The sequence below is a fragment of the Hevea brasiliensis genome, chromosome 11 (assembly GCF_030052815.1).
Source record: "Hevea brasiliensis isolate MT/VB/25A 57/8 chromosome 11, ASM3005281v1, whole genome shotgun sequence".
In the NCBI taxonomy this organism is placed as follows: domain Eukaryota; kingdom Viridiplantae; phylum Streptophyta; class Magnoliopsida; order Malpighiales; family Euphorbiaceae; genus Hevea; species Hevea brasiliensis.
Window position 1 is genome coordinate 80,118,232 of NC_079503.1, and position 72,089 is coordinate 80,190,320.

General features: G+C 33.2%; 3 protein-coding genes and 3 non-coding genes across 10 annotated transcripts; 5 read left to right on the forward strand and 1 right to left on the reverse strand.

Annotated features, from left to right (window-relative positions):
* Nucleotides 1-8,467: 8,467 nt before the first annotated feature.
* Nucleotides 8,468-8,574, reverse strand: LOC131170939 (small nucleolar RNA R71). Its single transcript, XR_009141702.1, has one exon. It is a non-coding gene; the product is annotated as a small nucleolar RNA R71 (small nucleolar RNA).
* A 19,348-nt stretch (nucleotides 8,575-27,922) lies between these two features.
* Nucleotides 27,923-32,003, forward strand: LOC110634743 (transcription factor bHLH30). The gene is made up of 2 exons (XM_021783879.2): nucleotides 27,923-28,748; nucleotides 31,117-32,003. The coding sequence occupies exons 1-2, from the start codon at nucleotides 28,431-28,433 to the stop codon at nucleotides 31,597-31,599; spliced, it is 801 nt and encodes a 266-aa protein (XP_021639571.2). The 5' UTR covers nucleotides 27,923-28,430; the 3' UTR covers nucleotides 31,600-32,003.
* Nucleotides 32,004-32,170: 167 nt separating this feature from the next.
* Nucleotides 32,171-37,391, forward strand: LOC110634744 (ubiquitin-like modifier-activating enzyme atg7). 5 transcript variants are annotated; one of them, XM_021783880.2, is made up of 14 exons: nucleotides 32,171-32,432; nucleotides 32,579-32,796; nucleotides 33,101-33,292; nucleotides 33,386-33,440; nucleotides 33,573-33,667; nucleotides 33,830-34,034; nucleotides 34,126-34,231; nucleotides 34,313-34,457; nucleotides 34,533-34,691; nucleotides 34,790-34,978; nucleotides 35,485-35,682; nucleotides 35,756-35,889; nucleotides 36,000-36,156; nucleotides 37,084-37,391. In XM_021783880.2, the coding sequence occupies exons 1-14, from the start codon at nucleotides 32,291-32,293 to the stop codon at nucleotides 37,231-37,233; spliced, it is 2,145 nt and encodes a 714-aa protein (XP_021639572.2). In that variant the 5' UTR covers nucleotides 32,171-32,290; the 3' UTR covers nucleotides 37,234-37,391. The 5 variants fall into 5 exon arrangements, with proteins under 5 accessions (XP_021639572.2, XP_021639573.2, XP_021639574.2 ...); XM_021783881.2 differs by having other exon boundaries at nucleotides 33,830-34,019; XM_021783882.2 differs by having other exon boundaries at nucleotides 32,172-32,432; nucleotides 35,774-35,889.
* Nucleotides 37,392-37,546: 155 nt separating this feature from the next.
* TRNAG-GCC (transfer RNA glycine (anticodon GCC)) lies at nucleotides 37,547-37,617 on the forward strand. The gene has a single exon. It is a non-coding gene; the product is annotated as a tRNA-Gly (tRNA).
* Nucleotides 37,618-41,502: 3,885 nt separating this feature from the next.
* TRNAG-GCC (transfer RNA glycine (anticodon GCC)) lies at nucleotides 41,503-41,573 on the forward strand. The gene has a single exon. It is a non-coding gene; the product is annotated as a tRNA-Gly (tRNA).
* Nucleotides 41,574-55,167: 13,594 nt separating this feature from the next.
* On the forward strand, nucleotides 55,168-58,354 carry LOC110634742 (U-box domain-containing protein 7). The gene is made up of 2 exons (XM_021783878.2): nucleotides 55,168-55,865; nucleotides 57,216-58,354. The coding sequence occupies exons 1-2, from the start codon at nucleotides 55,438-55,440 to the stop codon at nucleotides 58,060-58,062; spliced, it is 1,275 nt and encodes a 424-aa protein (XP_021639570.2). The 5' UTR covers nucleotides 55,168-55,437; the 3' UTR covers nucleotides 58,063-58,354.
* Nucleotides 58,355-72,089: the final 13,735 nt, after the last annotated feature.

Sequence of the window (72,089 nt, forward strand, 5' to 3'; positions counted from 1 at the left end):
CCAAAATATAAGCGAAAAATATCAAATAATAATAAAATAAAATAACTTATATATATATATATATATATAATTATTCTGCGGTTCTGCGTCCACCGAAGTTGGCTTCCATGCGTCCCTGGGACGAAGCGTCCCTGTTCATCCTTGTATATATACATGGAAGCCAACTTCGGTGGACGCAGAACCACAGAACAGTTATATATATATAATCTAAATTCAAAGTTATAGTTTCATAGTAATTATGATCAACCCAACTCAATAATAATTAAAAAAAAAATGAATTTCTATAATAGTTGTAACAAATCAAAGAAAGAAATAAAATCAGATTTACCCATTATTGAACAAAGAACGAGAATTTTTACCTTTAAAATAGAATCGAATGTGATGAATTGAGAAATAAAATTTTAAGAATTCTCTGCGCACATCAGATTATAAATCGTAAATATATATATATATATATATATATATATATATATATATATATATATATATATATATATATATAACAATAAATAAAAGATGATGAAAATACCTATTGAGAGTATTTGGTAGAAAAAGGAGGTGACAAATAGGTTTTGAGAGCAAAGTTTAGCAGAATAGATGATCGGGGTATATATATTTTAAGAGTTCTATTAGGTCTAGAATGTCATAAGAGTTATTATTAAACTGGGTTATTCAGATTGCAGATATATATTTAATTTCAAAAATAATATATATATCTAAAAATAAATAAGCAGGTCATCCAATAAAATATTTTTTTTTATAAATATATTAAATTATTGTTAGCTAATTAAAATAAAATAATAATAATAAATAATAAATATATATGGGTTTCCACATACTTCCCCTCTTAAAAAAAATTCGGTCCCTGATTTTCAATAGACAAAATTCTAACCTGAAGAATCAAATAAGTGGGGATATTTAGCTTGCATTTCAGGTTCTGCCTCCCATGTGGCCTCACTACTTGAGTGATTATGCCACAAGACTTTGACCAAAGCCACTTTCTTAAACCAGAGTTTCCTAATTTGTGGATCTAAAATTTTTACTGGTTGCTCCTCTTATGACATATCATCCCTAAATTGCATGGTTTGAGGTTGTAAAACATGAGATGGATCTGCTACATACTTTTTAAGCATAGAAATATTAAAAACTGGATGTACATGTGCAAAACTAGGTGGAAAGCCTAAACGGTAAGCAGCTGCTCCAATTCTCTCCAAAATTTCAAATGGACCAACAAAATGAGGGCTAAGTGTCACACCCCGGCTTAGGGGGCCCCAGCTCAAGCCCCTCTATGGGTGGCCTTCTTCTCAATTGGTAAGAGGCGAGTAAAACCGTGAGGTGATATGGGTTCGAATCCTAGCTCTGCAGGGCCAAGGGATTAACTCCACCAAAGCGGACAAGATCGATTTGAGTTGCGTGCCCTACTCTAGAAGGGCACGGCAAGAAGGCCACCCATAGAGGGGCTTGAGTCGGGCCCCTGCCGGGTGTGACAATAAAAGGCGCTTTATTGTCACACTCGGCAGTTAGCCTCAGGGTTCTTTCTACAGCATTTCCAGAGGCCTGACTGCGACTCACATCGTCCGCTTAGGAATTAAATCCTTCGCTGCAGTTAGGATTCGAACTTATCACTCACGCGAGCTGCTTTCACCACCAATTGAGCTGAGCTCAATTGGTAAGAGGCGAGTAAAACCGTGAGGTGATATGGGTTCGAATCCTAGCTCTGCAGGGCCAAGGAATTAACTCCACCAAAGCGGACAGTACTGATTTGAGTTGCAGGCCCGGCCTCTAGAAGGGTACGCTGGCAAGAAGGCCACCCATAGAGGGGCTTGAGCTGGGGCCCCCTAAGCCGGGGTGTGACACTAAGCTTCCCTTTCTTCCCAAACCTCTTGATTCCTTTCATAGGTGAAACTCTCATAAATACATTATCACCAACCATAAACTCTACATCTTTACGCTTAGGGTCAGCATAACTTTTCTGTCGACTGTGAGCAGTCAAAAGTCTATCACGAATTAGCCGAACCTTCTCTGAAGTTAATTGTATCAACTCTGGTCTAGTAAGCCTTCTTTCTCCAACTTCATCCTAACAAATCAGTGACCTACACTTTCGACCATATAATGCCTCATATGGAGCCATATCTATACTTGTCTGATAATTATTATTATAAGCAAACTCCATTAAGGGCAAATGATGATCCCAACAGCCACCAAAATCCATAAAGCATGCACGAAGCATGTCCTCTAATGTCTGTATGATCCTTTCTGACTGTCCATCCGTCTGAGGGTGAAAAGCAGTACTAAAGTCTACTCATGTTCCTAAAGCTTCTTGGAATTTCTTCCAAAATCGAGAAGTAAACTGAGTACCACGATCAGAGACAATGGAAACTGGAACTCCATGAAGACTAACAATCTTATTTATATACAACTGTGCAAGTTCAGCAAAGTCATATGTAGTCTTCATAGGAAGGAAATTAGCAGATTTTGTCAATCTGTCCACTATCACCCAGATTGCATTGTAACCACCTCGTGTACTAGGTAAACCCATAACAAAGTCCATAGTAATATGCTCCCACTTCCACTCGGGAATAGGCAATGGCTGAAGTAACTCAGATAGTCTTTGATATTCTACCTTAACCTGTTGACAAGTTAAACATTTAGCAATAAAGTCTGCAACATCCCTCTTCATGCCACCCCATTAATAATGCTCCCTTAAATCACGGTACATCTTAGTTGAACTTGGGTGTATTGTATAAGCAGAATGGTGTGCCTCCTCCATGATTTCTCTTCTTAACTCATCAACATTGGGGATACAAAGTCTAGTGCCACAACGAAGAACTCCATCATCATTTAACATGAACCCTTGAGCTTGGCCTTGATGGATACTATCTATAATCTTATACAACTGAGAATCCCTCTTCTGAGCAGCTTGAATTCGATCAATCAAGATAGGCCTAACTTGAAAATGTGCTAAGAATGATCCAGATAAGATTTCAAACTCTACTCCCTGATCTAGTAACTCATGTAATTCACCAATCAGAGGCCTCCACTTGGTAGATATATAGGCTAAACTACCAGAAGACTTTATGCTTAGAGTATCAGCCACCATATTAGCTTTTTTTAGGGTGATACTGTATGATGCAATCACAATCTTTCAGCAATTCTACCCATCTCCTTTGCCTAAGATTAAGTTCACGTTGGTCAAAGATGTATATGAGACTTTTGTGGTCAGTGAAGATTTTACAAGTCTCGCCATACAGATAGTGCCTCCAGATTTTCAAAGCAAAAATTACTGTAACCATTTCCAAATCGTGAGTTGGATAATTCTGCTCGCTCCTTTTCAACTGACGAGAAGCATATGCAATAACCCATCCATGTTGCATCAAAACACATCCTAAACCAATCCTAGAAGCATTACAATACACTATATAACCCCCTGATCCAAACGGAAGGGCTAACACTGGTGCTGTAGTTGGACGAGTCTTAAGCTCCTGAAAACTTTTTTCACAAGCCTCAGACCACTAAAATTTCACATTCTTCTGTGTCAACTTAGTTAAAGGTATTGTAATATGAGAGAAGTCTTGAACAAACCATCTATAATACCCTGCTAAACCCAAGAAACTACGAATCTCTGACATAGTTGTGGGTCTAGGCCAATGAAGCACTGCCTCAACTTTCTTCTTATTAATGCACACCCCATCCTTAGATACTGTATGGCCTAAGAAAGCCACACTATCTAACCAGAACTCACATTTTGAGAACTTGGCATATAGCTTATGTTCCCGTAAGGTCTGAAGGATAATTCCCAAATGCTGCTCATGCTCCTCTTTACTCTTTGAGTGCATTAGAATGTCATCGATGAACACTATAACAAATTGATCTAAGAAAGGCTTGAAAACTCTATTCATGAGATCCATAAAAGCAGCTGAAGCATTGGTAAGACCAAAAGACATTACAAAAAATTCATTGTATCCATACCTAGTCCTAAATGCCGTCTTGAGTATGTCTTCTTTCTTGACGATGACACCCAAATCGAAGATCAATCTTGGAAAAATACTTTGCACCTTGAAGTTAGTCAAACAAGTCATCTATGCGTGGAAGAGGATACTTATTACGCACAGTCACCTTATTCAATTGCCTATAATCAATGCACATTCTTAAAGACCATCCTTCTTCCGTACAAATAACATAGGAGCACCCCATGGAGAAACACTAGAGCGAATAAACCCCTTATCTAGTAGGTCCTGTAGCTTCTCCTTCAACTCCTTAAGTTCTACGGGTGCCATACGATAAGGTGGCATAGATATAGGCTCAGTTCCAAGAACTAAGTCTATACCAAACTCTACCGCTCCTGGGGTAAACCTAATAAATCTTCTGGAAACACATCAGGAAACTCCTTAACCACTGCAACATTCTCCAAACCTGCACCCTCTACCTGAACATCTCTAACATAAGCTAGATACCCCTTACACCTCTTTCGCAATAATCGTCTAGCACTCGCTACTGAGATAAGATTACTAGAGGCTATACTGCGATCTCCCTGAAATTTTAAAAGTACAACTTTATTATGACAATCCAATGAAACGTGATAAGTGGCTAACCAATCCATGCCTAAAATCACATCAAACTCATGGAAAAGTATACAGATAAAGGATACTCTAACAAAGTAAGTGGTGTACTAAATCTCATGGAAAAGTATAGAGAAATAAAGGAATGACTGGAACCAGGATCAAATAGTACTCTAGCATCAAATGAGCAAATAGGAAGTGTACCTGTCACTACTGCATTAGATGCCTGAGCATCCTGCTGAATCAAAGCAAAAACTAGATGTCTGTCCCTGAGTTTGAGTAGATCCTCTACCACCAGAACCTCTACCACCCTAACCACGACCACCAAAACCCTGACTTCTACCACTATATTATGAGACTGGCTGAACCTGAGAGGGAGCAGAATGTGCTGCCTGACCAGCACCCTGAGTTATCTCACTAGTAGGACAGCCTGTCTACGGTGTCCCAGCTGTCCACAACCAAAGCATGCTCCAGTGACCCAATGATAAGTGCCCTTATGTGGCTCACCACAATGCTAACAAGGAGTGGTAATAGGCTCAGTGCTAATCTGGTTATATCGAGCATTCCCTGCATGAGTCCTCTGCTCACTTCCCTGACCAATTCCAGATTGATGTGCCCTATTGCCAACTGTAGACTGAGAACCCTACTATTATCCTGATAAGAACCCTGATGACTCCATCCTCGGCTAAATTGATTACCTTGACTATCTTTCTTAAACCGCTTGCGCTGCTCACGAGCCCAACGTTCATCATCATACATCTTCATCTGTCTAGCCCAATCAACCACCTCCTCATATTTAGGTAGTCGTAAAGGAGCCACACAATCAATTAGCCTGTCTCGTAAGCCCCTTTCAAACCTGCGATCCTTCTTCTCCTCATTTGGAATCAAGTGTTTACCAAAACGGGATAATTTGGTAAACTTCATCTCATACTCTGTAACTGTCATTTTACCTTGCTTCAAGGTTTCAAACTCCAAAGCCTTAGCCTCTTAAACACTAGGAGGGAGAAATCGCTCTAAGAAGAGAGAGTGAAACTCGGGCCAGAGGATAGAACCTTTGGGTTGCCCATTCTTCTTAGAGATATACCACTCACGAGTAACTCCCTTAAGCTGATTTCCTTCCAACATCACCATCCTAGCACTACTGCAACCCATAGTGTCATAACACCTCTCCATGTCATCTAGAAAATCTAAAGGATCAACTAATGCATCCTCTCCAGTGAACTCCTTTGGTTTTAGCTTGAGAAAGTCTGTACAGTCAAGGAATCGAGCCCTATCCTGAGCTGGTGCTGAAATAGAGCTAACCACTGGTTATTGTGGTTGAGTTGTAAGGTAATCAGTTATAGTATAAACAACACGATTCACTGCATGCAATCCCGCAGCCAGATCTGGCACAGTAACTTGGCCAGCTCTAGGTGCTTGAGCTGCAGTAGCTAATTGGAATGGTTGTGCCCCAGTCTTAGTCATAGGCATTTGTTTAGATGTCTGATTAATAGTTTGAGGTGGTACCTCCCCTGTTGGATTAAGGTTTGCACCATTAAGACCTTGGCCCTCGTTCTCCTCTTACGTCTAATAGACCCAGGCACTTATTCATTTTAATAAACAAGCATTAAATTTGAAAATGTGAGCCAAATTAAGACAGGTGAAAAGGTAGGAAGGTGATATGCTTGAATTATATAGATGTTTTTAAGCACATTTGCATAATATTTCATAGCATTTAGGTAAGCATTTTCATGCATAATAGTTGATTTCATTAGTTTTTGTAATTTCTATTGTAAAGCCCTTAATTCCATATTTTCTGCATCATTTCAGGTGTTTGGGTGAAGCCCCAGAAGTATAGGAGTACAAAGGAAAGCTCAGAGGAGTCAAGAGACAGAGAATTACTACTGATACAAAGTACACGGGTCATGTAAACCAAGCCCCAGACCCGTGTAACTCTCTGCCAGAAGAAAGCCAAGAGAATCGATGAGAAACACAAGTACACGGGTCGTGTAAGTAGACCCGTGTAATCTGCAGGGACCCATGTAAGTCTCTACCGGGCGCAAGCTTGAAGAACCTTATAGGAACAATAGTACACGGCCCATGTAACCAGGCTTGTGTAGTTGGCGCAGACCCGTGTAACTTTCTATGCCAAAACAAGATTTTGCAATTCTCCTCCAGCAAGTTACACGGCCTTACATTACGGGACCCGTGTAATGACACACGGGCCGTGTACTATGCTGCAGCCAGTTTTATAACTCGAATTCCCCTCCTGTTTTTGGATAAAAATGAGACTCCTAAGGCCCTTTGGACTCAAAGTGACCTAACCCTAGAGCAACCAATATAAATAGAAAAGAAAACATCAGAAGAGACAACGGTCGGAGGGAGTGCTACTGTCAGGCTCTGCATCAATACCCAAAGAAGTTTTCCAGCTGAAGCTCCACAAGATCAAAGCTGCAAACTATCTTCGGTTCCTTCGTTTCATCTTCCAAGACAGATTTCTATTGCTTTATTTCTTTTGCATGATTTTCTTTTTACTGTTTTTTACCTTTTATCATGATGTTTGCTGAACTCACCATGAGTGAGTAGTTTCCTTATTTTGGATTTGGGAGAGTAATACTTTTAATTATTATTATGGATGAACATTAAGTTTAATTTATTGGATTTGAGATTCGTTTCTTGATTTAATTTCTTGTGATCCTAATGCATGCTATGTGATGGTACCCACTTAGACATGATTGTAAATGTTGATTGAAGGACTGAAAGGTGAAGATTAACATTAGAAAATCAAGATCTTGAACCTAAGAATTCTGACCTAGACATAGGCTAATACCTTTGTGGAACCTAAAAATTGGTCAAAGGTCTTAAAGGATTTTAAATAATTTGATCACTATGAAAGTAGGGTTTGAGTTAATTAAAATACACCCTAAATGCCTTGAGAGAGGATTTAGGATAACTTAGAGCTAATTTCCACCAAGGAAAACAATCCTTATTATAGTAAATAAATGAGATAACATCCCTAATAAGATTCAAGTGTGAAATCTTAACTCTAAAATTGTTCCAAAAATAGATTACTTCATTTTAAGTTTACTATTCTAGTGTTTAAAGTTAACAAACTTCATTCCCTAAATATTTGATAGCCTAGACAATCAAAATTACTGTGTAGATTAGTACTTGCTAAACAAAGGTCCTCGTGGGAATGATACTCTACTTATCACTTTATCACTTATTAGCGATTCGTGCACTTGCGGTGGTTGTAAAATCGGCAAACAAGTTTTTGGCGCCGTTGCCGGGGATCTTTGGATTTAGTAATATCAAGCGATAGGCAATTTAGCTGATTTAGGCAATTATATTTATTATCTGATTTTATTTTACTAGATGTATTTTTCTTCTTTTCTCTCAGGCGCTCAATCTGGTATATGACCAGAACAAGGCCAGAAGAAGAAATTTTAGATTGTATTCCAGAGATAGATAGAACTCTGAAAGCCATCAAGAGTGAAAGGAAACATCAATTGCCCGGTTAAAGAGATCCTGAAATTCCAACCATGGTCGATAATAATGATAGACCAAGACTCTTAAGAGATTATGGAGCTCCATCTGTCCAAGAATTTCAGCCCAGTGTCACTAGACCCACAGTGGAAGCCAACAACTTTGAATTAAAACCAGCATGGCTCTAAATGATTCAACAAACCCAGTTTGCAGGTTCACCCACAGAAGACCCACACTATCACCTCCAGTGCTTTCTTGCCCTATGTGATACATTCAAGATGAATGGAGTGTCTGATCAAGCAATAAGACTCAGAGCATTCCCATTCTCCCTTTGGGACAGAGCAAGGAAGTGGTTACTTTCTCAACTAGCTGGAACGTTCACAACTTGGGAGAACCTCTCTCAAGCTTTTCTAGCAAGGTATTTTCCACCTGCAAAGACTGCAAAACTAAGGCTTGAGCTCAAAACCTTCAGACAAAAGGAAGGAGAATCACTCTATGATGCATGGGAAAGATATAAAAACCTACAGAGGAAATGTCCACACCATGGTATAGAAGACTAGCTATTAGTGCAAAATTTCTATAATGGATTACTACCCTCTACAAGGACCACAATTGATTCAGCTGTAGAGGGTGATCTAATGGAGAAAACAGTGCCACAAGCACTTGAACTTCTAGAAAGGGTTGCATACCATAATTATGAGTGATCAAATGAAAGAGAAAATGCAAGGAAAACTGCAGGGGTACTGGAAGTAGACGCCTTAAGCATGATAAATGTTCAGTTTGATCAGCTCATAAGGAAACTCAAAAGAATGCAAGCCAATGCAGTTGGTATAAATAGTCAACATGAAGACAGCTATGGAGGAGGATACATGAATTTAGAATACAGCAATTTCAATGAACCCTCCTTAGAATAGATGAACTATGTGAATAATAGAGGAAACTTCAACTAGAGGCAGCCCAACAATCCATATTCAAATACTTACAACCCTAGATGGAGGAACCACCCAAATATCTCATGGTCCAATCAGCAGAACCAGCCAATAAATAAGCAATAAGGGTACAAACCACCAGCACCCCCTGGATTTCAGAACAGAGGTCAAAACTTTGCACAGTCATCACTACCTCTCCAACCTCAATAACCTAAACTGAAAATGACTATGGAAACCATGATGGAAGGATTCCTAGCAGCTCAACAACAACAAACTGAATTGATTAAACAGCTGACTTCCAGAGTGGACTAACTTGATACTCACAACAAGATGCTAGAGAATCAAATCGCTCAACAAGCAAGCTCTTCAAGTAAAGCTGCTGGCAAACTGCCTAGCCAAGCAGAAATGAACCCAAGAGAGCATTGTAAGGCAGTTACACTGAGGAATGGGAGAACTCTAGTACAACCAGAGATAGAACCGATAAAGGAATCCATAGAAAAATCTAAAGACCAAGCAGAGAAAAAGGAGGAAGAAGCTAGGAAAGATCAGGAAGAGGAAGCAAGGAAGACGAAGAAATTACTAGAGCCATACCAACCTCCCCTACCTTTTCCTCAGAGATTTTAGAAAGCCAAATTGGACAAGCAGTTTGAGAAGTCTTTGGAGGTTTTACAGAAACTTTACATCAACATCCCCTTCACTGAAGCACTTTCTCAGATGCCATCCTATGCCAAATTTCTTAAGGAAATTCTATCAAAGAAAAAAAAAGCTAGAAGACTATGAAACAGTAGCTCTAACAGAGGAGTGCAGTGCCATACTGCAAAACAAACTACCTCTAAAGTTGAAAGATCCAGGAAGCTTCTCCATACCTTACCTCATTGGTGACAAGAAAATAGACAATGCCCTCTACGATCTTAGAGCAAGTGTCAGTTTAATACCTCTATCAATATGCAAAAAGCTAGAGATAGGGGAACTGAAACCCCACAACAATCTCATTGCAATTGGCTGATCGATCTGTTAAATATCCTGTAGGAATACTGGAGAACATTCCGATCAAAGTGGGCAAATTCTTCATTCCAGTGGACTTTGTTGTCCCTGAGATGGAAGAAGATGTTAAAATTTCTATCATCTTGGGAAGACCATTCTTGGCAATCACCGGAGCTATCATAGACGCTAAAAATGGGCAACTAACTCTGAAGGTAGAAGAAGAAGAAGTGGAGTTTAACTTATTCGACACAATGAAACACAAATTTGAACTTGATGAATGCTTCAAGGTTGACATAATTGACAAATAAGTTGAAAAGGAATTTCATAAGATCCATCCTAAAGATCCTCTTGAAGCATGTATTATGCACAGCCATACAGTGGATGATGAAAATACAGAAATATTAGCCTGCGCACAATAGTTAGCAGCTCATCCACCCCTACCCTTAGCTAAAGCTTTCGAGGTGGAGAAGTTGAAGGAGGAACAAACCAAAGGTAAGCTTTAGGAAAATGCCAAACAGGTAGAGCTTAAACCTCTCCCATCCTCGCTAAGGTATGCATTTCTAGAGTCAAATTCTAAATATCTTATTATAATCAATGATGGCCTGTTTAAGTTAGAAGAGGAAAAATTGCTAAGAGAACTTAAGATCCATAGCAAGGCCATAGGGTATAAAATAGAAGACCTGAAGGGAATCAACCCGTCGATTTGCATGCATAGGATACCTGTGGAAGAAAACAGTAAACCCACAATCGAACATCAAAGAAGACTTAACCCAAACATGAAAGAAGTAGCCAAGAAAGAAATCTTAAAACTATTAGATGCAAGTATCATATACCCAATCTCTGATAGTAAATGGGTTAGTCCTGTACATGTAGTTTCTAAGAAAGGTGGGACAACTGTTATCCAAAATGCAAGCAATGAACTGATCCCTACTAAAGTAGTCATTGGTTGGCGAATATGCATAGACTATAGGAAATTGAACAGTGCTACCAGAAAAGACCATTTTCCTCTCCCCTTCATTGACCAAATGTTAGAAAGATTAGTGAAACACTCTTATTTCTATTATCTAGATGGGTATTCAGGATTTTTTCAAATTCCTATTCACCCAGAAGACCAAGAAAAGACAACATTCACTTGTCCCTATGGAACATTTGCATATAGGAGAATGCCTTTTGGTCTTTGTAATGCCGCTGTTACCTTTTAAAGATGCATGATGGCTATCTTATCTGATTATATTGAAGATATCATGGAAGTTTTTATGGATGATTTTTCTGTCTATGGAACTACTTTTGATGATTGCCTAGCTAATTTATCTAAGGTATTGCAATGATGTGAAGAATCAAACCTGGTCCTAAATTGGGAAAAATGCCACTTCATGGTAAAGAAAGGCATAGTTCTGGGACATTTGATATCAGAAAGAGGAATTGAAGTTGATAAGGAAAAAATTGAGATCATTAAAAACAGGCCACCCCCAACATCAATCAAGGGAGTTCGAAGCTTTTTGGGACATGCAGGATTCTACAGGAGATTCATCAATGACTTTTCCAAAATAGCTAAGCCACTTACTAACTTGTTAAGTCAAGATTTTCCCTTTGATTTTAATGAAAATTGCCTTGTATCCTTTAATAGGATCAAAGAAGCCCTGATATCAGTACCAATAATGCAGCCACCAAATTGGGAGCTACCATTCGAGGTGATGTGGATGCGAGTGACTATGCAGTTGGAGCAGTGCTCAGGCAAAGAAAGGATAAAAAGCTCCATGCTATTTATTATGTTAGCAAGACATTAGATGATGCGCAAATCAATTATGCCACCATAGAGAAGGAATTCCTAGTAGTGGTGTTTGCAATGGACAAGTTCAGATCTTACCTCATTGGGTCAAAAGTCATTGTACTCACAGATCATGCTGCAATCCAGCACCTTTTGAACAAGAAGGAAGCAAAACCAAGGCTGATTCGATGGATCCTACTGCTACAAGAATTTGACCTTGAAATAAAGGATAAAAAGGGATCCGAAAATGTAGTAGCTGACCATTTTTCCAGACTAAAGTTGGAGTACATGGAGGACTTTGAAGATTTGCCAATTGATGATTCATTTCCTGATAAACAATTACTTGCATTCTCCAAGGCTCCATGGTATGCTAACTTTGTTAATTTTCTTGTATGCAGGGTACTGCCTCCAAACATGACTTATCACCAAAGGAAGAAATTCCTACATGATGTGAGATATTACTTATGGGAGGAACCTCTACTATACAAGAGATGTAATGATGGGCTGATAAGAAGATGCATACCAGAGGAAGATATAGAAAATATCATTTATCACTGCCATTCATCACTATATGGAGGACATTTCAGCACCTCAAAAACCGCAACAAAAATTTTACAAGTAGGGTTTTACTGGCCACATTTGTTTAAGGATGTAAGAACCTTTGTGCTAGGTTGTGATCAATGCCAAAGAACAAGTAACAGTTCAAGAAGGAATGAAATGCCACTGCATGGTATATTTGAGATAGAATGCTTGATGTATGGGGAATAGACTTCATGGGCCCATTTCCCTCTTCCCGTGGAAACAAGTATATTCTAGTTGGAGTTGATTATGTGTCAAAATGGGTAGAAGCAATTGCAACACCGACCAATGATGCTAGAGTGGTCACAAGGTTCCTTAAAAAGAACATCTTCACAAGATTTGGCACACCACAAGCAATAATCAGTGATGGAGGAAGTCACTTCTGCAACCAACAATTCGAAACACTATTGAAAAAGTATGGAATGACTCACAAGGTGGCCACACCTTATCATCCTCAAACCAGCGGTCAAGTAGAAATATCAAATAGGGAATTGAAGCAGATTCTGGAGAAAACTGTAAACAGATCCAGGAAGGACTGGTGCATGAAGTTAGATGATACACTATGGGCATACCGCACTGCATATAAAACTCCAATTGGCACAACACCCTTCCGACTGGTTTATGGAAAATCATGCCATCTCCCTGTTAAACTTGAGCATAAAGCCTACTGGGCAATTCAGATCCTAAACTTTAACCTAAAAGCTGCTGGTGAGAAAAAAATCTTACAACTGAATGAGTTGGAAGAAATCCAACAGGATGCATACGAAAATGCTAAAATCTTCAAGGATAAAACCAAAAGATAGCATGACAGGCGCATAGCAAGGAAAGAGATAAAATAAGGAGATCTTGTCCTCTTATTCAACTCTAGATTGAAACTCTTTTCGGGGAAGCTAAAATCATGATGGTCCGGACCTTTCAAGGTCTCTCAAGTCTTCCCATGTGGAGCAGTAGAAGTATGGAGCGAAACCTCAGGTGCATTTAAGGTCAATGGGCAGAGGCTGAAGCCTTACTTTCCAGGAGAACCCATAGAAACGGGAGTCAATTGCACCCTCGATCCTTCTACTGATAGACTATAAACAAGCAAAGTCCAGCTAAAGACTATAAACAAGCGTTTTTTGGGAGGCAACACAAAAATATTTTTTTATGAATTTTTCTTTTTCTTTTTCATATTGATTTTTGTTTCGTACTCATTAGCATTTCATTTTGTAGCATTTTTGGAAAAGGGGAGTAGAGATCAAAAGAGGAAAGGAATCACCAAGTCCAAACCACAAAAGGGAAATTGGAAAAAACCAGGGAAGTAGCCCTATTGCTAAATTTTACATCCATTTCATGTGTTATGATGATAAAATTTTTCATTTGCCAAAAATTTTAAAAAATCAGAAAATTACACAGGTCGTGTACTGGTTTTACACGCCCCGTGTAACTTTCTGGAAGTCCGTAGGTTCCATACATTTTCAACTCCTTGAGAGACAGAAAGTTACATGGGTCCATAGCCCAAATTACATGGGCTGTGTAATGTCTCTAGTAGAATAACTTAAAGCCAGAAATTTACACGGGCCTCCTAGTATTTGACACGGGCCATGTAACATATCCAATAAAGAAATTCGAGAGACAGAAAGTTACATGGGTCCCAAAGCTTAATTACACGGGCCGTGTACCATGACTGATTTTGAAAATTTTGGGTGGAAATTTACATAGCCCTACATGTCGGGACCCGTGTAGTGATACATGACCCATGTACTTCGTCGCAAACGCTACTCCTGGGGCACGAAATGCACGAAACGAAGAGTCCTAACGGCTCTTTAAATGCACCCCTAGCATTAAAACCCTTCATAAACACAAAACCCTTCATCTCCTCCCTTCCTAGCCTATAAAAACCTCTCAAATCTCATCTCCCTTTATCAAAATCCTACTTTTCTCCTTCCCAAAAAACTCATCCATGGCTCCTGCAAAGAGATCTGCAAGAAGGATCGGCTCTTCTTCGAGGCAAAGAGGAGAATCCTCACCTTCTCCACCCCAGCCTCCAACCCAACGCCCAAGAATGATGGTAGCCACTCCCCAACCATCTCAACAAGCCCTTACTCCACCGTAACCACAGCCACAACCCGCTCCACAACCCGAAATCTCCATTCCTTGGGAATTTTGTAATGATGCCCACAAGGCAATGTGCACCCGACTCCATGCTTGAAAAATAAGCTCCACCAAGTACATGGATTTTCCACTTTTAGAGCAAATCAGGTTACAAAATGAAATCAATGGGCTACTGGACGGCATTGGGTGGATAAGGTTTGCCCAACTCCAATTCCCAGCCAACAAAGACACCACGCTGGAATTTTTGGGTAGCTTCAAGGCCACCTTATGGCCTACCGATAGGGAGGACAGGGGTAGGATTGAGTTTTGCCTCTTTGGTATCGACCGGGTAATGAACATGGATGAGTTCAATGCCATCTTTGGCTTGACAGTGCTGGCCACCAAGAGATTCCAAGGAACCACATGCTGTACAACATCATCAACTTCTAGAGTTCCATTGTCCCAAACACAGAGCCGTACAACTCTAGCAAATCTAAATTCATGGGCATCACTAGCCCAGCACTGCAATATATGCATCGGTTCACCGCCCGCACCATCATGGGCCGTGGCGATAGCCTTGGCATTGTCAACGCCAACGAGCTATTCTTTTTATGGTGCACCATCATGGCCGTGAAGATGCTATTTCAACATGCATTGGATATTGGAGTGAAACTGACAAATTCTTCATTGGCTTTGTTATTGGGATGTTGTTTGCAATGCATTTGTCCAAGTATTAGATTGTTGAAATATTTTTGGTTTGATGATATTGAATTTAGCTACTTTTGAAGATTTTATAAGCGTTCTTGTTAAAAGTAAACCATGGTTAAAGAACTTTATTTAGCACAAGAGTAGTTTTTTATTAAAGAATTTTATTTCATTTTTCTTTACTTATTAAGATTAGTAGAAATAGATCTTACAACAATGGTTTTAGTGTTACTTTATATTAGCATAAAGATGTAATTTAGTTAATTGATATACATAAAACAAATACTATGGACTTTAATTGATCCCAGTGCCAGTCGGGCTATTAGCCCTCATCCAATAATTTTTGCATGAAATATATATATATATATCTTGCCACAAGAGTAATTCAAAATTAACACATATTGATTTATACATTTCTATATATTTCTCTCCACATTTTTATCTTTCTCTCCCTCTATTTATCTTTATATATATGATAATCTTAATATCGATAGTCTATAACTCTTTTTATTTATATCCGTCTTTAAATATCTTTGACTAGCTCCCTCTATACTTAAATTAAAAACAATGATTTAATGATGATAATGGTGGTAATATTGTACATGTGGTGATTATAACGGTGGTACTGATTTAACTATTGGTCATTGTATAGGTGATTATTCTAATAATAATGAAGTGATGTTAATACTATAAAACTAAGTGTATATAAGTAAATGATTTATATATATCTTACAATTTTAAATCTAAACATTTGTTATATTATAATTTTAAGGAAAAGTGTTAATTAGGGTTTAAAAATACTTCTAATAAAAAATACTTTCAATCATCACAATTTAATATTATATTTTTTAATGAAAAGAATTATAAAAAATTATAAAGAATCATAAAGAAAAAAAGAAGGGCAAAAGGAGGATTCGAACCCTAAACCCTCTACCTTATGCTTGAGAGCATGTGCCAATCGAGCTATTAGCCCTCATTCAAAACTTTTTTACATTGAAATATACACACACACATACACACATAAGAGTTATTAAAAAATCAACACATATATTGATTTATACATTTATATATATATCTCTCTTCACATCTTTATCTCTCTCTCCCTCTATTTATCTTTATATATATGATAATCTTAATATCGATAGTCTATAACTATTTTTATTTATATCCTTCTCTAAATATCTTTGACTAGCTCCCTCTATACTTAAATTAAAAACAATGATTTAATGATGATAATGGTAGTAATATTGTACATGTAATGATTATAGCGGTGGTGCTAATTTAACTATTGGTCGTTGTATAGGTGATTATCCTAATAGTAGTGAAGTGGCGTTAATACTATAAAACTAAGTGTATACAAGTAAATGATTTATATATATCTTATAATTTTAAATCTAAACATTTGTTATATTATAATTTTAAGGAAAAGTATTAATTAGGGTTTAAAAATACTTCCAATAAAAAAAACTTTCAATCATCACAATTTAATATTATATTTTTGAATGAAAAGAATTATAAAGAATCATAAAGGAAAAAAAAAGGCAAAATGAGGATTCAAACCTTGAACCCTCTACCTTATGCTTAGGAGCATGTGCCAATCGGGCTATTAGCCCTCATCCGATAATTTTTTAAATTGAAATACACACACACACACACACACACACACGAGTTATTAAAAAATTAACACATATATTGATTTATACATTTCTATATATCTCTCTCCACATCTTTATCTATCTCTCCCTCTATTTATCTTTATATATATGATAATCTTAATATCGATAGTCTATAACTCTTTTTATTTATATCCTTCTCTAAATATCTTTGACTAGCTCCCTCTATGCTTAAATTAAAAACAATGATTTAATGATGATAATGGTGGTAATATTGTACACGTGATGATTATAGCAGTGGTGCTGATTTAACTATTGATTGTTGTATAGGTGATTATTCTAATAGTAGTAAAGTGGCGTTAATACTATAATACTAAGTGTATATAAGTAAATGATATATATATATATATATATATATATATATATATATATATATATATATATATATATATCTTATAATTTTAAATCTAAATATTTGTTATATTATAATTTTAAGGAAAAGTATTAATTAGGGTTTAAAAATACTTCCAATCATCACAATTTAATATTATATTTTTTAATGAAAAAAATTATAAATAATCATAGAGAAAAAAAATAAGAGCAAAGGGAGGATTCGAACCCTGAACCCTCTACCTTATGCTTAAGAGCATGTGTCAATCAAGCTATTAGCCCTCATCCATTTTTTAAATCAACAAAATATATATAAAGAATATATTGTGTTAAGTGCGCTTATAAATGGGAAAAAATGACATCTGACATAGGGAGGGCTCAAACTCTGAACCACGCTGGGATTCGTGCTTCTATACCAGTCGAGCTACTTGCTCTCATCCGACATTTTCTTGCATGAAAATATATAACAAATGTTCAAATTATTATTTTTTTAGTAGTTGCATTTGAGATTATTTCATTCTGATATGTTGCTTTCATTGTAATATTAATTAAACTTCTTTCATTTAATACAAAATGGCAGTGGCTTCATTAATTATTCTTTTGAAACTATCATAAGCAATATTTATGAGTTAGTTGATAGATTATTTTATTTTAATGAACAATAATGACACCAAGTTTGATTCACCATTTTTCCTCCCAATATTTCCTCCATTCATATGAAGAGTGAGTTAGACAATTTACATCAATTTGTGCAATTTGTGACATTTTTTTTATGTCAAAAAGCATTTCCGTTTTAGAAATTGCCCCCGAGGGTCAGTGATGGACTGTGGGCATATAGAATTAAATTTTTTTAGAATTTAGAAAAAAGATTAGTGGGACAGGAACTTACTAGTTTGCAGAATAGCAGAGGAGCCATTTCAGCGCGTGGAGCAGGGAATGACAATAGTCACTGGAAATAGGTATGGTCCTTGCTACCCCCCAATCGAATTGAAAACATTTATGTGGAGATCTCCTCTTAGTTTACAGGTGAGTTCCTTCTTGCACAAGAGATTCCCTCACATTCCATTGGCTTGCAAATTTTGTGGAGAGGAAGAAAGAAGAGAACACAAGCCTTTTATTGAACTCTCTTCAAATCACTTGATACAATTGGTTTTTGCTTACATATCTATTTAATAGCACCAAATGAAACTCCTCAATTAATAACATCAAGTGAAACTCGTCAAACCATAAACAGGTCTAGCTTTCCAATAAGTCATAACTCACCTTATTTGGATCAGTATAACCCATTCAAAACGACCTTCAAATTGACAGATCATTATCCAACATTCTTTGCTTTTGGGTGTTTTTGTGAAGGAGTGTTGGGATTATTTTATGAGGAGAATTTCTCAACAGGGGTGTACTGAGGCCTATTCTCTGTTGCAGTGCATCTTCTTTGCCAATTATGGTAGGCTAGAAATGTCTTGTTGTTTCATAATTAAACTGTTTCAAAAGAACAAATTTGGTCACTATTCATTAGAATGAAGAACTAATTCTTGCTGAATTTCCCAGAGAAAATGAGACCGATACCTTACAAAATTCTGCTGTCCAAGAGCCCACATAAAAGTGTTGCATTGGCAACCCCACCTCCACAAAATGTGATAAAACTGAATTTTGATGCTGCTGTGGACAAGCACCAAAATATTACGAGCTCTTGCATGCAAGGAAGTGGTGTATTAAATTATGTGAGTGTGTTTGAGTGATTTTGAGGGTGAGAAAAATAATTAGTAATTGTAATTATTTTTTCTTGAAAATGGATTTATTAGTGGAGTAGGTTTACATTAAATCACATTAAATTTTGTATTTTTAAATTTATGTAAATAAAATATTCACAACAAACAACTTGAAGTAAGCTTCTTACTGTTAATAATATTTTATTTTATTTTATTTTATAACGAGTCTTATGAAATAATACACTAGTGAGACACTACATTTAATAAATCCACTTGCTCAACACGACCAAGACGTAAATGGTATCAGATCCGATGATTCTCTTGCTTTTGATCATTATTCTATTTAATTGGCTTCATTTGCTTCTTAATTGCAAGTTTATGGCATTAGTAATGTGAGAATGAGGATAAATTAGTAGGATATAGATTTTTTTTTTCCCCTTTCGTTAACACAATGTAAAAGCTTAAATATTTCTTCAGACTAATTGGACTAACAAAATTTAAATTTTTGTGTTTATTGATAATTTTATTCAAATATCTTAATTTTGATCAATTTACTTAAACTTTAAAATTAAAAAAAAATAATCAAAATTAAAAATTAATTGACCAAATTGATAACATCACACTCGAGGAATGTGTTTGTGAATACTTTAAAAAATATTTTTAGATTTTATTTTACAAAATCCTCACAAATAAAATCAAATTCTCTCGAAAATGATTTTTTATTTTGATTGAAATTATTTTAAATTAAAATGCTTAATCAATTGGTCCAAAATTAAAACATTTGAATAAAAACAAAAATTAACTATTAATTTTTGCAATAATGATATTGAAATCATTTCTAAATTTATAAAGTTTTTTTAATTGAAGTCAAATAAAAAAAAATCTTTAATTATTTAATTTAATTTTATATTTGACTCCCACTATCATTATTAATAAATGAATTTTATTTTTTTATTAAAAAAATAAATCCTTCAACAAGTTAGGTTAAGATGTTCAAATCAATTAGAGTTTGACTTTGGATTTTTAAAACAAGTTAGGATGTTTCGTGGAAGCTCAACCAAAAAGTGCAATATATAGTTGGAGTTGGGGGATGTTGTTTTCGTGTTTGTTTTATTAATTAATTTGATTACGTTGGTGCTACAATACTAATTAATTTTGTGAAATTTGATTATCATTTTAGCTTTCTATTACAAGAAATAAAGTTGACAAATCATAACATAAACAAATCATGAAAAACAAAAAATTCCAATTAATTTTTGTTTTATTGAGAAGTCCAAAAGGGAGAAGAGAATTATCGTCCAAAAGATTATGCACCCATCGTTGTAATCGCATTTTAATACTAAGATGTATCTTGGTTTTTAGATCTGGCTCGGTCTAAAAATCGGTAAAAACAGAGGATTAAAGGATTAAGGTTCAACTAAAATTAAACCGAGGTCGAACTAGATGACGGTATAAAATTTTATATAATAATGTTATCAATCTAATATAAATTATCATTTCAATATAAATGTCTACAAATCATGTTTTACATCATATTTAATTAAAAAAAATAAATATAACATAATTATTCATAAGAATTATGTTTAAAATAAGTTACTATAATATAATAACTGACTTAAAAATTAAAAAACAAAATGATTAAACGCTTAACCTGTATTTTTTAATTTTTCGAAAACAACTTCATTTTAATTAAATTAGCTAAATAAAAAAATAATAATAAAAATTTATCTGACCCGTTAAATTCACAACGGTCAATGGGTACCAGACCGATCAATCGGATTTTTTTTATTATTATTTTGGTGATATGTGAGTTTTGATGTTGAAATGAACCATTTGATAAATTAGTTCACGGTTTTAACTATTAGATCGGTTGGATCGATCCGAGTTTCAAAACCAGAAGATATATATGCACGCTTTATTTTTTCTTATACGTATATGATTAGCCCTTGTCAAAACTCGTTAATATGCACACCCTCCATTGTGAAATCCATTTTTAAATGCAGTTAAAAAAATAAAAATAAATATATTTTTAAAAAATTAAAGAAAAGAGATTATTGGAGCTCTTTCTATAAATATAAAGAAATAAATAAACAATATGCATAATTGTTTGGAAGTAGACAAATCCTATCAATTGAATCACTTAGCTCAAAATGAAATGTTTAACTTTGTAAAAAAAAAAAAAAAAAAATTATTTTGAAGAGACATAGTTGAAGCTTAATAGGGGTTAGGTAATACATAAACAAAATGCTACCTCATAATTTAATTTATTCCAATCTTATCTCAAATCAGCTGAACCTGGACATTAGACAAACACCTTAATTACTAAAAAATATATATATTTTTTTTATTTTATTTATATAAAAAAATACTAATACGTTGGAAAACAATGCCCTTGTCAATGGTACATTATGACAAAGACAGGACCCATATAGAGCATCCTTGAAGTAGGTCTACCATTAATTTTTTTTTTCTTTTATTGTTTTAATTAATTGTTGGAATCTACATGTCAATGGGATCTTGAGGGCAATCCATGGCCTTTGTAAAGCTATGAGGTCGCTCTTCTATCATCTCCAATTAATTGGCTTAAAGTTTAATTTCGTTCATTTTTATTTTTTATTTAAATTAATTTAATATAAAATAAAAAAATAACTTATTAATATTTAAATTTAAGTCAAAAATTAAAAAAATTAAAAATTAAATTTATTGATTTTTTATTTAAATAAAAAATAAAAATTTAGTCCATAAATTTTATTTTTTTTAAGTTAAATTAAATTTAAAATGAAAATTTTTATTAAAAAGGGTTAAATTAAATTTTTCTAATAAATATTTTGCCCCAATTAATTTGTCTTTTGACCTCACTCGAGGAGGACCATCTTAAAGAAGAGAATAGTATATTAAATTAGAAAAAAAAAAATTTGTCAACTAGATGCCAAAACAATTTTTTATGGCCTAAATTAGATTGTGGGCTTAAAGTGGAATGGTGTGAATTTCCATCAATAAAAAAATTGAGTGTTATCAAAAATTAATTATAACGAAAATAATAATATTGTGATTTTAGTATTAAATAATTATTTTTATCATTATTATAAAAAATTTATTATAATATTTAGATCTAAGTATGATTAACTTTAAAAAAGAATTTTTTTATCTTAAAAAATTGTAGTATAAATCAAAATATTTATTTATTATACTTCAAAAATTCTAAACTTATATATTATAACACATGCATTTTGGCAAATTTTTTTTGTTTACATCTAGTTTATTATGAATCTAAAACATATGATATATGATGAGATCTACATATTAAATACATGAATTTCACATATTTATATCTTAAGTTCATGATAAATCGAGTTTAGATAAAAATTTTCTGCAACCATTAAGATATTGGCTAAATACATTTCCAGACACCTGTATTATTTAGTTTTTGCCTAATAGACACCTGAACTATTTTTTTTTTTTTTTTTTTGCCTATCTCATATCTTAACTAAGAAAAAATGTATCACTTAAACATAAATTTGCATAAACTTGGTGCGTGTTTTACACCCACGCTGACCTGTTAATGGCCTTTTAAAAATATTAAAAGTGGGCATAATTCTTGCTCATTGTGCTTTATTAAAAAATCAAAGTTACTCCTCACATTATCCTTGTCTTTCTTGACTTTTGAACCCAGACTTGCTTCTCGTGGAATCATAACCAGAAGGAACACCTTTCTTTGAAGGCTACCCTTCTCTAAAAGCAGATGCAACAAGTTTTTCCTTTTGTGCATCCTTTCACTCAGTTTTGATTTTGTGTAATCTGAAGAAGGGAAGATTCTTCTAGGCAAATAGGTTTATTATGTGATTTGTGAAAGAAAAGACAAAAGATCAATCATTTACTAATTCATTGTGAAGCTGCCTCCAAATCATGGGCCTTCCTTTTTGCTTACATTCGGATCTCACATGTGCTTCTAAGGATAGTAAAGAAGATAATTGAAGATTTGCATTGCAAACTTATTTAAAAACAAAAGAAGTAAATTTGGGCTCAAGCCTTACTTTGGTATTTGGGACATGAGGGAAGGCAGCAAAAGGACTTTCACATTATAGGGGAGGCCACCGCATTCTCAAAATCAGAAAACGATCCTTGCAAGTGTTTATAGTCTCAGAACATGCAAAATGTCCCATACAACTTCATGTCTTTTCAAGAGTTGATAGATAAAAAATAAAAGAACTCCACTGATATTATAGTAAGATGTTTCAATTAAGAAAATTAAATCAACAATTGTGAGGCATGCATAAAATCAGTCATTATAATCATTCAGTAAGCAATTTTTATGAATTGAAGGCTACTCTTTTTTCTTTTTAAGGAGCTTACTTACTATATGCCACAACTTCAATTATATTTATATAACACCAAACCACTCTGTTAGGTATTAACAAATAACATTCACAAAAACCACTCATTATATCTCTACAAAATTTCCTATATTTTGTCTTAACTAAAGGAACTTATTAGACAATGCCACTGTAGAGGCCAAAAATGTCCTAATGCTACAAAACTACTCTTAGGGAGTCATATATAAGTAACTTTTACCTCTTGATTTGCGGCCTACGAAGGCCAGAGCCACCCATAGGAGGCTTACCAACAAGGAAACTAAGTGGATGCAACTTCATTTAAGCAATTGTATTTTCGACATTATGGCATTGACATTGATAGTGTAACGCCTCTGCTCCAATCACTAGAGGAATTGTTTGCTTTGGCCCACCCCATCCTGAGCCTCACAGTTTTGTCCCATAGGTAAAATGGAGAACTTCCCAAGAGGTCACCCATCCTAGCATTTCTTTTAAGCGAGCAAGCTTAACCCCGGAGTTTTTTCATTCCATCAAAAGGAGCCTTTAGTGATTAGTTTCTCCTGTTTCAATGTATGATTCGATTTATTTCTGTGCCCCGCATTCCACTACCCTAGATAGCTTCGCCATCCTAGAAGCCTGCTAGAAGTTTACTCTCTTATGTCACTCCTCGCCCTCATTGGACCACTTTCTCTGGTCGGGTCGTCACAGACAAGAAGAAGAAGATTGTTGCTAAGAAGAGCAACCGTGTCCAAAGGAGTTGAGAAATGCTAGAAAGATTGAAAGCTTGATCCCCATATAGAAGATTAGTTTGGTGCGAGTAGATTGTTGGCCTGCATATCATCTCATCCTTGTCAATGTGCAAAGCTAATGGATACATATTAGAGGATAAGAAACTGGAGTTCTATGTGAAGAATATTCAAAGAAAGAAGGGCAAGGGTGTTGGTTCAGCATAAACATTAAGTATGTCAAGTTCTAACTATCTACTATTTGGGCTCTCTTTGTGTATCACTACAAACTCAAATGCTTGCCTCTGGATGAAGAAGTGAGTAGGAAAATGAAGAAATAATCACAAGAATAGACTTTCTTTACTCTTTCATTTGTTGGTTTCAAGTTATTAGAGAGAGAACATGAAAGTTTGCACACTTCATAGGGTGTATTACTTGCAAGTGCCACGTCTGACAATAGAAAACCTCTTCACTCTCTTCTCATCGTGTAAAATCACACGCAATGTTGATTGTGTAAATTTATGTCTAAACATTAAGTTTTTTTTTTTTTTTTTGAAATTCAAGCATCTGATAGGTTTAAAATTTAGTTCAAGTGTATGATAGCTAAATAGTATAGATATGTAATGATGTATTTACCTTAAGATATTAATTCAATAGCTATTAGTATGGAAAAAAAAAAAAGTCTAAACGGGTGTATCAATTTAACAATAAAAAGCAAAATTATTCAGCGTGTTTGTTAAAATTTAAAATTTATTAATAATGATTACTTTATATATATTAAAAAAATATTATATAAAAAGAGTTCTTAATCCAAAGTAAACTATTAGTAAAGAAAGAATTCCAAACAAATGGTTTGCTTCCAGGGTAGCTCTGGCTCATAATAACTCATTTAAAAAAAAAGTTGGTTTTATGCTGATGAAATGAAATGAAGATTAATTCTCAATTTCTACTGCTTTCAGCCCACAAATTTTGAAAATTGCTGCCGCCCACATGACTATCAAACCTATAGGTGATTGCATAAAATTGCGGCTACTTAATTCAATGGAAAAAGAGAACTACATGATATTTTGGTATCAATCATGTTGAAATTAATATTTCAAAAATTTTCACTGTCTTCATGAAAAAGTAATATAAAGTCTGCAATCTCTCATGACAGTGGATATAGAAAAATGGGTCTGTAGAGACAAATTGCATGTGTCTATCTTTCATTAAGAATAAAAATTAAAAAAAAAAAACTAAACTTAATCTGACTTAATCCAACCATTAAAAATATATTATTTATTTAGCATGTGTTAGATTTAAATTTTATTAACTAATTTTTAATAAAAAAAAATAAATTACTTTTAAATTTTTATGTATAATTATTAATTTTATATATTTATTTAAATAGAAGTAAAATAAAATTTTAATTTAAATAATATAAAATAGAATTTTTTTTAAATCATATTATACCTATAGGAAGAGAGATAGAAAGAGAAAGAGTGCAAATCTAAATTGAAAAGTTCATACTGTGTGCTTAGAAAATTATTAGATTAACTTATATTTAATTTTAAAATAATAAATATTAATGAAATTTTAATTATAAAAATTTAAATATATAACTAATTTTTAATTAAAATTTCATATTTATTTAATGAAAAAAAAGGTAATTTTAATATTTGTACTTAAATTATAAATTATTAACAGAATAAAAAAAATTGAGATAAATGTTCGGTCAAAACTTTTTATTATTCCACTTTTCTTTAATTTTATATATCTATTCAATTTTTAGTTTTACAAATCCTTAGGGCGTCAAGCTATATTTCAATTATTCGGTTATGATAGGATAATCAAATTGAATTAATAAAATTTAATTATTTTAATAAAAATAAATTTAATTTAATTTAATTTAATTTTTTATTAATAATTATTAAAATTTTTAATTTTCTGTTATTAGTTAAGTTACCTTTGATTTGGTAATCAAATTAATTGGAATAATTGAATTTCTATTAATTAATATATTAATTATAATTTTATTAATAATATATTATTTATAATCATTATTTTTATAATTTCATAATAATATTCAACTTGTAATTATTCTTTTATAAATATTATTTTTTATTTTTATAAAAAAATTATAAATATATTTTTATTAATATTTTCTTAATTAATTAATAATATAAAATTTATTTTTTATTTTTTTTAATTTGATTAAAACTGACAATCAAATATTCTCGATTTTAGTTAATTTTAATTTTTTTAATTTTAAAATTAATTAATAATTTAATTAATTGAAATTCAGTTTGGTTAACCAAATGTTCAACCCTATTATTAGGCAATGTTAAATGTCAGCTATTAGTTGGCAAATGGATCTCACTATATCATCTAGAGATTTTAATTGTGCAGTTAGATCATAAGTAAATACCTTTTTTTTTTTTTAAATAAAATTTTGTTGAATAAAAAATTTAAAACCTTTATAATTTTTAATTTTAATTATTTTTTTTAATTTTATCAGTTTAATATGAAATATTTCATATTATTTTTAATTTTATCAAAAAATAATTAAAATAAATAAATTCATTAATCAACAAAAATATTCAAATATTTTTACTAATAAACATTTTTATCCAATGCTTTTAATTTTATGAATTTGTTTAATAATTTTTAATACTTTCATTAATTTTAGCAAATTTTATATTGATAAAAAAATATTTAATAATTAAATAATATATCTCATATTGATATCTTAATTTCTAAAATTTCTCTATCTATTTATACTTCTAATTAATAACTTTCTTGCTGTTTGATCTTGAATTTAAAACCTAACAAGTAAAAAACCTCAATTATATATATAGAGAGAAAAACTAAAATAATTAGCTAATATTAATAATTTAGAAAAATATTTAAATTATTTTTTTCAATTGAATTATTTAATTATACCAATTACTAAAATTAAAATCAATGTGAAAATTTAAGGATTAAAGTAATAAATATTTGGCCTTTCGATTATTAATTTAAGTTTAATTTCACCAATTGTGCTTCAATTTTGAAGTTACTTTATCATTATCTTTTTAATCATTTAAAATTACTCTGATTTGATTCTATTACATACTTTGACCAGAAACACTAATTTAGACATTAAATATAATTAAAAAAAATACATTTTTCTTCCTGTCACCTAAAGAGAAGTATCTCTGATACTTAAGAAACAAAGGTGATAAGCTAAAAAAATGAGAATTAAGTGATTTCAATTGCTAGAGATTAAGGAAAGAGACTATTTTCTTTAGATAGCAAAGAGTGAAATATTTTTTTTATTATATTTAAAGCATGTTCAGATTAATTTTAATTAGAATACTCGATAAAAATTGATTGGGCGTGTGGAGTAAAGATCTTACATCGCTTGAATACCTAACGTTACCCTAATTTATGTATTAACCGAGTACTTCTAACTCACAAGTTGATTTTTAAATTAAGCTTTAAGGATTAAGTGGTATTAGAGTCTAAGTTCTTTCTGGAAGGAGGATAAAAGGTGTGTGAAGTAAAGATTTCACATCATTTGAATGTCTGACAGTAATCTGACTTATATACTAATTGAGTACTTCTAATTTATTAGTCGACTTTTAAATTAAACACAAAGATTTAAGTGGCAAACAGTAATAAAATAACCCTAAATTTTGAGGGAAGGGAGTAAAATTGAGCCATTAATTTTTAATAACAAATAAAGAGTGAAATTATGCAAATTGGCATTGGCTAAATCCTAGATGGATATATTATATATTATTTATGCTGTTGTGTGTCTTTCAATCACACCAAATAGCAACGGTTGCATTGACTCCTGACCCGTCCTATTAGACAAATCATAAACCACTTGGCTGCTGTGGAGTGCTTCACACCAGATAACCATTCCGAACCCGCCAAAAGCCAACAAATTTTTAAATGATTTGGATTAAGAATTTCTTTTTTTTTTTTTTTTTTTAAATAAGCATGAAGGGGTTAATTTAGTCATTTGACCTTCCAACTTATTAATTAAATTATTTTTGTCCGTTGAAAAATCAAAATTCAGAATTTTTTACAGGTCTTTATATATTCGCTCTTTTGCTTGATATTCTGCAAGTCTTGATCGTCTTTCCGCTTTAAACGTTTCTCTGCTCCCAAACAAACTAATTTTCTTTCCTTGTGAATCCAATTTTCTTTGAATCTTTGTCCCTTTCTTCTCTAAGATTCATCGAAATTCCAGCAGAAAGATTCAAAGTTTTGATAACTACTACTCTTTTTCATTTCTTTAAAGATAAACTAGATCTCCACTCTCCAAAGAATCTCACACTTACCAAAGAAAGAATGCTCTTCAAGACTATCAAGAAGAAAATGTGGATGTTTTCTCACTAAATTATCTCCATGTCCCTTGAACCCAAAATTTGTCCTTTTTGCGGTATGGAAGTCATGTTCATAGTCTCAAGAATCACTAACAAGGCTGTTAAACAACAAAATTTTCCTCTTCAAAAGCTTTCCTTCTGGTTCGCTCCCACCACTCGTCCTCCAGGCTAACGCTGCTCCACTTTCGGCTCATAAAACTGACAAGATAACATATACAGCCTCTCTTCTTCTTATAATTCTTCTTGCAATGGCTGCCTACTATTATAAGTCTAACTCTTCATCATCTGGGTACGGTTATTTTAGCTCGTTGGATCCATTTTCGCGTAGTTTAGAAGGTTTTAATGGGGTTCTACAAGATGGGTCGATGGTCTCGCAGGCTTTGGTGTTGGATAATGAGAAGGGAGAACTCGTAAAAGCACCGGCTACGAGAGTCGGGAAGAAAGGGATGTCTGAGGCCAAGGCTCTGGCAGCTCTGAAGAGCCATAGTGAGGCAGAGAGGAGAAGGAGAGAGAGGATCAATGCTCATCTGGCTTCCCTACGAGGTCTTGTTCCCTGCACCGAAAAGGTTATTATGCGTTCCCTGTTTCGCTTTTATCACTTTTCATATTAGCATTACAAGTCAATTTATCTTCTCTGTTCGGTCGCTTTTAAGGCATGCCTATTCATTTTTTGAACAGTTTTTTGGAACTGTTTATATTAAAGGTGCTTGATGTTTGGTTTATGAGAGAATCTGCAAAAATTTGAAACCTAATGATTGGATATGAATTTATTATCTTAAGCCTTAAGGGGTGGATTATGACTTCATTTTGCCAGACTGTAAAAGAACTATAACAGGGTAGGAGCAATCATAGTTAATAAATGCTATTCTTGAACTGTAGATCTCATATATAGTTAAGCATGAATTGAAAAATTAAAAAGTTCAACTCTTGAAAAGATTACATGTTCTTATAAATTTAACATGTATTATGTACCATGTGCTAATGAATTCAGCAAATCCATACATGGGATTTGATCCCTATGTCATTATATCTTGAGGATACATGCTTCAATTGTTCAATAGGAGATAACCCTATGAGGTGATGCTGAACTTTTCTTCATATTAGAAACAATTACGAGCTTATCTAAGTTTATATTTATAGCAAATCTTCTAGATAACTTTATTAGTTAATTTGGTGAGTCAAATTTGGATTTTTGGGTAAATAAAGTTAACTAGGTTATATTTCATCTTCCGATCATATGAAGTATTCCTAAATTTAAAAATTAAAAATTGGTGAGAATTTTTCTGATGAATTTGAACAAATTGTGTAGTCTTAGGTTGAAAATCTATTCATTGGTTACTATGAGTAAAATGTTGCCATGTCACCATTTTTCTTGTCTCTGTAGTCAGCTGGATATTCCTCATTATAGTAGTTGCATGAATTAGGCTGTGTTTCCAACCAATAGCTCAGGCTTGCCCTTGGGAATGTTTGGATTGGAACTTGCAAGTTGATGACAGTTTATTTTACCAAAGAGTTTATTGGGGAAATTATACTTTCTAGTTCTTTTATATTTTTACTTATGTGTATTTAGAATACAAGTGGTTGGTCATTTATTTAAGGAAAGACCCAGATTTTTATAGGAGTCTTTATTTAAAATCCTTGTTAGTTAAGGATTACTTTTTGAGATTACTTAAATTTTAAGATTAACTTGTATGATACAATTCTATTAGCCTAAACTAATCTATTGTTCACTTTGGCTAGTTGGGTCATGCAAACAGCCTTCTTGTATTAAATTTACTCCCCAAACCTACACCTTTCCAAACCTTAACTTTCCAACTAGATTCATGCCCACTTTAAACTTAAACAGCACCTCAAATTTCAGCCTCAATTCTTAGACCTGCAGGCTGCCTATTACAAGTTTTCAATGGAAGCAAACAAGAGGGCTGCTTTGTTTTGGTGCAATATATGCAATTGGATCAAGGGAATAGTTCATTAATGGCCTGGAAGAGGTTTTCTGAAATCATTGTACTTCGTCAAAGACACACATCGCTATAAGTTCAAGCTACAAATGCTATTTGATGATCTGGTGCTTGGTTATCAAGAAATAAAACCCATATGATGATTTAGATAATACATTAATATTTCACATAGTCAGCTATTGTCCGTAGGAAACCATATAATATATTCTTATAAAAAAAAATACTAGTATTTATATAACTATGGGTGGTGGACTAATGATTTTTATTGGATGGTGGGTGCACTATGCCAGCTGCTGTGTTAACAATCTCACCATATAAATATAAATATATATATATATATATATATATATATATATATATATATATATATATATATTGATATTGTGATGGCTTTGGACATATGTTTGTTGGCTGATAAATACGATAAATTATCATAGTTGGATCAGCAAGTCTGAGAAAGACGTGTGGGACAAGAAAAACCACTCCTATGCATTTTTAAATCCTCAAATTTTCAATCATGACAATATTTTATAAGATAAGAATTGTCATGTCTTTTGTTGTTTTATTTCAATGTTATTTTCATCTGCTGAGGTTGTAAAGTGTCAACAATTAACAAAGTCAAACAAAATCTCATCAGTTTTATTTACTTGTTAATAGTATGTTTTTGACCATTTCTTCTAAATTCTCTGGTGGTCCTGTCTTACTCTTCGAGCTATATGCAAAGCTTTTGTGATAAAAGTAATAGCTGAATGAGTCACTCTTTCCTTAATTAACCAAATTACTTTTGCAGGTAGCAATGATATGTGGAGACATATCTTTCTGGTATGTCACTGTTAGTGTGAAGCATACTATTGACAGCAATCACAATTTAATTTACATATTTTCTTTAATCAGCCTATGGAATTTGATAATTGTTTATGGGTATTCTCCTATTGATCTTTACTTGAATTCTTCTTTGTTTTCTTGTAATTTCTAGATGGACAAAGCCACATTGCTTGCTGAAGTTATTAACCAAGTAAAAGAACTGAAAAAGAATGCACTAGAAGCCAGTAAAGGTCTTCTAATTCCAATGGATGATGATGAAGTGAAAGTTGAAACATATGACAATGGATCAGGAGATGAAACTTTATCCTTTAAAGCATTCATATGTTGTGATTATCGACCTGACCTTCTGTCTGACATTAGACAAGCAGTTGATTCCCTTCAATTGAAAATGGTGGATGCAGAAATATCTACCTTAGGAGGCCGGCTAAAGGTTCTGCTTTTTCTAACCAGCTGCAGAAATAAGAATGCTGTTGATGATCATGAGGCATCACAGCTTCTCACAAATTCTATTCACCAGTCCCTGAAATCTGTCCTGGAGAAAGGCTCTATCTCACCTGAATATTCACCAAGAACAACACTTCCAAGCAAGAGAAGGAGGGTGACTTTCTTTGACTCCTCCAGCTCTTCTTCTTAAGAGCCAAAATCTTGTTGCTGTTGGTGGTGATGTGCATATTCCCATAAGGAGATTAATGTCTCAGTTTGTGTAAAAATGTTTGAAAAGACTTGTGATGCTACATACAAGTAATATTTGCAGGAGTGATTAATGACAAAGCTGCAGCCGCCTTGAGTATTAAGATTGGTGGTTTCATCTTTGTAGTTGTAGGCATATGGTTGTACTGTAACTTTATTAAAAGGTTAATTAAACTCCTAACATTATGATATAACATAGTTTTATTGTAATCTTTATTATGGTGGATCCTATATAGTTTCTATCATAATTAATGATTATAATTAAATCGTTGTATTGTATTAAATAAAAATTCACTTTGCTCTCTTATATAAAATTGGATTATAATAAAAATTTTACTTAAATAAAAATTTTAAATTTATAAAACTTCTAAAATTAATTTAAATAGTAAAAATTTAAAGTAATCCATATTTAATTTAGCAATGTAATATCATAATAGTAAATTATCACAAAATATTTTTATAGTAGAGTTTGTGTTTGTTACAAGTATCTTTTGTAATTCTATCTAAATTCTAATCCAACTAAAACTCTCCCACGAGTTAAATAATTAAATAAAAAGCCCTTTTTTTTTTTAAGTTGAAAAATTACTTGAAGAGCAGCAGAGGTCGGATTTGTGAAAGATTGGCAGCAAGTAACAATGGCTAAACAAGACCAGAGTGGTGGATATATACTCCAATTCGCACCGTTTCAGAGCTTCGTTGATGAGGGTTTCTGGCACAGGTTGTCTTCTTTGAAGCTCAACAAGTTGGGCATTGATGATTCTCCTATCCCAGTCACCGGTACAATTCACATCTTTTTATTTAATTATTCAAATTATCTCTTTGTTAATTGGAATTAATCTTTTAATTTTAAATACGAACCCTTGTAAAATGCTAGTTCTCTGTTGAATTTTGTATCTAATGCTTTTATCATTGAATTGTTTCAGGTTTCTATGCTCCTTGTTCGCATTCACAGGTATCGAACCACTTCACTCTTCTTTCGGAATCCCTTCCTAGTAATGAAAGTGAGCAATGTTCAGTTCCAGCAATCCCTCGAAGCAACAGGAACAGATGCTCTGTTCCTGGAATTCTTTACAACACTAATACGTTGGAGGCCTACCATGCTCTTGATAAGAAAAGCTTGCTCAAGGAGGAAGCCAAGAAGGTATTTTGCCATAATAGGTCCCGTCATTACAATTGTTTGGGTGGGAGTAGTTTAAAAGATGTGTGATTTTGGTCGCTGGCTAACAGAATTTTGGGGAATTAATTATCAAGAATGAGTAAATTGTTATAATATAGTGTGAAATTTAGGATTAAATAATTAGTTTTTAAAAATTTAGAGTTTAAAATATAAAATAATTAATTTTTTAAAATTGACTAAAATATAATATAGGCTAAATTTAAGGATCACATTGTAAATTTTCCTAGAAAAATTGAGAATTTAAATTTTTTTTTGGGGGGTAATTTAGATTTGGGAAGACATTCACACCGGAAAAGCTGTGGAGGACAGTGCAGTATTGTCGAGGTTCCTTCTCATTTCATTTGCAGACCTGAAAAAATGGAGCTTCCAATACTGGTTTGCTTTCCCTGCCCTCGTATTTGATCCTCCTGCAACAGTTGTTGGGTTGAAGCCTGCTTCACAATGGTTTACTTTAGAAGAGGTGATTGAAGTATAATTGTGGTTGAAAATTTTTAGATACTCACTTTTATAGCCATCACTTTGTTGATGTTAATATATTATTTGGAATGTGCAGGCAGATTCTGTGTCAGCAGCTTGTAATGATTGGCGTAACTCAAACTTAACTGCTGGTAAATTTATCCCCATGATTTCAGTTTTCGTATTATCTATATTCATTTTCCATTTATTTCTTTGTTTTTGTGTCATTATGCGTTATTTTAATGGCACAAGCTAAATTTCCTTATCTTACAAAAATGCTGCAGACATTCCATTCTTTCTGGTTTGTATTGCTTCAAATTCCCATGCTACTATTAGGCATCTAAAGGACTGGGAAACTTGCCAGGGTTATGGGCAAAAGGTCTGTTTTCATGGATCTTCTTACTCTTTGTAAATGGAATGGCTTGTGCCAATAAATAAATCTGTTCTCGTAAATTTGGTACAATATACCAATGAGATTAATTAGAAAAAGATATAATTACGGACTCCTCCTTCTCAAAGCTACTATGCTTGTTCTTATCAGGTGTTGTTTGGTTTTTATGACCCATGTCATTTTCCAAATAATCCTGGTTGGCCTCTACGCAACTTCCTGGCGTTGATTTGTTCAAGATGGAATCTCAAAACTGTCCACTTTTTATGTTACAGAGAGAATCGTGGTTTTGCTGACCTGGGGTTGTCCCTTGTTGGTGAAGCCGTAATCACAGTTCCACAAGGTAGAGTGACAGAGGGTAACAGATCTGTTCTTTTTGTTGGTTTTGACTTCCTACAGCCTTGTCTTTCTTTCTCTACTGGATTTTTAGCTTGTTAATATGTGTACAGGATGGAGAGATCTGCTGCGTGTGCCAAACGCAGTAGGATGGGAACTTAACAAAGGCAGACACATATCCAGGGTTATTAACCTTGCTAAATCTATGGATCCAACAATGTATGTTGTTTGCAATGCCATTTCTTGGTCCATAATGCTATGATCCTATTTTATCTTAGCTTGTTGAGACATATCGTGCAGGTTGGCCATATCTGCAGCAGATTTGAATTTAAAACTAATGAGATGGCGTGCTTTGCCTTCACTTAAATTGGATAAGGTGTCTTCTACAAAGTGTCTTCTCTTAGGAGCAGGTACACTTGGATGCCAGGTTGCCCGCATGCTTATGGTACGCTCTTAAAGGATTAAATCTGTAACTTTGCATTGCATATGCTGGGTTTCTGGAAGATTATGTATATTGCAGGCTTGGGGCGTACGGAAAATTACGCTACTTGATCATGGCAGGGTGGCAATGTCTAACCCAGTAAGGCAGTCTCTGTATACATTGGACAACTGTCTCAATGGAGGCGATTTTAAAGCCATGGCAGCAGTTAAAAGCCTCAAGGAAATATTTCCTGCCATGGTAATTGATTTTAACTCCTAAATATTAGTAAGAAAGGCTTAGCTGAAGAAAATGATGAACTTTTCTTATGTTTATTTGTTTTATATTTCATTTCTCAGGAAGCAGAAGGTGTTGTAATGGCTATACCAATGCCTGGTCATCCAGTGAGCAGCCAGGAAGAGGAGAGCATGCTTGAAGATTGTAGACGTCTGCATGAGTTGGTTGATTCCCATGATGCAGTTTTCATCTTGACTGATACAAAAGAAAGCAGATGGCTTCCTGCCCTCCTTTGTGCCAATGCTAACAAGGTTACATTTCTTAATCTAATTGGTTCATTTTGTACCATTCTTGTGATTTTGGCACTGTGTTCTTGTTAAGATTCCACATTGGTTTGGGATAGGGGTAATATGCCTCTTATACGGCCTTAAACACTCTTCCCTCCTTGAATTAGCTTTTGGGAGTGAGTTAGACTCGGTTTATTTTCTTAAGATGGTATCAGAGTCTCCCCAACTAATGTTTGGGCCTCCCATGAGTATTTCACGCTTCAGGCATGAAAGGGGTGTGTTAAGATTTCATATTAGTTTGAGATAAGAGTAATGTGCCTCTTATATGGCCTTGGGCACTACTTCCTCCTTGAGCTAGCTTTTGGGGGTGAGTTAGGCTTGGCCTATTTTCTTAAGAGTTCTTTCATCAAGCTCAGACCACATTGATTAGGAGGGGATCTGTTTTCAGCCTATTTCATATAGTTAGATTGAGCACCATCTATTGTTTCATATTGATATTTGCCTTCATGTTTTCATTTGTCTTTCTACAGATTACTATAACTGCAGCTCTAGGGTTTGATAGTTTCCTGGTTATGCGGCATGGCCCACGTCCTCTTAACTCAACCCATGACTTAAAAGCTGAACCTGAAAATGCTTTATCTGCTGATATGGACAGCCTTGCAATGGCTGATAGTGGGGCAGAGAGATTGGGTTGTTACTTCTGCAGTGATGTGGTTGCACCAACCGATGTAAATTATTAGAAATGCAATGAATTTGGAAATCCTTTAGCTGTTTTTCTTTTCTTATCAAGTCTGCCAATAGTTCATTTACTCTGTGCAGTCGACTGCCGATCGTACTTTGGACCAGCAATGCACTGTTACACGTCCAGGGCTTGCTCCTATTGCCTCGTCTCTTGCAGTTGAACTTTTTGTTGACATCTTGCATCATCCTAATGGGTAATCATAGACTAATTGCCATTGGAAACAATATGTAGTCATTGTGGTCAAGAATTGATAAGAAGTTCTCATTTGACCTCACATTGTGGTTTCCATCTCTATCTATACAGGATATTTGCAGATTGTGAGATTGCTGACTCCAGTAACAGTGGAAGCAGTGAACAACCTCTGGGTATTCTACCCCATCAGATTCGAGGTTCTCTCCATGAATTTTCCCAAACGACACTTGTAGGCCATGCTAGTAATTGCACAGCCTGTTGCAGCACTGTAAGTTTTTGCAATTATTTTCATTTGCCATTTTAATCTTGTTACAGGAAAACACTCTTGAAAACAGACATGCCCATATTAGAAAATGGAATTTATCTGGTTCAGCAAGTATATTTCTATATCCATGGAAAATTGCCTGCTTTTTCACTACTGAAGGGAGAGTATTGCCCTATTTATATAGACTTAATCCTTGTCGAAATAAGATTCCTATTTCCTAATATAAATAGGATTTACATAATCAACCCGGATAATAAAGAATGCCCAAGACTATCAATATCGTATCATACTGCTGTCTGTGTTGCCCCTGCACCCCCACACTGCAACTACCCCATGCATTTTGCCCATCATCAACGAGCTCCCCCCTTTTATCAGGGTTCCTTCATTGAACAATAAATTTCTCTCTAGCAAATTTGAGCTATAACTCAACATATCCATCCTAGCTGTGCCATTGATGTCAACCCCTAGAATTTTGGAACTTTATATGTGGTAAGTTACTGAGTGGATACATTTGTGTGACCTTGGATGTCTTGAGCAAATGCCCTATGGATAAAATTAGAGCCATAAAAGTTACAGCGTTAACAATAATTTGTTCTAAAAATTCTGGAATGAAGGTTCATGAAGGTGAGTGTATTAATTATGCGGGCACTTGTCTTTTGGTTAGTCTAAAGTAATTAGGGATCTAGAGAAAGGAGACATGACTAGACAAGAAACGGAGCTTGCTGTTGTTATAGAGAAGAAAAAGGGTGTCATCACTTGCTATAGGGGATAGTTGTTAAGGAAACTGAATCAGATCCTATTTTTATTTTTGTTAAGCTATAAACTTCTGCATGATGGATGTAATGATTTACCCTGTATTATTATTTTGTGGTGGTCATTGGTTCTGTTTCTAGTTTTAATTTTAAGTTCTTATTAAATGAGCTTTTTCAGGTGGTGACCGAGTATCGGAAAAGAGGAAAAGAGTTCCTGCTCCAAGCAATTAATCATCCTTCCTATCTGGAGGATCTCACTGGACTCACAGAGTTCATTTATAATGAGACAGATGATAACGATGATGACGATGATTTTGTTAAATTATAAAATGCCTTCTTATTTCTCCTAATTGCTTATAGTAGTGCATTGTTCTAACATTAGACGTCATCATACATATTTTTATAATGATTTATGCATTCATTATATACTCTCTGTATATACAAATTTATTTTTATATGAAGTAAATTAATTTTATATGCTCCAAATTTGAAATGTTTATAGTACAGCATGGGGCTTTTCTTGCTCTAACTCTTATTTATTTGCTTATTTATTTTTAATAGCAGAAACTTATTCTTCCCAAGTACAACGATTGCAAGAGTGAATTTTTTTTATACAAATAATTATGGCTTCAAAGCTTAGAGCACCAGTGGTCTAGTGGTAGAATAGTACCCTGCCACGGTACAGACCCGGGTTCGATTCCCGGCTGGTGCATTCATTTTTGTTTTTATCACTTTTTCATCGCGATTGGAAAGCAATAGGAATCAGCTCATTTTATTCACAACATTATGCTTCAATACCAAACAAGAAAATGAAAAAGATAACCATGAAATCTGTGAGGGGTGAGCACACAATTGTTTTAATAAAAAAATCTAATTGAACAGATTTAATTTGGTTTTTTGTTTGGTTTTTTATTTAATCGGTTTGGTATTAGTTTAAGATTTTATGATAGTTTAGTTTTTGATTTGGTTTAGTTTTTTAATCGAAAATCATTAAAAAACCAAATCAACTGAATTTTAACCTTTTACCAATGTGTTATTGTTTTTACGGCGGTATAAATATATATATCTAAAAAGGCCTTTCATTTTATTCTCTTTTATCATTCTCAGAATCTAAGTTAGATAAACTGAGAAACCATCAGCTCCCTCTTAGGATTAAGCATTCAATTTAAATTGAACCTAACTAAACCGAAGTGAGTCATCAAAATTGAATTAACTGAATTATCATATTTTAGAAATCGAACAAAATCGAAATGAATAAAAAATTGAATTAAATCAAATTACCTTATTTCGATTCAATTCAATTTGAATCGATCGATTTTTTTAGTTTTTATGAATTTTTTTAATTTAAACTTGATTTTTAAGTTATTTGATTTGGTTTTGACATTGGCTTGAATCTAATAAACATTAATCAATGAAATTAAATATTATATATATATATAATTACATATAATTAATAAATTTCTTTTAAAAATAAATCAATTTAAAATTTAATAAAACAATTGACTCAGTTCGGTTTAATTTATTTATTTTTTTTAAAATTGAATTAAATTAAAATAACTAAAATTTTTAAAATGTAAAATCGAATCGAATTAAATTATTTTATAAATCAAACTGAATTATTAAATTAAGACACTTCAATTTAGTTTAGTTGGCACCCCTTACTCCCTCCCTCTCCTCTTGCTTGTAGACCCTTATTTTCCCATCTCCTTCGCTTTGCTTTTCTACCCTCGGCGTCATCGCTTCGACCACTGATGACCCATTGCCCCATTTTCTCTATTTTCATCTCCTTCATGAAGACTCTCTCAGTCTCGTCCTCATTCTTTACGAGATGAGTCTGCATGTGCTATAATAAGAGAAAACATATAAGCCAAATGTGCAGATCCAACGAGACCCATGTCATGGAGACAAAGACAGTGGCTTCTCCTCTAAGTCATCAACAAAGTTCTGCTTCTCTCCTTCTCCTCTGATATGATCTTGAAGATGAGTAGGGGAGAGCAGTTTTCGGTTTAAATTGAAAATCGAATCGAACTGATTCAATTAGGTTCAATCGGTTCGATTTTAAATTTTAATCGGTTCGGTTCGGTTTATAATTTTGATAATTTCGATTAATCGGTTCGGTTCTGTTATTTTCATAAAAAATAATAAAAAAAAAGAACCGAACCGAAATTATTAATATGTATAAGAAATCAAAGAAAATCGAATCGAATTGAATCGAACCGAATCGAAATCAGAGAAAACCGAACCGAACCTTAAGATTTTTGAGTTTTGATTTCTAATTTTTTTTGTTTTTATGTTTTTATTATTTAGATTTAATGGTACAATTTGAAATTTTATAAATTTTGGTTTGATCGGTTTAAAACTGAACCGAACCGATATTTATCGATTCGATTCAATTCGGTTTTCTCTTATTAATCGGTTCGGTTCGATTTTTAAAATTTTTTATTTTCGGTTCTTGGTTTTATCGGTTCGGTTCGGAACCGAACCTACCGTTTGCACACCCCTAAAGATGAGGAGGACTGCTCTATTTTGTTGGATTTCTTGTTATGTGTTTGAATTTGATCGTTGAATACTTGGGTTTTGTTCAATTTCATGTTTTATGTTTGATTGCATTGATTAAATTGGGGATTTGCGTTTTTGATTTTTGAATAGAATTGGGTATTGATTTTGTTGAATCATTTTTGTTAATGGTTGAATTATTTTTATTGTTGTGCTTGTTTATTACAAGGGATTGAATTATGCGCTGGGTATTGATTGGGATTGAGTTGGGTTTGTACATTCCCTGGCACTGCTGCTATGAAGTAGGAACCGATTAACCGAATTGAACGGATTTAATTCAATTTTGTCCATACCATCCATAAAGCAAACCTCCCCCTATGCTAATCCAACTGTTATTAGGCAAGAATTCAGCAGCCTGAACATGGATTGCAACCTTAAAATCAATTTCTCTCTGTTCATTTGCCCATAGGCTAGTCATCAGTTAGCTACACAAACCCAATTCAGAAAACCAGGCCAAGTCTTAGCACACAACATAGAAAAAAAAATTGAGGGAATTACAAGTCTTAGGAATTGTGGTTTCAATTTATTTTTTGTTTTAAAAAATATTTGAAGGTTAAATTTAATATAATTATAATAAAAATAATAACGTAACATCTTTTTAAGTTGTTTTTTAATAATACTTTTCAACCTTTTAATCACAATTTTAAATAAAATCTAAAATTATTTAAAAAGTAATTTAAAAATTATTAAATTTTTTTATTTTTTATAAGTAAAATGTCAAATTTAATTTAAAATTAATTTTTAATAATTTATAATTAAAATTTTAAAATATTATTTTTTACAGCAACTCAACTAATAATTTCAAGTAGTTTTAAAAATTCATTTAATATTATTATTAAAACTATTATTAAAAAAATATAAATATAAATTTATTAATTAAAAATATTAAATAAAATAATAAATTTTAAATTATTTTTTAATAACCCCTAAAATAATATTTAAAAAAAAGTTCAAACCTAAACTTCAATTGTCGCGTACACTGAGTATGGATCGGTGAAAAAGAAAAAGTAAGAAAATAATCAGAGAAAAATAATTTTTAAAAATATTTTCTTAAATAAGAGAAAAAAAATAAAAAAGAGGAAAAAATAAATTTTATTTTTTTAAATTAAAAAAAATAAAAAAAATTAAATTTATACTGTATATCCTTTATTTTTATATTAATTTTTACTTTTCTATTTTTATATTTTACATATTAAAAAAAATATATATATAAAAAATATTTCCCACTTTTATTTTCCTCCCTCTTCCAAAATAAACTAAAGTTCTGGCAAAACCGCAGGTGGCCAAGCTTTTGTTTTCAACTTTGTGTGCTGTGACGTGACATTAGAAAAATAGATTTGAAAAAGTATTATTTAATTTTATATTTTAATAAAATTAATTATTTAACTTCTTAATCTAAAAAATATAATATCTAATTAATTTATTTTTAATCTATTAAATTATTTAATCTGTTAATTAATTTTTCTATTAATCAATTAATTTTTATTAAGTTAAATAATAATTTAATTCATTTATTTTAATAAAATTAATTAATTAAATTTCATATTTTAAAAATATTATTATTTTATTTATTTATTTTAATAAAATTAATTAATTTATCTCTGTATTTTAAAAAAATATATAGAATAATACAAAGATTAATATTAAAATATAGAAATGTTTTAGATATCATGTGCCAAAATCCACCTAATATCAAATACTGCATCGTTTGGATATCTGAGCCTTAGGGTTTTTTTTTTTTAAATTTTTAATTTTAAATAGCAGACTCAAAATTACATTATATAAAGTTACTGTATTATTTTGAAAATAATTTTTGCTTAGACAATATCGAACACATAAACCATGTCAGCTTATAACCTATAAATCTCGAAAATTTTTATATTATAAATTAAAATTAAAAGATGATACTTATACAATTATTTAGATTGGAGAATAATATGTACAATTATTCTCTTTATTTTCGTACCGAAGAAAGAGCCACCAAAACTCCACGTTCTTTGAAACCTAATTTTAAATAATATATTCCACTCTGAGCCAATTAGCACCGGTGGTCTAGTGGTAGAATAGTACCCTGCCACGGTACAGACCCGGGTTCGATTCCCGGCTGGTGCATTTCAACATGTCCTTTTGTTTCTGTTCTTTCGAACTTGACTTAAGAAAGAGAAGTCCACTATTAGTATGGGCCACTTCCTTGAAAGACTCAACCCATCTTCAGTCAAATTAGAATTAGAAATTTTAAAATGAGTGCGTTTCATTATTGCTTCATAGAAATTAGGGCATTTTTTTTTTGTTGAATTTTATAACAACAAATTAAAAAGAGAGAGAGAGAAAAAAAAAAAAAACTAGTGTGAGCATAGCCTAATTATTAAAAAACTATATTATATATCTGTTATTTTATATAAAATAGCTTATATGAAATGACAAATTAATGATAAATAAATATATATATAAAGTGGGTTTCAAAAATTTGTAATAAATAAACAAACCTCAAAGCCTATTTTCTCTTTGTAGCTACAGATACCCAATTCAGGGAGAATGAGCAGAAGGATTGGGTTTTAGCAGACCAATTAGAAAAAAAAGTCTTCTGCCACCTAAAAGTCTTGCAAAAGTGCTGGCCCTGGTTAGTGGGTTTTGTGCACTTTTGTGACATATAGACATAGCCAATGGTGCTGTATCTGATATAATAATCATCCAATGAATTTCGCTTTTCATTTTGGTAATGCTGTTGTTAGTTGAGGACATTAGCCGTTATCTGACCAGTGACCATCTCACCCCCTTCCTCTGCATTAGGGTGAGTTAGACTCCACTTCCAGGAGTTCCATTTTCTATTTTCTCGTGTTTTACTTGGCCTTGGTGGCTTGCCACGTGGTACATACACGGACAAACCAGTTGAAATTAAGAGCACTCACTCCAAAAAATTATGAATGAAAGATGGATCATGGGGTGAGAGCTTGGAAGCTAAAGCATGGATTTAGGATTTAGGTAATATGTTTTTATACCATGCGTGTAGGTGTTGAGATGGACACTGGAAAGATTTGCAGAATCAATTGGCTGGCCCTCGACGCATGTAAAAATATATTATTCAATCCAAAATTTTATGAAATCTCGATTTATTTTGAATAAAAAATAAATAAATCTAATATAAGCTCGGACTTATATAAGAATGAGTTTAATTACCGTTAGATTAAATATTTGCAACAGAATTAATTAAAGTGTATATGTTATAGCAGGTACGTAAATTTAAGGTACACACACAAATCACATAATTATACAATATAGAAAAAGAAAAAGAATAACATAGGATTTAACATAATTTGATCATAAGGTTTATTTCTACGGGCAAGACAAGAGAAAAAATTTCACTGTGATAAAAAGAATAAGATACAATTATTCAGAACTCTCAAATTCTAATCCCAATTTGTTTCTCAAATATCTCATAACTATACTGCAAAGAGCAGAATATTACAATATTAATACTGGTCCATACCGCGGAGGCGTTGCCTCTACACTCCTAAAGAGATCAGTGGTAGGCTTCAAGCTCGGCCTGTTGGCCCATACCCTCTACTACCACCACATATCTCACTTTTTATCTCAATCGAGTCACAGCATGAAGCGTTCGGGTCAAGTCACAATTTGAGTCCAAGAAGACATATTCAAAATTCAAGCCACATAAAAATAATAATTCTTTTCCTTGGCTTGAATTCCCTCCATCATCATCAAAAAAACAACAAACACTCAGTCTTGTCATATGTCCTTGTAAGGGCACTACTGAACACTATAAACACCAATCAAGTCTAGTCAATACCTAAACTTGCTGACTGTGACTCCTGTGGTCACTATATATGCTGGATCATCATGTGTAGAGATTTTCTACACAACTGTAGTCCCTTAAGATACAATGTCCCGAATGAAGTGATATCTAATATCAATTTGCTTAGTTTGCTCATGGTATATTTGATTTTTTGGGAGATGTATTGCACTTTGACTATCACAAAATATTGTTGGCTTGTTTTATATCAACCCAAGATCACCCACCACACCCTGTAACTATAAATCTTTCTTAACTACCTCTGCTAAAGTTATATATTTAGCCTCTATGGTAGACAAAGTAACTGTAACTTGCAATGTTGCCTTTCAACTAATAGCACTTCCAGAAAGAGTAAACAAATAACCTATCAGAGATCTCCTCCTATCTAAGTTCCCTCAAAAATCAAAATCCACGTAGCAATTAACTGATCAACTCATCTTAACCCTGTCGAATATCAAACCAACATCTGTGATTTCTTTCAAATACCTCAGAATCCATTTCACTGCCTACCAATACTCTTTCCTAGGACATGCCATGTATCTACTTACAACACTAACTGCGTGTGAAATGTCAGGTCATGTGAAAACCATAGCATACATGATGCTACCAATAACACTTGAATATGGAACACTAGCCATATCCTCCATCTCCTCATTTATTTTTAGTGACATGTCTGCAAATAACTTGAAATGAGCAGCAAATAGAATAGTCACAGGCTTAGCATTATTCATGTTGAAATGCTTAAACACTTTCTCAATATAGGCCTATTGTGATAAGAAAAGTTGCCCAACACTTCTATCCCTGGTAATTTCCATTCCCAATATCTTCTTTGTAGCACCCAAATCATTCATCTTAAACTCATCATTCAACTGCTTTTTTCGAATGTTAATTTGTGACATACTTGTAGCAGCAATAAGCATGTCATCCACATACAATAACAAATAGACAAAGGAATCATTTGAAAGCTTCCTATGATACACAACAATTGTCATGTGAACTACAAATAAAGCCACTACGAACCATGAATGTATTAAATCTTTTGTTCCACTACTTAGGTGACTATTTCAGACCATATAAAGATTTCTTAAGCAAACAAACATGGTTTTCTAAACCTAGAATGATAAATCTCTTAGGCTGACTAATATAAATTTTCTTCTCCAACTCTCCATGCAAAAATGATACATCTATTTGTTCAAGCTCTAGATCATGAAGAGCAACCACAACAAGTATGACCATGATAAAACTGTGCTTCACAATTGGAGAAAACACTTCATTAAAGTTAATCCCCTCCCTCTAAGTAAAGCCTTTTACTATCAACTGTGCCTTATATCGAGGTGCTTCAACCTCTAGAGTGCTTTCCTTTTTCTTTAACACCCATTTGTAGCATATCACTTTCTATCCCTTAAGCAATGTTACAAGCTCCCAAGTCTGATTCTTATGAAGAGATTCAATTTCTTCACCCATAGCATTGGCCCACTTATCTGCATCTAAACAAGAAATAGCGTCTTTGTAATTGCTGAGTTCATGCACATAAACTGTTTTAACAACTGACAAGGCAAACGTAACTAGATTTGCCTATGCATATCTTTGCGAGGGTCTGATCTGTCTTCTCTCTCTACCAGTTGTAATGCTATATGGTTCCTATTACTGTTGCTTTGGTGCATCCTTTTGTTGATCAGGATCTTTCACCTTATCCTTTGAATCACTAAATTGAACTGCTGAAGTATCAATTTCAAACTCTACCTATTCTCTGACACCGTGATCTAATTCTGCTATTGACTTCTCTCTCTAACTATTCAATGAAGCAGACTCATAAAATGTCGCATCCCTACTGATAATTAATCTTAGAGACTTTAGATCATTGCATCATAACTTTTAGCCTTTCACTCCAAATGCAAACCCTAGAAATATGCATTTTCTTATCCTCGGCTCAAGTTTACCATCCTTCACATGAGCATAAGTAGGACAACCAAACACTCTTAGTTGAGAGTAACTAGCACGTGAATTAGACCATATCTTAAAAGGAGTTTTGCAATCAATAGTTATAGATGGAGATCTATTAACTGAGAAACAGGTTGTATTAAATGCTTTAGCCCAGAAATCCTTTCCCAAACCTGAATGTGAGAGCATGCTTCTTGCTTTATCATAAAGTATTTTGTTCATGTGTTCTACAATACCATTATGTTGTGGTGTCCTTATACCAGTGTGGTGTCTTACTATATCATTATTACTGTAGAATGTATCAAACTCACAATTGCAAAATTCCAACCCATTACTAGTTTTAAGACGCTTGACCTTTTTTTTCTGTTTGCTTTTCAATTATTGTTTTCCACTTTACAAAGGTTGAAAATGCTTCATATTTTATTTTCAGAAAATACACCCAAACCATCCAAGAGTAATAATTAATTAAAGTCATGAAGTACCTAGCACTACTCTTAAAAGGGATTCTGTTAGGACCCCATAGATTTGAGTGGATATAATCTACTGTTCTTCTGGTTTTGTGCACTACCTTTTTGTTGAACTTCACCCTGGTTTATTTTCCAAACACATAGTGTTCATAAAAGTTTATTGATTCTGTTTTCTGCCTGTCCAACAAATCCTGTTTGCTTAACACAGATAACCCTCTTTCACTCATATGACCAAGATTTAAATGCCACAATTGAGTCTGATTCTAATTATTGCTTCCGTGTGCTACTGCAGCTTCTCCTGAAATTGTACTATCCTAAAGAAAATACAATCCTGAAACCAAACTGCTTTTCATGAGTACCTTAGAGCTCTTGTGCACTTTGAGAACTCCATTCTATGCATGGTATCTGAATCCATAAGAGTCAAGTGTCTCAAGTGAAATCAAGTTCCTTTTCAGTCTTGAAACATGCCAACACTCTACAGTTCTGACAATGCCAACAAACATCCTCAATCTGATGTTACTAATTCCTTTCACAGGTAATGCATGATCATTGCCCAAAAACACCTTACCACTCCTCTGTTTGTAAGTGACAAACCAATTTCTGTGTGGACACATATTATAAGTAGCACTAGTATCAAAAATCTAGGAATTCTGTATATGATTTGAACTCATGGATAAAATTTTCCCAACATTGTTATCGCCATCAAAATTGCTAAAATTGTCAATAATATTTGCAAAACTCTTTAATTGCTTTCCCTTTTTATTTTTTAACCTTGCTCCCTACACTCAAAGCAATTATCCTTTTTCATTCTTGAATTAGATTTGGCCTTTGATTTGTCCTTGCTGAAAGAACTCTCCCTTCAATGTGTTCTTCCTAAGCTCACCAAACCTTCCCCCTCAAATCTTTTTCTATTATCTGGAAAATTCTTTTTCAACTCCTTCAATTTTAGAGAATTACTAATATTGTCTAGTGAAATATTATCTTTCCCATACAACAGAGTATCAACAAAAGTTTCACAGGAGGGTGGCAAAGAACATAACACAATAAGGGCATGATTCTCACTATCAATATCAATATTGTAAAGTCTTTTCTTCAGATACAGGCAGTTGGTCAGCGATTTGACAGAGTACAACTCCTCTAATTTCTTCCATGCCGTAGATGATGAGCTTTCATCAGTAATCTTGTGTAGGACATTATCAGTTACGCTCATGAAAATTGCACTCAAGGCTCTCTCCTTCAAATCAGCCTTCTCTGCCTCTATCATACCTTCTGGAAAGTTATCATCGATTGTCTTCCATGGACCTTGCAGGATCAAGGAAGATTTGATTTTAATCTTCCACAGACTGAAACTCGATCCACTATCAAACTTGTAACACCCCTAATTTTTAAATTTATTATTTTTGGGTAAATATTGATATTTTATTTTATTTGAATTTTAGGAAATTATTTGAAATTTTTCGGATTTTAGAAATCGAGTTCGATTTTCCGAAAATAAAAACTTTGATGATTTTTAAAAATTAATTTAAAGATTACGTGGCAAAACTAAAAATATATTTGGAGTCTATGAATTTTTCTGAGTTTTCTAGAATTTTTTCGAAATTTTTCGACCTCGTTTTCAGTCCCAAGGCAGAGTAAAAATTCAAAATTTTGTATCTTGAATCGGACCGGCCGAATCGAATCGGACCGGATCGGATCGGTCGAATCGGACCGGCTTCTTCTTCCTTTTTCTTTCTCCCCGCGGGCGTCCCGACCTCTCCTTCTCTCTCTCCCATTTTCTCTCTCCTCCTTCCTCCCCTCGCCGGCCAGCTGCCACCCAGCCCTCCCTACCTCGTCGGCGCGCCACCCCAGCCTCCCCCCATCGCCGGCCACCACCTGGAACGCCGGGAAACCGCGCGCGAAGCCACGCAATGCACACCGCGCCGCTTTGTCTTCCCGGCCGAAATCCGGCCGATCCGGCCACCGATTGGGCCGGGTCTTGTGTCAAACAACATCTACACCTCGAGAGCTTTCCATAGACACCAAGAACACCAAAATCCATCGAGCGGTTTGTCCAATTTTTGTCCGGGAAGTTTTAGCCCATTTTGACTTTTGGGCTAGATTTCTCGCAAACCGTGAACCCCACGAGGAAACTGAGAGTACCAGAGCGCTCCACTCATTGAGAGCTTCGCGGCAATATAAATTTCAAAATTTTCGAACACCTTTTTTCGGTAGGTCCCACGAAACTTCGTAGTGTTTTTCCGAGCATTAAATGAGCTTAGAAAATTTCGTAAAATTTATGTACTAACCCCCGTGTTATGGGCTTCGTATAGGTATCTTCAATTCGCGAAAATTCGACAGTTGTCCTGGTCTGTGAATTTCCGGCTAGACAGACCATCTATCAAAAAGGTCTCCGAATTGGAACAAGATTTTGGCTACCCCACCATTGTCAAATGTCCCGAGCGCGTCCCCAGAGTCAGAATCGGCATAGGTAAACCTGAACTTTACTTTTTCATAATTTTCTAGTACTTAAATGAGATTAAAAATCCATAAAATATTCGTGGTAGCTCAAAAAATTATGATTCTTTTTGTATTAGCCTAGTAATATTGCTAAGGACTGCGGGGCAAAATTTTAGAATTTTTAGAGTTTATTTGGGTAGTTTTTGCAAAAAGGGTCAATTATAAGGACTAAACTGTAATTTTACATGTTGTGATTGATGACTGTTTGGATGGGCCCAGGAGGGGCTGTGTGATATGATTGAATTGTGGGCGTATGGTTGGTGGATATAGAAGTGTGTTTTAAACCCATTTGCAGGTTGGGTAGGTCCTAGGTATAGGGGAGACTCTGCCGGATTTTCGGCACGACTTAGGACGTATTTGGTCTTTTCTTGATTTATATTGAGTCAATTGTATTAAACAATTGTAATAAAATTGTCAGGTGAGCCGGGACAGCCTTCTTCCTCCGCCCAGACGCCATAGTGACTGCTGTCAAGTTTGTGAGTAAAATATTAATTTTAATTGTAATTTCGATATTATTATATGTTCAAGCATGCCCATGCATCACTTATTTGCATATATCTATGTAGTTAAACTCTATGCATGTTTTATGTTGCATTCACAACTGTTAAAGTGCCATGGATGTTGTTGTGATAATTTGGAGCAGTGTGCGTGCATTGGCGTGCGTGTGATGTGGTGTTGGCTATGGATAGGACGGGTAGACATGGCTTGAGATCTTCGCTGGGACCCAGTCCTTCGGGGTAGACACGACTTGAGTTCTTCGCTGGGACCCGGTCCTTCGAGGTAGACACGGCTTGAGTTCTTCGCTGGGACCCCGATTTGGTTTATTAAGCGAAAGTCCGGCTTGAGTTCTTCGCTGGCACAGGTTGGATTTAAGAGATCTGTATAGGGGATCAGCTCCCATATATTTATGGTTTGACATTACTGGGTGTGTGAGTGCTCCAAATTACCTTTTTGCTGTTATGATGTGAAAATATTGCTGATGTTGCATTTCACTCTATAGGGTGCATTAGCTTTAGATAGTTATAGAGATTATGGTTAAAATTGATATTTTACTCTCTGAGTCGAACGCTCACTACTGTTCAATATTTTTCCAGGCCACAGGAGAATATTTTTTTAGGTTAACCTGCTTTTCTCCCTCGCAGGTCGTTTATTAATGTTTGTATAATTCTGTTAACTTCTAGAATTTTCGCATGTGTCAGAAATATTCATTTGATTTGGGTTGTAATATAATTACCATATTGGGCCTGTAAACTTATTATTATGTGCATGGTTGTTGGACTGGATGAGGGAGCTAAGCTCTCATTTATTTTTATGACATATTGAGTATGTGGAGGGTGAGCTGAGCTCCCCAACTGATTATATATTGTGTTTACAGGTCGGGTGAGTCAAAAACTCCCCGTTGAAAGGTCCACTTTATGGCCGGACTCTGTCTGGTTGAATTCTTGAAATTGGGCTCAAATGGGCCTTAGAGTTGGGTTAAGGAATAGTTAGGCTTACTACGGGCCTCGGGGGCCTTAGGCTGGCCCAGGTCCTAGTGCCGGTTCGGCCCATAGGTTGGGTCGTGACAAAACTTCTCCATCTCATACTTCATTGAAGATGATGCTATTTGTAAACCCTAGATTGCTCCCACAAAGCTTTGATACCAGTTTATTACAGCAAGTATGTAAATTTAAGATACGCACACAAATCGCACAATTATACAACATAGAAAAGAGAAGAAGAATAACATATTACTTAACGTGATTCAACCGTAAGGTCTACGTCAACGTGCAAAATGAGAAAAAATTTCACTGTGATAAAAAGATCAAGATACTATCACTCAATACTCTCAAACTATAATCCCAGTGTGTTTCCTGAATATCTAATAACTCTATCGTAAAGAGCATATTATTACAATGTTTATACTGGTCCATACTATAGAGGAAAGATCTGTGGTGGTAAAGGAGGGTCAGCGTAAAACTTTTAGATTGGGTCACAATTCAAATCTATGAAGATATATCCAAAATTTAAGCCATATAAAAATAACAGTATATATAAAGTATACGAATCTACATGCAAAAATTCAATCTAACGGTAGATACATTCATCCTCATATGAGCTCGAGCTCTCCATAGACCCATCCTAAAAAATGTACATTTTTCTTTAAATATATTTTTTAATCAAAACTCAAAATATTACGACTCTAAAAATAATTTAATATTATTAAATTAAAACTCATTAATTGATATAGTTCATTCCAAAATCTTATTTTTAATGGATCAGACTTACTAGATCTGAGCGCAACCCAAAGTGAATTAGATCTGACTACAAACTAGCCCAAGTGTAGCATCAATTCAAGTCTAATCATCTTTGACCTCATAAAGATCGATTAGATCATTTAACCAAGTTATACATCGAATAATGACATATTAGTGAAACCGGACCAAGTTCGGATGATATGGCCTCAAGACAAATGTCGTTAGGTACAGTTAGCAGTAAACCTTGTTAGAAATCATGTTGACAATACAATTTCGTTGTGTATGGTAAGCAGAAAGTTCACGATTGGCTAATAGAATCTCGAAATTAGTGCCAATTGTCTCCTATCACAATATAAATAGGCCTCAAACGTCTACTTAGATAAGCTTTTACATTCTCACAATTTCATTGTTTTATTGCTTAAGCTTTCAAGGGTATTTTCTAATTTGGGCATTGAAGTCACTAAGCCACTATTCTCTTTTTTTTTTTTTCATAATTTTAAACAATCTAAAATTAATAAGCTTTATCCAATGGTCCAATAATCCACGACAGCATCATTAATAATAAATTAAAATATGTAAACAGATATAGATTACCCTTTAAATATTCAAAAATAAAATTCTAAATCTACCCATGAAAAAGAACACTAAAACTAGAAACAAACTATTAAGTTTAAAATTTTGAAATTAAGTGAGAATTAATACCATATTAATAGACACACAAATGAGATATATTAATAGATACAAATGAGATAGAGATTGAGATGGTGATTAAATAATTTCATTTTCATTATTAAACTAAGGTATCAATTAATAAAATAGAAAAATTGCTTAAAAAAAACATAGAAAAAAAGCAAGCACCAAAGAGAAGAGTCACAATCCAATGTATGACGACTCGATGCAAAAAATATACATGAACCGTGGCACACCTCATGGATGCACCAACAGCAACCATCTACAGCGAGGGCACAGCGACAAACAATTGCCTGAGCAAGCACCTACTTTACCAAAAATTGTATAATATTTTTGTGATTTGATGTCGGATGATTTATATAAAATAACTTTTTTGTGTTAGCAATTTAATTCAAATATTTAAATTTTAGTAAAAATAATTAAATTTTTAAAAATTATTAAAATTTTATTTAATTTTTATTTATAGAATTTAAATTCTATTTTCGACTTGTTTATAGCTTTCATTGAAAATTCAATAATTTCACATTTATCGGCTTATCCATAATTTTATTTTAATTATCATTAAATATCAAATAAAAATAAGATTTGATGACAGTAAAAGAGAACGTATATCTACAATAATTTAATTTAATTAAATAATTAACAATTTTGATGTAAGTAATTGATGGTATTAATAAAGTTAGGAGAATAAAAAAAAAAGAAAAATATGTCAAAAAATTGAATAAATTATAATAAATTTTTGAATTTTTAAAAATTTAAATAAAATTTTTATTTATTTTAAAATTTTTACTAATTCTGTTAAGATTAAAAGAATTAAATAAAATTATTAAAATAGATAAATTTGGCTTTTTTTTTTCAATAAGCCATGGTAATAAAATGTAAATATGCAAGTGAGTCTCAAAATATTATAATCTTTAAATAATTTTGTTTTAAAAAATAAAATTTTTTTTTATTTATGTATTAATTTATAATTCTGTATAATATCATGACGTGGAACCCCAAATTCACTGTAAAATGACTTCTGTCTCACACGTGGTGAGTACGTGACTATGACTGAACAAATGGATAAAACCCAAACTGGAATCTGACATGGAAATGCCACACCATCACAGGTCCAATAATGCAGAACCCACCAAAATTTTGCATACAAGAGAGAGAGAGAGAGAGACCATCACTGGTCCAATAATGCAGAACCCACCAAAATTTTGCATACAAGAGAGAGAGAGAGAGAGAGAGAGAGAGAGAGCAAAGAGGGGTCAATTTTGGTGGCACCAATTAATCTTTGTGCTGAGTACGTTGTTGACTTGCAACAAAGACGGCATGGCTAGAATTTAAAGTTACTAATTTTGTCTAATCTTCTATGATAATTCTATGTTAAACCCACATGTGAATACTTTGTTCATTTGTTTCTATTAAAAAAAAAAAATATTTTTTTACGAAATAAATAGATTCTTATTTATTTTTTTAATATATAAACTAATTATGAAACCGTGTAAATAATTAGACTCATTTAGGAAATTGAATTAGCTGAAATATACATAAAATAGCTTCAAAAATCACCATAGATTAACACAGCTAGTAAGGACGAGAGTTTATTTTTTTTTATTAATTAAGATTTAACTCTCTGTTAAAGAATATTTATTTTAAATACACACCAAATTGATGTAGAAAAGTATACTATTAAAATTGATCAGAAAAAAAAATAATTTTAATATCAATAATAATAATACCCTTGACTATAAATATATAAAAAATGGCTAAATTATTACTACTACTAAGTTTTTGAGGATGGTCCAATATATTTCTCATTTATTTCATATATGGATCATTTTATTTGGTAGTTTGTGAAAAGGAAATTAAATTGTTTCCTTCATCTTTTATTAGGTAGCCATCCCTAGAGTTGAATCATGGGTATTGCTACACTTGTTTATTATTATTATTTTTTTTAGTAATTATTGTATTTTATATAATAATTATATGAATATTTAACTCCTTCTCTCACAAAATATTCAATTTCTCTCAGAAAATATTCAATCATTCTTGCCACGTGGGATTATCAGACCACTGATTCAGATTTAGTTTTTCCTAAAAAAAGAAAAAAATTATATTGGCAACTCAATCTCAGTGCATAAATGGCACGTGTGCCCATTGGAAGAGCTGGATGATTTTTTTTGGAGAGCAAGTAGGCTGATGCCACCTGATTATAGCTATTTTACCCCACGTTTCATTTATATTTTTTTAACTTAAATTTAATAATAGGTTTTTAAAATTAAAATCGGAATAAGGGTGAAATATCCCTATGTTTATTGGAAAGTTTACTTTAGTATATTTTTAATTTTTGATCTAATTTAATTTATAAATTTTAATTTATATTTAAATTAGTCTAATTAATTAATATGTGTTATTTTTTAATATTAAAATATTATGTTTATATTGTATAATTTTCTAAATAAAAAATAAAAAAATTATTTTTATTTTTCAATATTGTAAATTAAATCGAAAATATAAAAAAATCTTCATATTTTCATATAATTAATTAAAATTAAAAATTATTACTATAATTAATTTTAATTATTTAAATGAAAAAATATGATTTTTTTATTTCATGCTTTTAATTTAAAATTAAAAAATTATAATTAAATTAAACTAAAAATATAAAAATATTATTTTTTTCATATTATTAATATAATTAAATAAAATTAAAAATATAAAATATTATTTTTTTCCATATTATTAATATTAATTAATAATATAGAAAAAAATAATATTTTATATTTTTAATTTTATTTAATTATAATTTTCTAATTTTAAATTAAAAGATGAAATATAAAGATATTTTTTTATTTAAAAAATTAAAATTAATTATAGTAATAATTTTTAATTTTAATTAATTATATGAAAATATAAAGATATTTTTTTATTTTCAGTTTAATTAATAATATTGAATAATAAAAATAATATTTTTATTATTATTTTAATATTAAAAAATAATTAAATATTAAAAAATAACATATATTAATTAATTGAGCTAATTTGAGTATAAATTAAAATTTATGAATTAAATTGGACCAAAAGTTAAAAATAAGCTAAATTGAACCTCCCCAATAAATATGGGAAACAAATTAACCCTTATTCCATTTAAAATCAGTCTAAACTAATAAAAGTTAAATTATTCTCTATTTCAGAAAGTGGATTATTGTGATAGTATTAGTATTTATGATAAAATCAAATTAACATTTATCATAAAATCAAATGATGATTAAAATGGTCAATTTTTATTGAATGTGAGAGAAAATAAAATAAAAAGATAATTTTATTTTTTTTTAATTTAAAAATCTATTATAATAAGAAATTTTATTTTATTCTAATTTAAAAAGCTGTTATAATAAGTTAGAGGTATTTTTATTAAATAAAATTAAAATTAAAAAAACTTTTTAATAACAAGTTGATATTAAGACACAAAAATAAAATACAAAGTAAAATTCAAAAATGAATTATAAAAATTACCCAGATGCTGTAATCAGGTTTACATCAGGATTTTTCAACTTAAATTAACACCATAAACCCTATTAATTAGTGGTCCATTTTAATATTAATAATTCAACAAAGGGTGTTTAATTAGCCATCCGATTTTGTTTCCTACTTGAAACTATAGATCTAATTGTTTATTTGATTTTCCAGTTTAGTATTTTTTTTTAATTAGATCAGTTCGTTTTGGTTAATATTTTTTTAAAGTTTAATTTTCAATTCATTCAATTATTTTTATAAAAAATAAAAAAATTAAATCAACTGATTTTTCAATTTATGACTTTTTATTTTATAAATTTTTTATGCAATTCAATCTTTATTTTGATTTAATTCAATTATTATCATTATTATTTCTTAATTTGATTTTTCAATTATTCCATTTTCACTGAATTCAAAATCAAATCGATGAATTGCACGGCCTACCAAATGTCTCACTAATCTCTTTGTCAAAGGGCATTATGGTCATGTAAATAGAGGAGCCTGCGACCTAAAATTATCTATTGAAAGGTGTTGGGTTTTTAAAGAGACATAACTGTTCCTTCGCGGGTGCCATACTGCCCTTGCCTCTGGCCAATGCAGTGATCTCTCTCTCTCTCTCTTGTTTTTGCTTGCAATCGCAAAGGGTCTTTCGCGTCCCTTTCTTGTGCTAACTTCACCGCTACCATATGCACATTCTCTTGCCCTCTCTCTCTCTCTCTCGATCGATACCCAAAAGTCAAGATTATTAAACCTGTTTACATAAAACGAATTATACCAACCCATAAACAATTTCTTGATTTTCTTCTGTGTCTCAAACACAAAGGCCAAACATGTCTGGACCTTCTTCTTCTTCTTCTTCTTCTTCTTCTTCTTCTGTTTGGTTGGCCTCTTACATGAAACCACAGTTCTTTACTCGTATCAGGCGGTTCTTGCAATCCAAAACTGCACAGAAGAATAAGCCAAGAACCAAAGTTTCGATCGATAATAAAGAAGTTGGAGTAGATATGGAAGGAGGAACTGAAGATGATTCTATGGTGTTACAAAGATCAGTGAAGAAACTTCACTTCGGAAGCTGGGAAGAGAAGGAGATGGCGGCTATGGAAATTCTGAGATTAGCCAAAGAAGACGTCAAGACAAGAAAGTTGATGGCTGAGCTCGGTGTTATTCCTGCCTTAGTAGATTTGGTAGCATCGGAGGTGGCTGCTCGCCGGCAAGTGGCTGTCAAGGCTTTGATTGAGCTTGCAAATGGAACTTATACGTAAGTTTTGGTTGTAGGATTTATTAGTCAACTACAAGTTACTCTTCAGAGTGATTTTTTTGTTTATTTATTTTGTTTCCAAATTCTTTCTTTTTTTCTTGGTATGCATATTAGTTAGAATTTTTGGAGTTTGTCAAGTTTTTTAATGTGTATTTTATTTTTTTCAAGGAGAAGAAGGAAACTAAAAGATTGTTTAACGAAGTTTATTAGCTTAATTGGATGGTTTTCAACCAAGTTTGAAATAGTGGAGTTTGATTTTTGGCACTATCTGGTTTCAGTGGGGGTTAGTGTAAGGACTAAATTGAGCAACCACATAAAGTTTATACTCAATTTTATTCATGAGAAATTAAGTAGTATGAGGTCAATAAGGATTTGGCTATCATCATCTTAATTCTTTGATTCTTGAATTATTAAATCCCTATTTATATATTGAATTGGATTAATTCTTTAATGTTAAGTCCTTTAATGTTTCCATTTTCGACCCATTTTATTTGGAAAGCATTAATAATGGATTTGGGGTGGAGCCCTTTGAGAATTTGGCACTACTTGACTTTTAAGGGATAAAGAGGGAAAGGGTACTCAGAGGCCACATGGTAGTTGGTCTTCCAGGATTCAGGAGTCTGGACCCAGATTCCCATTTTTTTTGTATTGATTAGGCCTTTTGTGTATCCTCATCTCCAGGAATGTGTGCCTCTAGCCTGTAAATCTTCAAGGCTGTGATGCATTGAGTACGTTCTGTTATGTAGTAGTAAATGCTGTACTATACTGGTAACATTAATTTCTAGTTGTGCGGTAAATGTTATTGGTTCAGTTTTTATTTTTTATTTTTATTGAATGGCTATTATTCTTCAAGTGAGGCTTATGCTTTCTCCATCAGGAATCTGATACAGTGTTAGATAATTTTGTCATTTCATGATTGTTTCTTTTCCATGAAATTGATTCTCCATCTTAAATCAAGAAACCAGCTTAGAAAAATCACAATCGGTTCTATGGTGGTGGGAAGCTTTGAAGGGACAATGATGTTTAATGAATCGACATTGTTGTATTTAAATAATATAAATTAATCACTTAAAAGATTTAGTATAATTTATGAGATTCACTATGAACTCTGAGCAATAAATAAATTCATTCTTTTAACCTTCACCTTTCAACTTAGATCTAAATCTTGGAATTTCATTGGCTTTCTTTGCCATATAATTTATTAGTTTGGTTCATTGGCTTGCTGGTTTTCTTAGCTGCCATTGGTTAAGTTATAATTGGATTCATTATGGATTAATGATCAAGTTAGATGTTGAAATATGTTATGCTTCTCTTGCTAATTTTGCTCATTTGAATTGGGTTTTTCTTCAGGAACAAGACTGTCATGGTAGAAGCAGGGATCTTCTCAAGACTACCCAAGAACGCAGATGTTTCAGAGGATTCAATGATGCATGATTTTGCAGAATTAATCTTATCATTATCTCCATTGGCAAATACCCAATTCCATCTTGCCTCATCAGAAGTTCTACCATTTCTAGTTACAATTCTTGAATCAAGCTTGAGTGTAGAGACCAAAGAATCCTGTTTAGGCACTTTATACAACCTCTCAGGTGTGTTAGAAAATGCAGGACCTTTGATCTCTAATGGGGTAGTTCAAACTCTCTTGAGTCTAATATCAGTAAAAGAACTCTCAGAGAAAGCCCTGGCAACTCTAGGACATTTAGTTGTGACCTTAATGGGAAAGAAAGCAATGGAAAATAATTCAATGGTGCCAGACAGCTTGATAGAGATCCTGACATGGGAGGAGAAACCCAAATGCCAAGAATTATCAGCATATATTCTGATGATTCTGGCATATCAATGCTCATCTCAAAGAGCAAAAATGGCTAAATCTGGAATTGTCCCTGTACTTATTGAAGTTGCACTGCTGGGGAGTCCTTTAGCTCAGAAGAGAGCATTAAAACTCCTGCAGTGGTTTAAAGATGAGAGGCAAACAAGGATGGGCCCACATTCTGGGCCTCAAACAGGAAGGATAGCAATGGGGTCTCCTATAAATCCAAGAGAAACTCAACAAGGGAAGAAAATTATGAAGAATTTGGTGAAGCAAAGTCTGCATAAGAACATGGAGATGATTACAAGGCGAGCTAATGCTTCAGGGGAGTCTTCAAGGCTTAAGTCTTTGGTTATTAGCACAAGTTCTGAAAGCTTGCCTTACTAAGGATTTTATTCATACTTGAGCAAATTTCAAGCTTCTTTTAGGAATTTGTTTTTTCTTTTGGCAATGATATGCATGTGGGAATTTGTTGATTACAGGGAGTGTAGTTCTTATAGGAAAGAATTGAACTCCTTGGAAAGCCAGAGTCAAATGCATTTCTTGTGCAGAATAGCTTATGATAATAGGAAATTCTTGGCTAAGCCTGGTTTGCCGGTGAAAGAATTTCTATAATTCCCCCTTTCCATTAGAAGATTGGCTTCTGTTTTCAAATTTTTAAACAAAAGATTTGCTATAATTTTTCTTTAATCTTGCATGTAAACCTAACTTTTTTGGATTCTATAAGATTTTTCATTTTTCTTTGTGTATAAAGAGAAATTCAAAATTTAAAATTTAAATTTAATATCATAATTATGTATCTCTCTCTTAAAATAATTTAATAAAAATTATTAAAAATGAATATGACAAAATTATGATTTTATGCAAAATCCAAATGCAAAATAAGAAGGTGTATTATAATGAGCATGATATTGATCTAGGAGTGTCATTGGGTTGAGTGAAGGAAATTTGATTTATATCATATTATTTCAATTCTTATTTTTCAGGGCATGGTCAAGTTGGGTTTTTTTCTTTTTCTAATTACTCATTGGATTAATATATACAAATGACTTTAGATCATGTTTGTATTAATTTACGTATTATATACTGTTTCCAATTAATATATTAATTTTAAAAAGTTAGTTTTTATTTATTTAATTTTTGAGTTAAACTTTAAATTGATTAAATTGATTTAAAAAGATTAATTTTAGATTAATTACATAAATTATAAAATTAATTCCAAATTAAATATTCAATCTTGTGAATATTTTTTCAAGTGCAATCTTATGAATATTAAATATTAAATATAACTGAATGTAAAAAAAAAAAATCTATATGAATATTAAAAGTTATTATTTTTTTTATACAAAATAGAAAGATAAATTCAGAAAAAAAACAAGATTACCGAGACAGTAAAACTAGCATTGGCCAGACTATTGGGTGTTTGGTTCACTTGTTTGGGTGTAGATGATAGCTGATAGATACCCAAATAGGTGAATTAGAGTTTTGATAAGTTTTAAAAAATAAAACTGATAGCTGATGGGTAGCTGATATGGTTTGTATCAGCTCTATTTTTAGAGCTGATGTTTCTCATCAGCTGATAGCTGATTTGATTTTATTTTTTATTTTGACTATATTATTCTTTTTTATTTAACTCAAAAATTAATATTATTAATACTTTTATATTTTTGATTTATAATTTTAACATTTCAATTTTGTTAAAATATTTTTTATTAATAACATAAAATGTAAAATATTTATTTATATCTAAAAACTTAAAATTAATTATAAGTTTATCAATAATAATAATTAATTTATTATTTTATCTATAATTTTAAAATTATTTAATTATTTTTTAAAAAATTTAATTATTTTCTTATTTTAATAATATAATAAATAATATAATATAATAGATTAATAATTATATTTTTATTTTAATAATATAATAAATGATATAATATATTAATTTGATAATTGTATATTTAATTTAATAATAAAATAAATAATATAATATAATAAATTTATAATTTTATATTTATTTCAATAATAAAATAAATTATATAATATATACTTTTATTGGTCATTTCACATATCAACAGCAACAGCTAAATATAGTTTTACCAAACACTTAACATAAATCAGCTATCATCAGCTACCAGCTATCAGCTATCAGCTAATAGTAACAGCTATCAGCTAACAGTTATTACCTGTATTCAACAGTTAAATCAAACAGGCCCATATATCTTGCCGTTAACTTATTTTAACTTGATCAAATGATTAAAAGTATATTACTCACTAATAAGTATTAAGTATCAAGTTTGAGTTCTCATTTTCTCGATCCCTTATAATGTAACACCCTCACCATAGGTAGTCCATACATTTTACTATTTTGACGACTAATGTCTGTTCGGACAGTCAAAATGTCTGGAACTACACCTAAACTATAGTGAGGAGGTATAAATTAAAGAAATAAATGTAAAGAAAATATAGAAAAAATTTAGAGAATTTATTAATTGGTATAAAAAAATAAAAATAATTCGATATGCACTATGGAGGGCATTTTGGTCATTTCACCCCTAGAGGTGAATTTTGACCTAAATGTGAAATTAAAAATTTGAGAAATAAAATAATTAACATAAATTTATTTTTATGAATTTGAATTATGGAAATGAGAAGAGAAAGGAAAAGAAAAGAAAAGAAAGGAATAGAAAAGAAAATAAAGGCTTATGAAAAATTTAAATTTAAGTACACATATAAATATATATATATAGCCATAAAAGACAAAAGCCACCAAACACCATCTTCTTCTCCACTTTTTCTCTCTCTCTCTCTCTCCCTCATATTGCCGCCCACCCTTGGCCCCTCATTTCCACCATTGTCATTCAAGCTCCAAGCTTGATTTCCACCCCATTTCCTCACTAAAACTTTTAGCACCCTTCACAAAAAATACTTCCCACACCCTAAGGAAGCTATAGACACCCATAGGAAGCAAGAAAATTGAAGTTTGGGAAGCTCAAGTAAAGTTAGTGCACTAATCCCTCTTCTTCTCTTTATTAAACATGAAAAGCATGTTTAGCCAAGTATAAATATCATGAAAATGAAAAGAAAATTTGAAAGAAAAAACCCTTGATTTTTGGGCAGCCATGGAACTTGAAATTTGTTACTTTTAAGCAATGAAAAAATGATTCCATGAGAATTTGTGATGAGTTTTAATGTTAGGAGTTGGTTGTGTAGGGTTTGTGTAAATTTGAAACTTTGGAAACTAGGGTTTGTGTAAATGATTGAGAACCTTGTGTAAATGCATGAATTTGACCTGATTGAGTTGAGATTGATGGTTTTAGAAGTGCCATATATGCTTATTTGGAGTTTGGAAGAAGGAGGAGATTGAAATTGGGAGTGTGAATTTTTTGTAGGTTGTGTTATTGTTGAATCCAGTTGCTTTTTATTGCCATATCTCCTTTTGTGTTGCCCCAATTGGTATGAGGTCAATTGGAGGTGTTTTGGGACATCCAAACCTTCATTTTTCAAGAAGGAACCCCGCCTAAATTTTGTCAAAATCATGACCAATTCTCTGCCCAAACCCGGATGACCGAACACTGAAACTCAGAAAATGATACTATTCATTTGGTCATAACTCTCTCTATACTGATCCAAATGACCTAAAATTTACATCAATGGAAAGATTAGACATAGGGCTACACTTTTTATGAAGACCACTTGACCTAGTTTTGCCTTTAACCAAGTCAAATTGTTAGCACAAGTTGGGTTACTAAAACTGCCAACCCAGAAATTGTCCAAAATACTGTACCTTTGATATGCTTGACTAGTTTTGGCAAAAATGTCATAACTTGGTCTCCAAAGCTGCAAATGGAGTGAAACTAGTGCCAAAAGTTTTATAAGATATAGCACAACAATTTTTATGTTTTGACCAAGCTCTAGAAAACATTGCATCCTAGGGAAAATATTAGCCAAAGTTAGGAATTGAAATCTGGAAAATGTTAAGTTGAACCCAGAATGCCATTTGATACCCGTGTGTTCATTTAGCCATAACTCCCACTAGGAAATTCCATTTGAGATGTGCCAATATGATCTGCAAACATGATACTTAGGGCTACAACATTGTTCCGGTGACCAGTGTCGGTCTGGACAGCTAGAACGTCCGGAAAAACATTTAAACTAAAGTGAGGAACCATAATTAACTCAAATATTAACAAGAAAAATTTAGTAAAAATTTTAGAAATAAAATACAATTAAGTCAAATGAGCCGGTGCCCAAGCGATGGGTAACCCAGAGGGAAGTTGCGGTTCTCGCAACTAGGAGCCCTAGACCAGGGAAAAATTTCATAAAATAATTTTTGGGACTCCAGAGAAGGGTCATTGAGGTTCCTATGGCATTAGAATGCCAAGAAAATATTTAGAAAAATTTTTTAATCGGTACAGACAATTTTGACCCGTTAAGCCAAACGGAGGGCATTTTGGTCATTTCGCCTTCAGAGGTGATTTTTGGCCGACTTGTCCAGTTAAGTAAATAATTATTATGATCTAAAATATGAATAAATATTGTTAAAAATTAAATTGAAAATGAGTAGAAAAGAAAAGAAAAGAAAAATGAAAGAAATTGGGAATTATGACATCACATGATGTCATTAACATGCCCCCACCCAATCACAACTTGACAAACTAATTAAAAGAGATAAAAACTAATTAAAAAGAGACAAAATGAAAGACCAAATCTGCACTCTCATCTTCATCCTTGGGCAGCCAAAACGTAGAGAGAGAGAGGAGAGGGTTTCCACCATAGTTCAAGCTTTCAAGCTTGGAAACCTTGCTTATCTTGCACCAAAAACCCTAGATCCCTTCAATAAAAATTACCCCCACACCTTGTAGGAGTGTTTGGCAGCCAAGAAAAGCCAAGAAAGTGAAGGAATTGCTTGGGAAAATTCTGCTCAAAAAAAGGTTAGTGCTAATTTATGCAAGTATTTCATTTATTTCATGTTAGGAACTTGAAATTGTCATGAAATGGTAAATTAAATGGACTAAATTCATGTATGTATACCATGAATTTCGGCAGCCCTAAGGAAGGAATGAATTTGATTGTTTTGATGGACTTAGAGTGAACTAGAGAGTATGTTTAAAGTATATATATATATATATATATATATATATATATATATATATAAGGAATGAAAGTGATTAATTAAGGTATGTTGTGAACATTTATAATGGGAATTAGGGTTTTGAGGAGTGAAATTTAGACTTGGCTTATGAAATTGTTAAAGAACATTATAATGGTCAATTAGTGACCATTTGAGGTAAGTTCACCATAATTTGAAGAGATTTAGAGTGATGCAAACTGAATTGGTGGGCTGCCTAATGAGTGCAGTAGGGTGGCTGTGAGTCCAGCCCACTTGGACTGCCATATCTTTGGCTGTGTAGGTTAAATTGGTGTTTGGCCAATTGGACATGAAACTAGACTTATAATGGCACAATTTTGCTGAAGAAACTATGCCCAAAAGACCAAAGCAAGTGGACCAAAAGTTGGCCCCAATCCGGATACCCTGCAAACAGGTTCTGCAGAATGACCAAATGAACAGTAAATGTTCATTTGACCATAACTCACTGTAGAATGGTCCATTTGACCTGAAATTTTTACAGCAACAAGATGAGATATAGACAAAAAACTTTCATGAAGAAACCTACCCCAAATTCTGACCAGAACCTATCCAATAAGGCAGTGGCAGTCACTGTTCATGGTACTGTAGATTTGGTAAATTCTGCAGAATTGAAATCCGGCCAGCTGTGGTTTTTGGACCATATCTGGAGCTACAAAACTCCAAATGGAGTGATTCAAAAAAGGAAATTCAACTAGACAAAATAAGGAACAACTTTCATGTTTAACATTTCCTCAAATTCCCACTGCAACAGTGCTTAATGGAACAGTAAAGTTAGGCTTCAAAAACTGAAAATTCTGCCCTCTTGTTTTAAGCTGAGAAATGGTAATGGTAATCAATTCCAACAAGTTTTAAATGTAAAATGTGGTGCATTGGGAGTGTTAAAACCAATGTACCTATTTTCTATCCAAAAGTCAACATTTTTGTTGACCAATGAGGTGAATAGTGACACCAAAACTTGAAATTCAAAATTTGAAATTAGAAATGCATCTAGGGGACTTTAAATTGCAATTGGCAATTAATACTAGCAAATGTAAAACTCAAAATGTGGGATCTTGGCGTAATTAGAATTAATATATCCATTAAGTATAAAAAAGTCAACATTTTGATTGACTAGTAAGGTGAATAGTAATCAAAATGATTAGTAAATTAAGACGAAGACCTAGAACCAACTCTAAGCTTAAATGCTTAGAATTGTATGACAAATATGGACTATGCATCCTAGTCAAAATTGTTAAAAAGAAATTAAGGCCATAAATTTGAAATCCATGAAATATTCATGGATTACTTGAAACATAAAAAATAAGTCACCTAATTGATGTGAATAGATAGTTAGGGCTTATATGTCCATCACAAATGGAATTCATAAAATATTAATAACTCAACTTGAAATATAAAATTTGTGACTACATAAGTAGATTCTTAAATGTATAAATGAGAAAGGAAAAATGTTTTGAATACAATGGTACATGTGAACCATATTAATGTATGAATGAGACATTAGTTCTCATTATTATAGAGAGGAGAAGTATTTTGAGTACAATGGTAAAAAAAGGATAATTGATGTGAATTGTGATCATATAAATGATCAAATGAATGTATGAATTATAATTGAAATTTATCATTAAATAATGAAGTCATAAAACACAATATATTAATATTTAATGATATTATGTGCTCTTGTATTGCCTAGACACGTGTGTCAGATTGGATAGATTGGCATGCCAATAGGGTATTGTTTTAGCAGTACTGCGAAAGGCTTTATGCCTATATTCATGGCTTTATGCCCGTATTCATGGCTTTATGCCCACATTCATGGCTTTATGCCCGTATTCATGGCTTTTATGCCCGATTATGTGATATCATGGCTTTTTAGCCATACTGACTGCATACATGGTTGACGTTCTGCATCCCATGGTATGATGGCTCGAGGCACCGCGGTGTCCAGTGCCAACGACCCATTATACAGTTTAGTCAGCCTGTCGTAGGTTACTTGGGCAGTGTAATTTATTGAAATAAATTAAGACTATTAGTAATTAAAAATATTAAAAATCAAATAAATGAGTTAATAAGACTTTAAAAGAATTAGTTAGAATTATGAAATGATCCAAACCACATAAAAATTGTTAAGTAAAATGATAAAAATGTTGCGTTGCAAAAATAGGTATAACTTAACTAAATATTTTAAATGTACCTTCTATTGCCGTATGAATATAAACTGAGTATTTTTATTAATTCTGTATATTGTACATTATTTCTGTGAATTTAGGAATTAAAGCGGAACAAATTAGAACAAAAGATAATTAATATTAGACACATTGTATTAAATTAAATTAATTCTTAAATATTCAAATTATGCTTCGTTCTTTCTTTATTTGTATATTTTATTTTCTTGTTATATTATTGCACCACTAAGCAGCAATGCTTAGCGCGATGGATTTGTTTCCTCGCGCAGGTACTTTGACTAAGATTTTTGGAGTCCAGATCTGCACAAGTGTCTGAAGTATTCAAGGTTGTCACCTTCTCAGCAATGCATGTAGATAGGAGCCATATAGATTATATTTTATATTTTGTATAAAATGCTTAGATATTGTATTGTAATGTATATTATGAACAGGTAATTAATAGGAATGCAATGTAAATTAATTAATTAGCTTTTTCATATATAATTAATTTATATATCATGTAAATTATGAAATTTTGTAATTATTTTGTAAATTATGTAAATTAAGGAAATTTGAAAATTTTGCTTATGTAATTTGAGAATGTTTACATATGAATTGAGTATGAATGGAAATGTATGGAAATGATTATGAAATTGGAATGTATGGATGAGATTTGAAATATGAGAAAATTATGAGAATGATTGATGAGATAATTATGATTAGCATGGATAAGATTTTATTTTGGAAATATTGTTGAATTTCAAACAGGTGAATATTGAAATACGCCAAACGATAATAAAATAGGGCAAACTTTGCTGGTTTCTCCGTCAAAAAAATAATTGATATTAAATTAAATGAATTCAAAATTATTTAGAAAAAATAAAGTAAGATAAGTTAGGGTGCTCCGGCACCGATTGTAGCACGCCTTGCTCGGCTACACTATAGTCGGGTGAGGGGTGTTACAGAAATTGTATCTGGGAGTCCCTAAGACATAGAGGAATATATCGTGTGAAGGAAACTAAGTCTAAAAATGACCATAAAATGATCAAATGACTGGTCAAAATTTATTGACCAGGAATTATAAATTCTGGACAGCATAGAGGCAAAGGGACCAGTTATGGTATTTTGACCATAACTTGAGTTCTATAAACCCAAATTCAGTGATTTAAAAACTAAAATTCAAGTTTAAACATAGAGGAGCATTTGTTATGGAGGAAGTGTGATCAAATAGACATTCTAACCTAGTCAAATTCCTAGATAAAGATAACACATCAAAATGAACCTAATGAAAAGTTTATGGGAAAAATGCTATACATGGTGATTAAAATACTCATAAGACTAATTAAATATTAAAAATAATTATGTCCTATTAATATGAAATTAATAGTACCACTGAACAGTACCAGAAAATAGTAACAGTTAATAGTGCTAAAATAATTAAAAATGTTTAATTACCAATAGTATACCTAGACTTATTTATTTAGTTTGAATAAATTGTTATACCAATTAGGGACTACAGATAGCAGTACTGCCTACCGAGAAAATCATGAACTGACAATATATGTCTAGTATGATTATTCTACTGGCTATATGCCTATTTACTGGCCATTGTGCCTACTTTATTTCTGGCTTTACAAGCTGGCGTGAGTCTTGTGCCCGACGGTGGCCTCTTGCACGTGGGCATTATCGGATAGACATATGGCTGTCTAACCAGTATACACCTGTGCATCCAGCTTTTATAATTTGTTATAGGTTTCTTGGGCACTGATAAAAATTAATTAAGACTTAAAATACAATAAGTAATCATAAAAGATCCCGATAATGTTAATTTTTTCCAAAGAGCAATAAAAATGTGAAAGACCCAGAAATTATAATTTGCAGATATTAATTCAATTGTTTAATTATTGTTATTATAAATTATGTACCACTAAGCGTTATGCTTAGCGCGTTGGTTTTCCATGCGTAGGTACTAGAGATCAGCAGCCGCCACAGTAGCAGCCGCCACAGTAGTGATCGGACAGAGTTTCGACGAGATCTGCCATCGACCAAAGTCACCTCACCAGTCTTTTGTATTTTGGTAGGGCCCATGTATAGACTAGTATTTTGGTTCATTATGTCTAGTCATGATGTATTTCATTTTGGACTTGTAATTAAACTTGAGATTGAAATGAAAACTTGTAATTTATTATCTAAGAATTTCCATATGAATGCAATAGATGATACTTTATTTTGAGATCTCATAAATAGTTGTGAATGATATGATAAAAGAGAATATGATATGGAAATGTGTGAAATGAATATGGACATGTTAAAAGGTAATTAGTGGAAACCCGCTAGATGCTAATAAAACAGGAGAGGCTTTGTCCGGGTCTCCATAGAAATAAGATATATATATATAAAAAATAATTTCTACACATAGAATACATGTTTTAAATGACATTAAAAGTTTACAATAGTTATGATAAAACAAGATATGGTGCTTCGACACCGAATGTGGCATTTCTTGCTCGGTTATACAGTAGACGGGTAAGGGGCGTTACATTTAGTGGTATCAGCGCAGAGGTTTAGGTGGTCCTAGACCTAGATAGTTAGAAATAGACAGATTGCATCACATGCATGGGCCTTTAAATAGAGTCGAGATAACACTAATGCAGACTGTTCTTTGTCTGTTTTATAGGATCGATGGCATCTGATCCTTTAGAGCACTGACCTCTAGGACCGATAGAGGAGGAGGTAGAGAGTCACGCACCCGCACCTGCTCCTAGTCAGGGGCGAAGTAGTAGAAGAGTGGAGTCATCTTGAGGTACTGTGAGTAGGGCATAGCAAGCCTTCTATGAACAGATGACACAGTTGCTTCGTCAGGTCACTGGAGCTATGTCTCAGCCACAGCCGCCTCCACCTCCACAGCCACAGTCGCCTCCACCTCTACCACCACCACCAGTACAGCCACCACCGCCCCCATAGCCACAACCTATACATAGATCTCCACTAGAGAGACTGCGGAAGTATGGGGCAGTTGACTTCAGAGGTAAGAGAGATGATGATCTAGCCATAGCAGAGTATTGGCTGGAGAGGATAGAGAGGGTATTGCAGCAGTTGTATTGAACCCCAGAGCAATAGTTGGAGTGTGCTCTGTCACTGCTATAGGAGGATGCGTATAGATGGTGGGTGATAGTAACTAGTGTGGTACAGCCTTCACAGATCACCTGGGAGTTCTTTCTGGCTAAATTCAGAAAGAAATACATCAGTCATGTGTACTTGGAGGCCAGAAGGAGAGAATTCCTGGCACTGAGATAGAGGCAGTTGACAGTCTCCGAATATGAGTGGGAATTCATGAGACTCAGCGGATATGCATTGGAGTTAATGCCCACAGAAACTGATAAATGCAGAAGATTTGAGGACAGACTGAATAACAATATCAGGTTGATAGTGACATCCCACTACTTCACTGATTTCTCTCTTTTGGTAACATCAACCCTTGATGTGGAGAGAGTCAGAAATGAAGAGCAGTCCCAAAAGGATATGCAACGCAAAAGGGGTTCTAGATCTGGTCAGTCCGGTTCAGCAGACACGAGTAGTAAGAGGCCTAAGGAGTTTCAGGATCAGACTCAGGGTCGGGGCAAGAAGCAAAAGTCTCGATTTGCTCCAAGGAGAGGAGGAGGACAGTCTGGTGCATCAATGGGTAGTTCACCTGGTGCAACTACACGGGGATCAATCCCACCACCTGCTTATGTACATTGTGGTAGACCCCACAGAGGAGAGTGCAGATTGTTGATGAGTGAATGTTTCAGATGTAGGTCTACGGATCACTTCTTGAAGGATTTTTCATAGAGGAACACTAGTGCTCCCACTGCTCCACCTCAGATAAAGAGGTCTGCCCCAGCAGCACAAAGGGGTAAGAGACCTGCGAGGCCTGATACAGCTGGTACATCACAGAGGCCTACTGCAGAGACAGTGCAGAGGCAGGAGACTAAGGTAGCACTTCGTGTTTATGCTATGAGAGCTCGAGATGAGCCAGAGCTAGCTGATGTCATTAGAGGTACATTTTTATGATATGCTAGTATGTGTATTGATTGATCCGGGTTCCACACATTCATATTTGTGTATCACACCACCAGTTGATAGAGGGGTACAAGTAGAGGAGCTAGAGGACATACAAGTCACAAACCCTTTAGGCTATAGTGTCATGGTGAAAAAGGTCTACAAGGGTTGTCCTCTGAAAATACAAGGGTATGAGTTTTCAGCTGATTTGATTGAGCCACCATTCCATGAGTTCGATGTGATATTGGGTATGGACTGGTTATCACGTCATCAGGCTATGGTAGATTATCGGCTAAAGAGGATGTCACCATAGACAGTATATGGGGATGAGATTGCAGTTGTGGGTGAAGGAACGAGTTTTCTTTCTACCATCATATCAGCCACAGCAGCTAGGAGATTGATAAGAAAGGACTGTGAGGCTTTCTTAGCACATGTGGTTGACACCAGGAAGACTAGCCCAAGCATGCAGGAGATCCCCACTGTATGTGATTTTTCGGATGTGTTTCCGGAAGAGTTGTCAATTTTGCCACCCGATAGAGAAGTGGAGTTTGCCATAGAGGTTATGCCGGGTACTACACCAATGTCCATTGCTCCTTATAGGATGGCACCTACTAAACTGAGAGAGTTGAAAGTTCAGTTATAGGAGCTACTAGATAAGGGCTTCATACGCCCTAGTGTGTCACCCTAGGGAGCACCAGTGCTATTTGTGAAGAAGAAGGACGGTACCCTTCGGCTATGTATAGACTACCGGCAGCTGAATAAGGTGACTGTGAAAAACAAATACCCTTTACCTAGGGTAGATGACCTATTTGATCAGTTGAGGGGAGCTGGAGTATTCTCCAAGATAGATATCAGATCAGGATATCACCAGTTGAGAGTGAAGGAGACAGATGTTCCTAAAACTACTTTCAGGACCCAGTATGGATACTATGAGTTCCTAGTGATGCCATTTGGGCTGACAAATGCACCAGCAGCTTTCATGGACCTAATGAACTGTATCTTTCATCCCTATTTGGATTGGTTTGTTGTGGTCTTTATAAATGATATCTTGGTGTATTCTAAGAACCGGGAGGAGCATGATGAACACCTGAGAGTATTATTACAGACACTGTAGGAAAAGTAGTTGTATGCCAAGTTATCCAAGTGTGACTTCTGGTTGGATGAGATATCCTTCCTTGGACACATTGTGTCAACAGATGAAATCAAGGTAGATCCAAAGAAGATTGAAGCAATAGTTGAATGGAAGCCTCCCAGAAATGTAACAGAAGTCAGAAGCTTTTTGGGGTTAGCTAGATACTATAGGAGATTTGTGAAGAGATTTTCCCTTATAGCAGCCCCATTGAATAAGTTACTACATAGGAATGCAAAGTTTAACTGGAATGATAAATGTCAAACCAGCTTTGAGAAGTTGAAGGCTATGCTTACAGAAGCTCTAGTGTTGACACAGCCAGAGTCAGAGAAAGACTATGTGATCTACAGTGATGCCTCTCACAATGGGCTTGGGTGTGTTCTGATGCAGGAAGGGAAAGTAGTTGCCTATGCTTCTTGATAGCTAAGGCCACATGAAAAGAACTACCCAACTCATGATCTGGAATCTGTAGCAATAATATTTGCATTGAAGATATGGAGGCATTACCTATATGGTGAGAAGTGTTACATCTACACTGATCACAAGAGTCTAAAGTACTTGCCAACTCAGAAGGAACTCAATATGAGACAGAGGAGATGGATTGAATTCCTTAAAGACTATGACTTTGTGATCGACTACCATCCTGGGAAGGCAAATGTAGTGGCTGACGCACTAAGCAGGAAGTCCATGATTGCTTTAAGAGCATTGAATGCTCGGTTATCTTTAGCATAGGATGGGGTACTTTTGGCTGAGTTGTTTGTAAAGCCAAACTTGCTACAGCAAATACAAGAAGCACAGTTAAAGGATGAAAAGTTGCTAACTATTATGGGCAGACTCAAGAGGGGAAGGAGATTGACTATGAGTTGAAAGGAGATGGGTGCCTGTATTATAAAGGCAGAATTTGTGTACCAAGAGATAAGAAACTGATGAAAAATATCTTGAAAGAGGCACACAATAGCTTTCATGCTATGCACACAGGAAGTACCAAGATGTACCAAGACTTGAAAACACATTATTGGTGGCCTGGAATGAAGAAAGAGATTGGTCATTTTGTGACTAGATGTTTGACATCCCAGCAAGTTAAGGCTGAGCATCAGGTTCCATAAGGGTTATTGCAACCTATATCCATACCAGAATGGAAATGGGACCGCATCACTATGGATTTTGTCACTGGGTTACCATTGACACAAAGGAAGCATGATACTATATAAGTGATTGTGGATAGATTGACCAAGTCAGCTCACTTCCTACTAGTTAGAACCTGTAACACCCCTCACCCGTCTACAGTGTAGCTGAGTAAGACATGCTACATTTAGTGCCAGAGCACCCTATCCTGTCTTATTGTTTACAATATTAATTTAATATCCATTTAATTTTATTATCTCACTTGTAGAAATTTTTTTTATCCTATTTTATTTTTATAGAGACTCAGACAGAGTCCTCTCTGTTCTATTAGTGTATGGTGGATTTCATGTTACCTGTTAAAACAATTTATATCCATTTCATCTATTCATTCATCATATCACTTCTTATGCTCATATCAATCTCAAGAAAATAAATTACATTTCATTCATATAAAGTTTACATATACAATAATTTACAATTTATATATAATCCAAAATTATTTATATCATTTAATTACATACAATACCAAAATGCAAAATCTACTATGTACATGAGCCCTACCAAAATGAATGATGAGGTGACAACCCACACTGTAGCAGATCTGGTCCAAGTCCGGTCTAGGCCCTACCGTTGCTGCTGCTCTCCAGTACCTACGTGTGATAAGAACCAACGCGCTAAGTATAATGCTTAGTGGTGCATAAATAAAGAAAAATAAGTAAATAATTTAAAATAATTATTTCACGTATAACCTTATAAATAAATATCAATTTTCATGTATTTAAAATCTTTTACATATTTTTTAGAA

Bases quoted from the DNA above. Each gene is read 5' to 3' on its own strand.
- LOC110634743 (XM_021783879.2), top strand. From the start codon at position 28,431: ATGGCTGCCTACTATTATAAGTCTAACTCTTCATCATCTGGGTACGGT. The intron at 28,749-31,116 runs GTTATTATGCGT...TGTAATTTCTAG, and splicing joins TTGTTCCCTGCACCGAAAAG to ATGGACAAAGCCACATTGCT.
- LOC110634744 (XM_021783880.2), top strand. From the start codon at position 32,291: ATGGCTAAACAAGACCAGAGTGGTGGATATATACTCCAATTCGCACCG. The intron at 34,035-34,125 runs GTAACAGATCTG...ATATGTGTACAG, and splicing joins ACAAGGTAGAGTGACAGAGG to GATGGAGAGATCTGCTGCGT. The intron at 34,458-34,532 runs GTACGCTCTTAA...TGTATATTGCAG, and splicing joins AGGTTGCCCGCATGCTTATG to GCTTGGGGCGTACGGAAAAT.
- LOC110634742 (XM_021783878.2), top strand. From the start codon at position 55,438: ATGTCTGGACCTTCTTCTTCTTCTTCTTCTTCTTCTTCTTCTTCTGTT. The intron at 55,866-57,215 runs GTAAGTTTTGGT...GTTTTTCTTCAG, and splicing joins CTTGCAAATGGAACTTATAC to GAACAAGACTGTCATGGTAG.